Source organism: Telopea speciosissima, chromosome 7 (genome assembly GCF_018873765.1).
Source record: "Telopea speciosissima isolate NSW1024214 ecotype Mountain lineage chromosome 7, Tspe_v1, whole genome shotgun sequence".
In the NCBI taxonomy this organism is placed as follows: Eukaryota; Viridiplantae; Streptophyta; class Magnoliopsida; order Proteales; family Proteaceae; genus Telopea; species Telopea speciosissima.
In genome coordinates, this window is record NC_057922.1 from 24,279,701 (window position 1) to 24,346,018 (window position 66,318).

Here is a 66,318-nt window from a genome sequence, read left to right on the forward strand (position 1 = left end):
AAAAATCTATACAAGAGCATCAAAGTAATCTTTTTCCTAACAAATATATGCTAATTTTCAGAGAGGGGATTTTCTATAAGCGTAGTATAAGAAAAATAATCTTTACAATATAACCAATGAGGAATTGGAAAATGATATCATCCATATAGGTCTACATGGACTCACATAATTAGAATATGAATGAAATATCAATGTAGGTCCCACTATTTATTATTTGAAAAAAATATAAAGAATTATATAATAGATAATGTACAAGTATTTTCCCTTTTTCGCAAGGTTTAAACGTTGAATGATTGTCTTGGGTGTCACAACTCACAACCACGCCTTGAGACTTAGCAGAGTTTAGGGGGGTGTGAAGGGTAGATCAATGCATGTAGGTCATGTCATCTATATAAGACCTAGTATGTAATGTAAAGCCTCTCACAAAAAGAAGACCCTCCATCACTCCTTTAGGTACGTACATATACATAGAAGCATTGGAAGATGAAGCAGAAAACCTTCTTGGTGGTGTCTCTTGGGTTTCTTCAACTGATCTCATCCGTCATTAGCTGTTCATTGGATCGCACCCAATTCCCTCCCTCTTTTCTTTTTGGAACTTCAACGTCTTCTTATCAGGTAATGAAATATTGCCATTGTCCTCACAAAACCTATGTTCTCATACATATATATATCAACATGAATATATGTTTGTCAGATCATTTTCTTTATACTTAAGAGGGCTTTGTTCTCACTATCATTTTAATGCCATGTAAAACTTAGGATCGAGTTAGGGATTATCAAGTTGCCACGCTTGTCTCTAATGCCATTTGTTAAGGATTTGGGTAGAACTCATCTTTAAAAATATTAACTGTTAAAGAAAAAGTGCTCACATACCTACAAGTCTCTACATCAGGTAGCTTGGTAGTATTAGTGGGATTCCATCTTGGAAATCTCGACCCTTTGGAAGGTATATGGGATTTATCAAGTTGCCATGCCCAAAGGCATCTGTGAAGTCTTGACTTTTACATTGAGTAATGTTTTTTATTTTCAATGCTCTGATGTTACTTGTTAGAGACTTGAATAGAAGTCATCCTTATTAATCGTTGAAAAAGATGCCCAAATACCCATAAAGTTTCTATATCAAACTAAGATATGGCAGCATTTAGTGGAATTCCATCTCAGAAGTGTCTCTTCGAAATTTTTAATAATCAAATCAGGTGATTGCAATTTGGGGATTTACTGTTTGTTATAAAAACTTGTAGGGTGACCACACGGACCAAAAAAAATATGTGAGGACTTTTGAGTTGGAAAATAGTTTCTGTCTTTTTCCATAAAACAGTGGCAAGAATGAAATTTTCTTGACCTCATATTTTCTAACTTCTTCTTTTCCCAGATAGAGGGTGCTTACTTAACAGGTAACAAAAGTCTTAGTAACTGGGATGTATTCACTCGCTTACCAGGTGATTTTTTATTTTTTTATTTTTCATTATTTTAACTGGTTTATTACATTAGAAAAGAAAGATGTTGACTGATAGAGAACCGTTTATCTTTTTCCATTTTTAAGGAAAAATAATGGATGGAAGTACTGGAGATGTTGCAGATGATCACTACCATCGATACATGGTAACCAAGATAATTACTGAAAATTTGTTTTTCTTCGATTCCTTCCCATCTCAAATATGTCTCACTTCTTTTTTTTTTCTTTTTTTTGGATATAAATTATCATCAAATAGGAAGATCTGGAGTTGATGCATTCTTTAGGAGTAAATTCTTATAGATTCTCCATTTCATGGTCCAGAGTCCTCCCAAGTAAGTTATTAATGCTGTAGTAGTTCCTTTTTTTTTTTTATTCCTATTACTAAATATATATAGAGACTTAAAATCATATATTTCTCAATTTCAGGAGGTAGATTTGGAGAAGTTAATTCCATTGGAATTGAATTTTACAACAAGCTTATAGATGCACTCTTGCTCAAAGGTTAATTAAACTCATTGTTATTAAGTTTAAGGTTAATTAAACTCATTCTTATTAAGTTTACTTTCAAAAAATTACTTCCACAAACAGGTGTGCACACATTCAAATTTGATCATATCTACACTTTTAATCATTGTTTTGAAACCACTTAAACCTTAAATTTTTTTCCCACTTGTTTAACTCTTTGAAAGTTAAATGGAAACTAATATGACCAAAGAATATCGGAAAAAATCCCCCAATGGTAGGCGCAAACTTGGAATAATCCCTATCCCATTTGGGTTCACAAATACTCTCTTAGGCTTTAATATTTTCCATAATACCCTTATGGACTCCAAATCGGCACCTACAATTGGGGCAGCAGCCAATTTTTGTCCAAGAATATCTCTATATAGACACATAAACAAATGGGTATCATGGATACATTAATTCTACTAATAACATGAACTTGAACCAGGAATACAACCATTTGTTACACTAAACCATTATGATATTCCTCAAGAACTTGAAGATCGATATGGGTCATGGTTGAATTCACAAATACAGTAGGTCTTCCTTATATTTTACTTATTTTCATTCATTAATTTGGTACCACTTATCATGGCATGAATATTAATGGTTTTTTATTCCCATTATAATTGGTTTAAATTACAGGGAAGATTATGGATATTTCGCAGAAGTGTGTTTCAAAGCTTTTGGTGATAGAGTGAAGTACTGGAGCACATTCAATGAGCCAAATGTTATGGTGAAAACAGGTTACCTTAGTGGAACTTACCCACCCAACCACTGTTCTAGTCCAGAGGGAGGTTGTCGATCTGGGGACTCAGCTATTGAGCCATACCTTGCTACACACAATGCAATATTATCGCATGCTACTGCAGCTACCATCTATAGGAAAAGCTATCAGGTATATATTAGTCTACTTTACATATTAATAAATCTTCCATGAATTAAAAGAGTTAACTAGGTTTGCTTTGTATTCTTACATAATAGATTGGATTAAGTTTTCTTTCACCTGTGGAGAAGAGATAGAATCTCTTCACCATGGGTGATGTGTGACCCATGTGTCATCATTAATTAATTGCCACCTCTTATTGTACATGATCGAAAATACGCTTCCTATGATAATCAAAGGGTTTAGGTCTCCATGGTGAGAAGATTCTTTCTTCACTATGGGTGAAGAGAAATGAGTACTCCTAAAAGATTTGTTTTTCACCAAACTAAATAAATGAATATTTGCAATTTTTTTTATTTACTTGCAAGGTTAATCAAAGTGGTATGATTGGAATGGTAATGAGCTCAGCATGGTATGTACCATTCAGAAATATTCCAACTGATCGTTCAGCTGCTCAACGGGCTCTTGCTTTTGACAATCCGTGGTAATCAATTCTAGATCTTCTTTTTTTTCCCCCTTCTGGCTTGTTTGGGCTGTAGGGATAGGTCGTTGATTTTGTTGTGGATGTTTTTTTTTATAATAATTTTTTTTTCTTGTTCTTCTCCCCCCACCTTTTTCGAGAGGAGGGGAAAGAAGTCTAAGCTTTGTTGAATATATTTTCATTCATCCAAAAAATATTGAATTTTTTTTTTTGGGGAGGGGGTTCTTATTAACCAGGCTCTTATGAGCTTGTCATCTAAACAATATGCCATTTTTTTGTCACTAAAATATATTCATTTGATGTGTTTAGGTTCTTGGATCCGATAGTCTATGGTGATTACCCGCCCGAAATGCGTCAAATATTGGGTTCAAGGTTGCCAACCTTTTCATTAGATGATAAAGAAAAATTAAAAAGCAAATTGGATTTCATCGGAATTAACCATTATTCAACTCTCTATGCACGAGACTGCATGTTTTCTCAATGCAACTTTAGTACTTCTCAAGGGGAAACTTTTGTGCAAACCACAGGGGAAAGAGATGGCATTCCTATTGGAGATCCGGTAAAAATACATATATATTTCTTTGTGTGAAGTTTGATTTTCTTGTTGTTATTATTGGAATGTGTTAGAACATGGGCACAACTCATCCTTAAAAACTAGTCGTTAAGGAGAGGGCGTCTAAGTACCTATAAGTCTTCACATCGGACTACTTTAGTTTTAATTGTTGTTGTTATTATTGATATGAGCCTACCTATTCTTTCCCCCTTCCAGACAGCAATGCCAGACAATTATGTGGTTCCTTACGGCATGGAGAAGATTATTATGTACATCAAAGAAAGATATAACAACACGCCAATGTTCATCACAGAAAATGGTATTGACTTCAAAGATATATACACCGAAAGAATGCTCAATTATCAATGATCTCCTCAAAAAGTGCATGGATTTGTATGGATGTGTTTGATGATGTACAAGAACTGATACATGATATGCAGGATATTCACAGGCAAGCAATGAAGATGTTCCTGTGAAGGATTTCCTCAATGACACAGCAAGGATAGAGTACCTAACTTGCTACCTGGCTTCTATTACTATAGCCATGAGGTATAATTTTATCAAAACATATATAGGTATACCTTACACACACACACCAACACATATGAGAAGCATGGCTAGATGGTATCTTCCCCTTCCATTTCTACTGACTTATGAGAGTTAGGATCAGCAATCCCTGGGCTTGTTAACTCTGTAGGGGTTGTCCAGTCCCACTGTGACTCACTAGGCTGCATCCAACTACCGGTTGTCTTGGTTGAATTACATTGGGTTAGAAGGTACTAAAAACCCTAATTTTCCTGATTTTCCTTGAGACGAACCAACCCTGTCTAGACTCAAACCCTAATTTTTCTGAGATGAATCAGTGTAATCCTACAAGAACTAGATATGGGTTGTCAGGCTGGTTCAAGATTTGCAATTTATAAATTGCATTTAGAATAAAGTTTTCTTTCATCACACGGTGAAGGTTCACTAAACCACTCTAGGGTTTTAGTATGTTTTTTAAAATACCCTCCTAAAAAGCTCTGCAGTCCCATTCACCGTGGCTTAAGGAAAACTCGCTCGATCCATTTATATATGTGTGTGTTTGTGTATGTTTCCAGGCAGCATGCTGATGTGAGAGGTTATTTCATATGGTCTCTTCTAGACAATTTTGAATGGTTATATGGATATACTATGCGGTTTGGGCTTCACCATGTGGATTTTAATACATTAAAGAGAACGCCAAAACTTTCTGCATTTTGGTACAAGCAATTTCTTGATGGAGTGAAGATATTAAAACAAAAAGCAAGTCAATGAAGACCATGGCATCTACCTTCGTAGCCACGAGCATGTGCTATTCAACTATTTTAATTATTTGTATGATATATTGTTCTATTATCCTAGCAAATTAAAATGATTACATGCTAAAAGGGAAGCATGACATTTAAAATAGCTAGGTAAAACTATAAGGGATAATTGTAAAGGATCCAATTTGTTGGTATCAAAGTGGTGAACTAAGAAGTTGTAACCTTTTTTTTAGTTTCCCCTCCTCTTAATTAATTAAGGGTAAATTACACGTCGTCCCTTAGTTTTTAATCGAAATTCAGATCACCCCTTGGTTTTGGAAAAAACTCAAATGACCCCCTCTACAGTAATGGTGTTAGTCTGTTGTTAGTCATTGGTGTGAAAGGACTATTTTACCCTTATACTAAAACATTAGAATTAAATTCACAATACTACCCTTCCTTCATCTTCATCTTCAACCTAAAATACCCACCCCTTTCCTGCAACTCCGCTTGCAGCACCGCCACTGCCGCCGCTGTCGGCATACTTCGTGAGGGAAGGTGAAGATTCAACGAACCAGCCTGAAGGAAAAATTGTTTACTCAAAAGATTTCATCTTTATGAAATATTGATTAAATTGAAAGGGATTTGAACGAAATTTTTGTTGCCATTGGTTGTTGCAAGGTTTGGCCTAAGATTTCAGGTGGAGTTTCCTAGTTCGAAGGCTTAGGCTTTTGGATTTAAAGTAATTAGACAATATTCAGATCTGAAATTAAAAACAGGACAATATTCACCGTTGCCCTCTTGAATCTTCAGCCTTGAATACCCCCAAGTCCTACCCTGATCTGACGGACAGATCAGTCTCAGGTGATTAAACACATCAGACTGAAAATAATGCTAAAACAGGGTAACCGCAGGCTAAGAAATCAGATAATCAACGATGAAATCCAACTAGAACAGAATACTTAGGAATAGAAATTGAAGATTAAGATTAGAACCGCTTGAATCAGAAGAATCAAAGTATCAAACTAGACACAGCAGGATCAATTGATAGAAGATTCAAATGCTGAGCCCAACTCATAAACCAGCCAAAATACCAATACTAGAAGAAGATTAAAGACTGAAACTTGTAAGGGTATTTATGTACGATCTCTTCATATGTTCTAATATAATCCTATTTGTATTAATGTCCAGGCTATGAGAGGCAATCTAGTAATTAGCCCATCTGACCTAAACCCTAGTTTCCCTATATATACTAGTTGGAGGCAGCAGTCTGGATATTCCAAACTAGATACTCAGGTTGTAATGCTTTAAGCAACCTTGTGCTTAAACCTTAAACCCTAACAATCTTAAAACATTAGGATTTTCGTTTCTCTACGATCAAGATCGGCTTTCGATTTTGGATTCACGTTCGACTTCGACACAATTCTAGTTTTCTTATCAGCTTTGGAGTTTTACTTGATCGACTTTTGGTGATCACGGAATCTAATGACGGTTATTGTTTTTATCTTAACGGCATCGATCAAAAGTCTTGCCTCACGGTTCCAGTTTTAGAGGTAATTCTTTATCAAACGATCAATCAAGCTTAGAGATCTGTCTTCACGATTCTGTTCGAACGTGCGTGCACGGTTTTCATTTCTCAAAGCTTTTGCTTTGATTTGATTTTAAAACAAAGCTGAGGAGACGTTTGTAACGTTTGCAGACCTTGGCAGAGAACCTTTATCAAAGGTTTTTTATTTGGTTGTTTGATTATAAAGACAAAAGCAATTAATCCATTTTGATTTGATTGATTTGAAAAAAGAAAAAAATCAAATCAAATCAAAAGAAGTTTTGGAGTTTCTCTTTTGGCAGAGTACGTTATTGGCAGGGAGCTTATATTGTTCAAAGCTCTTTTCTACTTCCTTGATTTGACTATTAAAAAAAATAAAAAATAAAAAAAAACCAAATCAAAAGAAGTTTTGGAATTTACCTTTTGACAGAGTACGGCAGAGAGCTTCTATTCTTAAAAGCTCTTTTCTACTTCTTTAATTTGACTATTAAAAAAAATTAAAACAAAAAAAAATAGAAGAAGACAAAAGGCTTTAACTTTTTATTTGTTTTTGAGATCGATCACTATCCAGGGGTTGCGACCAGTGCTAGTCGTCACCAAACAATAGCCAGTGACCCGTGCCTGCCACGACTGTTGATGTCGCTGTACCGCCGCCATCCTTTCCTCCGTCGTCTAAATCTAGGGTTCTTCATCTCAGGTGTGATTGTTCCTTGAGTATTTATTTTTTATTTGAATTTTTATTTGGGCATATAAACAAATCACATAAATATGGAGAAACACACTGTTCCAACTGAGATAATCAAATTGGAAAGCTTTAGTGGTTCTGAGTTCAGTTCTTAGAAAAGAAAAACTCAGTTTGGACTCAAGTACCTCAATATTTTCTACACTGCAGTAAATAAATTTTCTGATTGCACGAACCTAACTGAAGTCCAATGGATAAGTGATGAGGACTTTTGCAAAGACTACCTATTGAACTGCCTGTCAGATAGGCTAGCAGAGACCTATAGTAAATATGAGACTGCAAAAGAGATTTGGAAAAACCTAGAAGTCCAATTCAAAAAGGAGGAGGCCCTATCAAAAACTCACTTGGTTGACAAATTTATGGATTTCAAGTTTCAAAAAGACAGAAATACTTTCACAAGTAACAGATTTTAAGAACTTGAGAACAAAATTGAACCAAGAAAATATCTCTGTTGTTGATGCATTCTTAGTGGGTGCAATTATTTTTAAGTTACCCTCTACTTGGCATTCCTTTAAAACTGAGATGCATAGGAAGAAAACACAAGTGGGGCTAGATGATCTCAAACGGTTCATCAGAATCGAAGATGAAAACAGAGCCAGGAATAACTTGGAGATGGTGAAACAACAACAGGCATCTGTCAATTTCGTTTTACAACCTAAGAAAAATCCTAGGCAGTCTAAGCCACCTAAGAAAGAACCCCAATAGTTGGAGGTCAAAAAAACTAACTTTAAAAAGAAAGGCAAGTACCGCAACTGTGAAAAATGGGGTCACTATGCATCTGAGTGTAGGAGTCCTAAGAAAGGGAACACTGACACACCACAGAAGGAAGTTCACATGTTGGTGGACAAGACTAAGCCTACTAACGTTGTTGTCATGGTTGGCAAGGGTAAGGGGCTGGCCAGTACATCTTCAGATTGGTGGTTAGACTCTGGAGCGACTTGTTATGTTTGCACTAGTAAGAATCTGCTCATTGATGTTGTTCAAGTAGCAAAGACTGTCACTGTTGCAAATGGAGACGTTGTAGAAGTGGTTCAACAAGGGATAGCGAACCTGGTTCTTTCATTAGGTAAAATACTTACTTTGAAAAATGTTAAAATCTTTCCTGGTTTTGAAAAGAATTTAATTTCAATTGGAATTTTGCTTGATGCTGGCATGTCTATTACTTTTAATAGTGGTAGAGTAACACTGTCTGTTAACTCTTTTTTATTTTGGATGTGTTTATAATTTGAATGGTATGTTTAGGTTGAGTTTAGCTAATGAGACAATAAATCAGGTTAACTATACTTCACTTGATCCCAAAATACTACATTGTAGGTTAGGACATGTGAACTATAGGAAAATGCTCAAACTAGCTAAACCGCATAATTTACCATTAGACACTTCATCTAGATTTAACAGATGTGAAGTGTGTGCTCAAACCAAAATAACTAGAAAATCTTTCAGAACGATTTCTAGGAACACTCAATTTTTTGAACTTATACATTCTGACATTTGTGACTTTAAAAGCTACACAACTAGAGAAAGTCGGAAGTATTTGATAACATTTATAGACGATTTTTCTAGATATTGTCATTTATACCTGTTAAAATCTAAAGATGAAGCATTTTAAAATTTTAAAATTTTCAAGAATATGGTAGAAAATCAGTTGAACTTGAAAATTAAAAGATTTAGAAGTGATAGGGGAGGAGAATACAAATTGACAGAGTTCAGGAATTCTGTGTCTCTGCAGGCATAATCCTTGAAACTATTGCTCCTTACTCACCTTAATCAAATAGCATAACTGAAAGAAATAACAGGACATTAACAGAGATGTTAAACTCCATGTTATTGACAACTGGCATGTCCTCTTGTTATTGGGGAGAAGTAGTATTGACTGCAAATCACATTCTAAATAGACTACCATATTCAAAACTAACTTCTATACCTTATGAACTATGGCATAACCATCCATGTAGATATGACACTCTTAAGGTTTGGGGCTGTATAGCTTATGTTAAGATACAAGACCCTAGGAGACCTAAGGTGGGAACTAGAACAAACACTTATGTGTATCTAAGTTGTGTAGAAGACAGTGCTGCAGACCAGTTTTTGGATCTATCAACCAATGTGGTGATAGAATCTAAGGATACTTTGAAGATAAATTCCTCAGAGATAAAAGCCTGACCTTACCTGGTCTGACTGAAATGGTTACAGAATCACCTTTGGAATCTGAACTAATTGTTTCTGACACTCAACCTACTATGGTTACTAAATCAGAGCCTAGAAGAGTATCTACTAGAGATAGAGTACCCAAAGTTTTTTGTGAGGATTTTGTGACCTACTATTTAGAGACCGATCCATCCACCTATAAGGAAGCGATGAGATCCAGGGACTCACTGCTATAGAAAGAAGCCATTGATGAGGAAATGAGCTCTTTAATGTAGAATTAGACCTGACACCTTGTTGATCTGCCTAAAGGGGCCAAGACAATAAGGTGTAAGTGGGTACTGAAGAAGAAACTTAATCTGGATGGGTCTATAGCCAAGTATAAAGCACGGTTAGTAGCTAAGGGCTATACCCAAGTGAGAGGGATAGATTATTTTGACATCTACTCCCCGATCTGCCATTTGGCAATTATAAGGATTCTTCTTGCCATAGCATCTATTAAGCACTATGTTGTGCATCAAATGGATGTAAAAATGACTTTCCTTAATGGAGACCTAACAGAAGAAATCTACATGAACCAACCTGAAAGGTTTGTCATGGAAGGTTCTGAAAAAAGAGTTTGTAAATTAAACAAATCTCTCTATTGTCTTAAACAAACACCCAAATTATGGCATGAGAAGTTTGACAAGACAGTAAAGAGCCTTGGTTTTCAAACTAGCAACTCGGATAAGTGCCTTTATTTTTTGTCTGAGTCAAACAAGGTCGCGATTATTTGCTTGTATGTAGACTACATGTTGATTCTAGGTTTTGATCTCTCTGTAGTGAGTGACATTAAATAAACCTTGTCCAAAGAATTTGACATGAAAGATCTTGGTGTGGTAGACACCATTAAGATTCGATGAGCAAGGGATCACCCTTAGTCAGTCTCATTATATTGAGATGCTACTTTCTAGTTAGGGATACAGTGATTGTAAATCGATTGAGACATCCTATGACTATAACAAACGGTTGAAACCTAACATAGGTGATACCGCGAATCAGTCAGAATATTCTAAACTGATTGGTAGTCTCATGTATGCAATGAGTTACACTAGGCCAGACATAGCCTTTAGGGTAGGCACGCTGAGTCGTTTCACTAGTAATCCTGAAAAAAAGCATTGGGATACACTAACGAGGCTGATGAGATACCTTAAGGGCACTCTAGGTTATGCTCTATGTTATACAGGACATCCTCCAACTTTGGAAGGATATTCTGATGCATCTTGGTGCTCAGATTTGGAAAACAGCAGATCCACTAGTGGTTATATATTTACACTAGGAGGAGCAGTTGTAGGATGGAAATTCAAGAAACAGACTGGTATTGCTCTGTCATCTATGGAATCGGAACTTTATACTTTACCTTCTGCAGGAGATGAAGCAGAGTGGATAAAAGATTTGATCATGGATATTCTATTGAGGAGTTTTAAGTTAAACTATATATCTATATTCTGTGATAATTAAGCAACAAAGACGATAGTGAATAAATCACTCTTTAATGGTAAGAGGAGACACATCAGGCTGAAACAGGTCATGTTGAATTATCGAACAGAATAAGGGATTATCACTTTGACTGATGTGAGATCGAAAGATAATACGGCAGATGCCCTTACAAAGGGATTGAACAAAAATCGAATATTCAAAACTACGGGGGAAATGGGGTTAAAGACCATTTAGTCAGGTCTTAACCTAACCCAGTATTATTTTGAATTATTCGAATCTCATCTAGCCTTGGTAAGCATTCGGGATAGTTTACATGTTTTAGATAACTTAGTTAGGTTACTAAGTATGGGGGTTTGTGAAACCATTCTAAATTTGATGGTGTAGTAAATTTTCATGTGAAGTCTCCTCACTTTGTTATTCCACAAAGGAATATGAAAAATGTCTGATATGTTTCAATGATATTGTGCTAGTCTTTATGTCATTCCAAATTTGATGACATGTCTTTCGTAGTATGGTGTACCATTCCAAATTTGATGATACAACATAAATCTATGACTGATATGACGAACACAGTATTCCAAATGAAAACATGGTATGGTCCTTATGCTAGAAACTATATAGGATTGAGTTCTTGTAAAGAAACTTGATGATGATGCTTATTGGTTTTGATTTACCTTCAGCCATATATGGAATATACTAAGTTCTTATTGTTGAACTAGATACTATTGTGCAAATGATTGAATTCATATTATCTTATAAAATTCATATTTGACAAGTTACAGAGAATGGCGAAGATGGAGGAGAACGGTTGAACCTGGATCTCGATGAGGATGACTTACTTAATGAGTAAAGTCACATGGATTGCAAGGACTTTTCCTTTTGATTATTTCTTTTGGTTTAGCCACTTGCATGTGAAACTTCGGATTTATTATTGGGTTTAGTTTTGATCTAAAACCCTAGTTTTATTTCTTGAAGTTTACTTATTGCTTATTTGATTTATTGGATTATTGCTATTCAATTTATTCAATTTAGTTTGATTCAATTACTGATTGAACAATGGTTTCTATACATGTGTGGTGGATATATGTAGAACATAGGAGGAGATTGTAAGGGTATTTACATAATATCCCTTCATATGTTCTAATATAATCCTACTTGTATTAATGCCCAGGCTGTAAGGGGCAATCTAGTAATTAGTCCATCTGACCTAAACCCTAGTTTTCCTATATATATACTAGCTGGAGGCAGCAGTCTGGGTATTCCAAACTAGATACTCAGGGTGTAATGCTTTAAGCAACCTTGTGCTTAAACCCTAAACCCTAACAAAACTTACCTAGGTGGAGGTTCCAGGTTCTGGTTTAAACCCAGGTTTGAATAGCACCATAAACTCACTCTCACGGAACCAAGTTAAACAGGTTATGCTGTCCACAAGGGAAGAATCAACACACAATTTTGGGAAGAATGGAGAAGGATCGAGAGAGATCAATCCCAGACAGTTGGACTGTCAGTACCGTTTTACAGGAAGAAGAACAATAAACAGAAACTCTGCAAGTAACAAGAAGGAAAATAACAGGGAGAACAAGGGAAAATAGGGAAGAGGAAGAGAGGGGAACTCACCGAGAGAAGTAGGCTTCGATCAGATTGAGAAAAACACGAGAGAGAAGAAATCTGCTCACACAACTCTTGCAGATCAGTTAGGAAGAGAGCGCATGTGAACTTCAAGGAACGATGACTGGATTCAAGTTCAGATTTGGGGAATTTTTGTATGCAGAGGAGATTTGAGTGTTGATGGGTTTAGGGTTTTTTGTATACAGAGGAGATTTGAGTGTTGAGTGTTGAGTGTTGAGTATTGATGGGTTTGGAGATTTGAGTGTTGATAGATTTGAGTTGCTCTGAGTTTTTCGAAAGAAAAGAGGAGATTTAAGAGGGTAGCAGTGAAGATTCAACAAAACTTCTGCCTTTTCTTCTCTCCGGTGAACTTTGCTTGAGATTGAGTTGCAGATGTGAGGATGAGGATGAATCTAGGGTTTTTTAGTTACAAGGGTAAAATAGTAAATCAACACTGATCAAGGGTAGTTTAGGGATTTAAATTTAATTAACTAGCTGACATCATCACTTAACAGCATAAAACTAACGTTAGGGACTAATTTGTCATATTGTGTCTAAATCAGGGGGTGATTTGAGTTTTTTCAAAAACCAAGGGGTGATCTGAGTTTCGATTGAAAACCAGGGGGTGATGTGTAATTTATCCATTAATTAATGTAGGGATAAAAAAGGATTTTCAAAAATTGAAAGATATTTATTGTAGTATTTAATGCAGTTTTTATGTGAAATGATGGGATTTACCTTCATTAAAGAAAAAATGTGGGTTATATTAAATGGAAAAAAGAATGTTAACTGGTCAGGCACACAAAACCGTGCAAAATTACTACTCAGCCCCCTGTGAACTACAAAGTTTCATTCCTTCAAATGGTCCGACATGTGCTCTTATTGGCCCCCATGCTGGTGCAAGCGTTACACGATTGCTTAGCGTTCTCTTGCCCTATATTAAAAGGGCAAAAAAATTTAAGGATGCAATTTTTTTTCCACCAGCCTTGGTTACAACAAGAATTTTCCAATTGTAAAACATGAAGTTCACAAATTATATTTGGTATATCTGGATGCAAATCCAGTTAACAAGTACACCGTCCAAAACCATGACTCAACCAAACAGTTCAATTGCATAAATGAGATCCAATTATTATATGTATATGCATGAGATTCTTTATATATAGGTTTTTTTACACGTACCTCCCTTAAGGTATTAGGTATCTACAAAAACACCAGTGAGGTTTAGATATTTACGCATGTCATCTCTATTTTCCAAAATAATTGAGAAATACACCCATGCCGTTAATTGTTCGTCAATCACTGATCGTATGTTTTTCAGTCACCGACCATTTACCTCGTTGACTGTTTTCAGTCAGTGATTGATAGGTCAGTTTTGATTAAAATAGATTTTGGTCTATTGACTGAAATAAGGTGTAAATAGGTTCTACTTTCGATTTCAAGTTAAGTTTGTTTCAATTTGGTTTCAGGTGTGCAATATCCAGCCCTAAGCCGATCCAATAAGGAGCGTTCCATTTGGTTGAAGCTATATCAGTTCGGTTTGGACCATTTTCATCGGTTCGGGTTAAGTTTTGACACCGCTACATGTAGGGATATAGAAGAGAATAGATCTAAAGGACAAAATAATCATTAAATTTTCATCAGATATTTTTTCCCTACTCAAGAGATTAGCAAAATGAAACAGCCGGTATCATCAAGTCATCAACCGGTGCCAGGATAATTTTTCATCCAATCTGAACCTCGGAGGGGAAATGGACCTAGGTATTGTTGGAAAAATATTACAACTAAAACTGAATTTTTCAAAGGATTGGACAGTAATTTCATGCACTCTGTGTCTAGAAGTAGGAGCGACGTAGTCAGACAACATTCATTTTCCAAAATAAATTGAATCTAAACTGGACCAAAACCAAAACTGAAATCAATCAAAAAACTCATTGTCACAAAGTCCATGCCCCTTCCCTAATTGATTTGGTTTCAGATTCACCCATTTCACTTGATACCAATTCAGCTCTACCAAAACCGGACAAAATCGACCCATTGACGCCCCTAACACCATTCCACCATGATGTTAAAGGAAAAACTATTTTTTTTTATTGAAATTTTAATGGTAAAATCGTCCGATTCGGATCAATATCGGTATCGGCGAGTACTAAAACCCTGCAAGAAAGTGAAAGTTCCATTACATTTGCCGTCGGTAGAGAGACAGGCCTTGTAATGTTCAAAAGGACACCTGGTCGATGCCGACAGACCAGAGCCCCGCAGGGCACAACAGTGACACAGGCGGTGGACGAAATTATTCTTTTTTTCTCTAATTTTCGTCGAAATTGCGTTAAATTCACCAAACAAAGAAGAAAGAACCTTATCGACGAAGCTTTCCTTCGATTTCAAAGGATCCAAGGGAGCGACTAAGACAGATTTCGAATAGCAATGGAGCAAGGGATTACCTTCGATCTGTACGTCCTCCCCGAAGGTTGTATTTCGAATATTCTATCCCTCACATCTCCTACAGATGCGTGCAGGTCGTCGGTTGTTTCTTCTGTTTTCCGATCGGCGGCCAATTCTGACTCGGTGTGGGAGAAGTTCTTACCCTCCGATATCCACCAGATCCTCTCCTCATCGGTTTCCCCGTCGTCTCTGCCGAATTTCTCGTCTAAGAAGGAGCTCTTTCTTCATCTCTGCGATAATCCCCTTCTTATCGACAGGGGCATTAAGGTAAAACCACATCACAGTCAATGATGTGGGTCTTACAGAGGGGATTCCATCTGAATGGTTGTCTCGTACGTTCACCCAATCACCATAGTCGCCCCTCGCCAATTCTTGACTTCTTGTCTTATTGCAGACCTTCGGATTGGAGAAGTGCAGTGGGAAGAAGTGTTTCATGATTGGAGAAAAAGGGCTTACCGTTGTCTGGGGTGATACCCCAAGGTATTGGAAATGGAGATCCGACCCTGAATCCAGGTCTCTCTCTCTCTCTCTCTCTCTCTCAAACCTCATGGCCTCCCTCAACGTATGTGTTACAGGCTTTTGATGAATCATGTGGATGTTACAGGTTTTCAGAGGTGGCTGAGCTCGTGAACTTGTGTTGGCTCGAAATCCGCGGCAAGCTGGAGACACGACTGCTGTCTCCAAACTCAACCTACGGAGCTTACCTGGTGCTCAAGTTCACGGACAACGCCCACGGATTCAAGGATGTGCTTGCAGATGTTTCAGTCAAATTGGCCAATGATGGTGGTGCTGAAGAGGGAGAGGTGAAGTTTGTCTATTTGGGTCCTGAGCAGCAGCTTGGACGACAGGAGGGACAAGGACTCATGGAGAGAGGGGATGGGTGGATGGAGATAGAGATGGGTGAGTTCTTCAATGAAAGAGATGAAGATGGGGAAGTTGAGATGAGTCTCTTGGAGGTCAAATCTGGTAATTGGAAGTCTGGTCTCATCATACAAGGTATTGAGCTCAGGCCCAAAGTGAGCCAGTTGAGAAGCAGTAATCAATATGAGCATGTTTGATTGATTTGGTCTTACTTTTCTTATGTTTTTCTCTTGGTTTAGATCTAAACTTATTCCACTCATTTGGTTGATTTATTCCTAATTTTATGTTTCAAATAAACAATGGCAGTCCAAATTAAACCTGAACTTTCCATTTGTAAAGAGGCCTGTACCATAATTTCATTACAAGACAGGGGTTCTGCCCTTCTCACTTGTCTGAAAACAGAGCTTCTGCCCTACCTTCAATGCTTTACCAAGGCTCATTGAGTGCAAATGTGCCATACTTTGAAGATTGAAGACGTTGAGTTGCAAAGTTTTGAGAAAAAAAAAAAACAATTTCTTTCTGCCTTTTAAGAGTTGTCGCAGTTCAAATTTCTATTTACACATGTAGATTGGATCATTGCTCAACCAATACCCATATCATATCCCATGTCTCGCAACTAGGGAGAGAGAGAGAGAGAGAGCGATAGATTAGAGTTTGCTTCTAATAACGCAAAAGTAAAAGAAAAAAGGAAGAGAGAGATGGAACCTCTGTTGTGACAAATGGAGTGAGAAGAAATGTTACATGATAGGAGCAAGAGGGCTTTCTATCATTTGGGGAGATACTTTCAGGTATTGGAGCCTTGGAGGTGGCGATCTTTCTCTCACTGGAAGTCCTTATTTTTCTCTCAGCTGCCCTTCTCTGGCCCTCCCAAGTTTGCCTTGGATCTTGTGTTCTATGGTTACTAACAATTCATATGCTTCATGTTCACGATTCTCAGAGGTATTAGAGCTCGACTGTGTCAGCTCGAAATCCATGGTAAGGTTCATAAAGCATATGTTGCAGGATAGATATTCTCTCTCCAAAAGGAGGGGTAAGTTTGCATACATTATGACTCTCCCCAGACCCCGCAGTGCGTAGTGAGAGCCTCAGGCACCGGCTATGCCCTTTGGATAGATATTCTCTATTTCAGTGAGGATAAGTATTTTGCATAATCTAAGCCTTGTACCAAGTATGACTTCAGATAGAGCCTAGAGGGCAAGGATCCATGTAGTAGACCCCATTTAATTGAGATTCTCCTGACGTGTTGAGTTGTGCTTCTTTCCTCTTACTATCTTTAATATTTCGTATTGCATATTTCATTTTTCTATCTATTTCCCTTTTTGTTTTCATTTCTTATCTTCCATTTTCATTGTTCTTCTCTTCCTCCAAATCCCTTTTTCCCATTTTTCCTACACTTTCTTGGTTAGAACCCAATTTTCCTTACTTTGTTTTGTTTAGATCCATGTAACCGATCCCATTAAGTTGGGATAAGGCTGAGTTTGTTGTTGTTGTAGTGGCACCACTACTCCAGTCTTACCTTCAAACGGATGGGCAAACAAGTAATCATGAGGCTGGCTCAGGTTCTCGTACACCTGCTGCACAGACGGAATCCAAGAGTGGAACCCCCCCCCCCCCCTAAGCTGCACTCGGTAATTAATCAGGTATCAATTGACACCGTCAATAGGCCTCGAGTTGACCCATAACAATGGGACTGGCTTTGGAATCTTTTAAAAGATTCATCCTTTTGGCTACAGGACACTTCATATCTTCCACTCCTTTGGAACCAGAATTAGTTAGTATTCGGACAGGCCTCGATTATGCTTCAAGTATGGGATTGATGATAAAAGAAGTCTAGTGCTTAAATCAATAGATCACTGATCTCCTTCCATCTCCAGCTTCTCCTTGGCCTTGGAATCTTTTAAAAGACTTGTCAATAAGGGAGACTTTCTTTGTATGGCCATTGCCCTTAATTTAGCGAGACTTGGACAATCTAAAAACTCTGTATAATGTCTTTTTTCTAAGTTAATCTTTTCTTTTTACCATAAAAAAAAAAAAAAAACAATGGGACTGGAATTGTATTTCCAATCTGAATATTGGGTGGACTCAAAGTTTGAAGTTTGAACAAATCCAAAAAATCCCACCTTGCATCAATATGTTACATCGAACTGGCTTTTGATAACAAGAAGAGGTGCCTCGCCGGACTTGTTATAAAATAAATTATGGAGGTAGATAGGAATGTAGAGATACTTATATAACAGATCGATGAGGTGCACCCTAAATATAAATACTGTAATATTTCTTAGATTTTTTGTTTCTTTCCTGGTCATGGAATTGGAAAAATGAAACAGCTTGAGATAATTTTTCTTCTAATCTCACAGAGAAATGGGCCGAAGGCGTGAAACCCAAATCGAGTTTGACCAAAAAAAAAAAGAAACCGAAATGGAGTATGAAACCCAGCTGGAAATCAAAAATTGATTATGGCAGGAAACCCAAATGGAGTATGAAGAATCAAAAGTAACTCAAGTAATTTTGAATAAAATCGGCGTCGAGCCCAGCCCAGCCCAGCCCACTTCGGTTCATATACTAGAGTTTCAGCCCGACTGACAAGTTACGACACGGTCAGTTTAATATGAGGTGCAGTACCAGTAGTGGGGGTGTCAATCGGTCGGTTCGATCTGGCTTTGGGTCGGTTTTTTTGGTTTCAATGTGGTTCTTAGGGAAAACGAAACCGAACCAATAAGGACTTTTCGGTTTTGGCTCGATTTCAATTTTAGTGCATTTGGTTTGTGTCTGTTTCAATTTTATGATAACGGGTTGATAGCCCCGGGTTTATTCTCTTTCTCTTTTCAACTACTCTAAATATTTCAATAGCCCCACACGTAAAAAGAAGATCAATGGAAGAAGCATTGTTACAAATCAATTTTCCTATTTTCATAACCTCATATTCATTGATTTGTAACAATTCCCCTTACTACTATAAATTTGCTCACTAATATTGAAATCAATTCAATTATCATAACTTTATATTCAATGATATTTTAGCAGTTCCATTTGATTTGATTTTTGATTTATTATCGATCGGTTCAATGCGATTCGATTTTCAATCCGTCCGTCATACCCCAGCCCAAAACCAATCCAATAAAGATCGATTCGATTTGATCCGGGTTTTTCCGATCGGTTTTAAGAATTCGGGCTAGGTTTTGTACTAAACAAAACTACAAACCAAACAAAATGGCCAAAAGACATACGCCTAATGTAACCTAAAGTCAAGTCAACTGAGCAGCGGACAGATTCACGCATTCCTTGGCGGGGAAGCCTTCCTTCTAATTCAGAGGACCCAAGAGGGCCAAGACCAAGAGGGTGACCAAGACAAATTGCGAAGAGCAAGAAAAAGAAGAAGAAGAAGAAGAAAGGATCGAAATGGAGCAAGGGAGTACCTTCGATCTGCAATCCCTCCCCAAAGGTTGTATTCCGAACATTCTATCCCTCACATCTCCTCCAGATGCGTGCAGGTCGTCGGTTGTTTCTTCGGTTTTTTGATCGGCGGCAAATTCTGACTCAGTGTGGGAGAAATTCTTACGCTACGATATCCACCAGATCCTCTCCTCATCGGTTTCTCCGTCGTCTCTGCCAAATTTCTCGTCTAAGAAAGACCTCTTTCTCCATCTCTGCGATAATCCCCTTCTCATCGACAACTGCTCCAAGGTTAAAAAAAAAAAAAAACACCATACACTGCACACCCCATTATTTCTAGCTCTCGGCACAATCTCTGTATCATGAGGTGGGATATCCATAGTCCCATAACTGTTTGTTTTATTTTATTTTATTATTGCAGACTTTCGCATTGGAGAAATGCAGTGGGAAGAAGTGTTATATGATTGGAGCAAACCAGCTTTCCATTGCCTGGGGTGATACCCCATTCTATTGGGATTGGCCAGCCCTCCCTGAATCCAGGTTTCTCTCTCACTCTCTGTTTCTCTCTCAAAGGTTCTTCCCAAAGGTTTCTTGAATCATGATTCATCTCTTCATGTTACAGGTTTTCAGAGGTGGCTGAGCTCTTGAGTGTGTGTTGGCTCGAAATCCATGGGAAGATAGAGACACGACTGCTGTCTCCAAACACAACGTACAGAGCTTACATGGTGTTCAAGTTCACGGACAGGGCCAACGGATTCGAGGGTCTATTGTAGAAGTTTCAGTCAAATTGGCCAATGGTGGTGGTGGGGAAGAGGAAGAAGTGAAGTCTGTCTATTTAGAGGAGGGACAAGGACCCATGAAAAGAGGGGATGGATGGATGGAGATAGAGATGGGTGAGTTCTTCAATGAAAGAAGTCAAATTGATGAGGATGGTGAGGTGTTGATGAGTCTCAAGGAGGTCAAGGTTCTTAACTGGAAGTCTGGTCTCATCATCCAAGGCATTCAGCTCAGGCCCAAATTAAGAGAACCGATCCATGAATCGATATCAACTTGTTTGATTGATCGATTTGGTCTTACTTTTCTGATTGATGCCAATTTTCCCGTATTGTATTTTAGGGATATAAGTGTGTTTGATTGTAACCTAATTCGCAATGCCCCTGCTTGTTGAACTTGGATTCAGATCTTCTATGGCCTGAGCTATAGCAGCCATCTTCTGATTCTATAACCTGTGCTTGACACCTGTAAAGTGAATAATCCAACGGTGTGTTTTCAGATTTTAAGTTGTTTATGTTAAAAACGGTTTAGGGAATTCAACACAAGATGAATCGGTCTGATTTACCAAACCGACCATGATTCAAACCGTTTTACCCCTTAAACAAAACAAAAACTCATCGTCCTCTTTTCCTGAATATGAAAACCCTCATCGGACGATATATATCTGTTTCATTAGTCACCTATCTTAATAGCGTGACTATACTATATCAGTGAAAGCATACAGACAAGGGGTAAAACAATCATTTAACTTATTTTTTAAAGGAATATTAAGAGCAAATGTATCCGATGTGACCTATCCATGCTCATTTCATATTGATATCGTATCAATTATGCTGGTGATTGACACCTGATCCGATATCTTACATTAAACCATTGACTTTTTGACCAAAAAAAATCCCATCACATTTGCCGATGGTTGAGAGTAGAGAAGCCTTGGATGGGGCTCCTCTGCGGTGCGCCTCATCCAACGGCCACGTGCTTGGTTGCTCTTGATTGCCCGATGTGTACCAAACGCCCTGCCGCACCACAGTGGTTCTGGTCTAGCCTTGTAACGTGCAAAAGGATGCCTGCTTGATGATCATAAGAGGCCACAAGGACAGAACAGTGGCACATTTTATCAAAAAAAGAAAAAGACATAACAGTGGCACACAATCAAGTCAACTAATAGAAGTGCCCATGCATTATTCAGGAATTTTGGTTGAAATTGCTTAAATTTTTTTTTGGGAAATTTACACATACCACCCTTGAGGTTTGATGAAAGGATATTTTCACCCTCCAATTTTGGAAAATTCTGCTTACACTCCTGAGGTTTGCAAATAGTAATAAATAAAGCCATTCCGTCAGTTCATGACTAACACTGTTAAAAATTAGACTTGAACTGACGGAATTGCCCTTCTAAGAAGAAACCACCAAAAAAAAAAAGTGAATGGATAAAATTACCCTTACAAAGGGAAAAAAAAAAAAAACCCTGCAACTCATCTTACCCAATCGAATTGGGGAAGATGAGTTGCAGGTTTCAAAACCATAAGGGTTTTTTTTTTTTAAGGGTGAAAGAAAGGGAGGTTGGGGATCCGAGTTGAGGAGTTTGGTTTAGTGGCGGCAGCGGTGGTGAAGGAAGCGCGCTGCTGCTTGTTTTGGTGTTTGCCGGCCGGCCTTCCTTACATCAATTAGGGTTTTGAAAACAACCACAGAGAGAAAGCAAAGCGGAAGACACGGTTGGTCCTTCTTGAGTTACTTCTGACCGTGTTTTTTCGATTTGAAAAAAAAAAAAAAAAAAATTTCTTTCACTACTCTAGACGTTGAATGCTTTGATCTCTCTTCTCTAATCCGGAACTTTCGGATTCTCCTGTCCTTTCTTGTGAAGAAGGAGAAAGTAGTTGTTTTGTGACGCCATCTTTGATTTCGACGTCAGGCCTTTTTCCTGCACTCTCAACGGGGAGAAAGGGAAGAGTTTTTTTTCTTCTTGGGGTTTCTCGCGTACTACATTTTGAGTTTTTCACTAGGGATTCGGTCCAAGTAAATCATTGAGATTGGAATTATCAGTGGATCAGAAATCTGTTTTTGGTTGTTGAACCTGCATTTCAGTGATTTGAGTTTATCGAAAATTTTCATTGATTGTGGAATTATCTTTTTCACTTAAAGGATTTCTTGAATAGCGAAAACCCTAACCCTAAACTCTGAGTTACAGGTATCCCCATCGATTGCTCCATCCATGGTTGCAGTAACATGTGGAACCAAGCTGGACATGTGATATCTTCTCTTTGCCCCCTGCGATTCTGGTTTCCCTTCCTCTCCGTAAGCCCTTAGTTTTCCTTTCTATTTATTTTGTTTCTTCAACTGTCATTCTTTATCTCTCCTTCCCTTCTGGTTTCTTCTTTCTTTCTAACCCTTCCTTGCTTCGAACGACACCTACGACAAATCACAACTGGTCTTCAATATCTCTCCTCCCTATTCCTTTCAATATGGTTTTTGGGTTGAAGGAAGCTCTCCTCTTTGTGACCAAACCCCAGGAATCTCAACCCCTAATTCCTTCCCAACTGTGAGAATCAAATAAACTTCTAGCTGGTCCTCTTGCTATCGTTGGATCTGAGAATCAAATAAACTTCAAATAGTGATTCCTGTAAAAAAATTCCTTCCATCCACGAACAATGTGTCTTCTTCTTCGTGGACCCATGGATACCTAAGCATTTTGAATACCGTTTTTCTTCTCTCTCTCTCTCATGTCTAGTTTTTCCAATATCTCTCTAGTAGATTTGACACCATACAAATCCAAGTCTGAAACCTCCAACTCATCCTCCCCAATTCGATTGGGGAAGATGAGTTGCAGGTTTTTTTTTTCCTTTGTAAGGGTAATTTTGTCCATTCACCTCTTTTTTTTTTTTTGAGTTTTTCTTAGAAGGGCAATTCTGTCTGTTCAAGTCTAATTTTTAACAGTGTTAGTCATGAACTGACGGAATGGGCTTATTTGTTACCGTTTGCAAACCTCAGGGGGATACGTAGAATTTTCCAAAACTGGGGGGTGAAAATATCCTTTCGTCAAACCTCAGGGGTGATATGTGTAAATTTTCCTTTTTTTTTTTTAAGAAAATTACATGTACCATCTCTATGGTTTGGTCCAATTACAAGTAATCCCCCATTATTTGAATAATTACACGTATATCCCCTAGACTATGGTGGGATTTACAAATAAATCCAGTCTATTAATTTAAAACCGTTAGTTGAAGCAATATATTCATAAATGTTACCTTTCATTAGTGTAGTTTTACCCTTTTACCCTTATTATACAAAACCCCTTCATTAATGTAGTTTTACCCTTTTACCTTTACCAAAACATAAATCCATCTTCTCAACCTTCCATCGTTCCAACCCATCTTCCTTCTCACCTCTTTCTTCTCCGACAATATGTTGAGCGAAGAAAGGGAAAGATTGTGTTGATGTTGAACGAGGCCTTCTTTTGTCTTACAATGGTTCGATTTCTATGTGCACCATCTATGAACTCCAACCATGTTCAAGTCTTCTGTATTTCATTGCCAGACCAATGAGGAGTTTCAAGTCTCCTGTATTTACCGTTGAGGTCATCTTAAATAATAATTGACAATGAAATCTATCTTATAGCTCATCGTAAAAAATGGTCAAGAAAAAGGAAAGACTAGACTTCTAAAGGTAAAGCGTTTGGTGGAATATTACCATTGTTTTGTTTTGTATTATTATGATGCTATCCTTTAAATTAATTCGTTTCTCAAAGACATAACAGGGTAGCTACTGCAACTCAAAATTACATGGTTTTTATTGCATCTGGGTCTCAAAATTTGATTTTGATAACACTTCTTTCACCGTCTAGTTTTCATTCTCCTTTTTGGGGACTCATCATGGTTAGCCATTATTTCCTGGTAGAAGGATCATAGGGAAAGAGACAGATCGACTTGATTTGCTCGACTTCAAGAAATAAACTGATGATCCGTATGGAGCACTACATTCTTGGAACGATTCCATCCAATAATTTTGCAATTGGGTCACATGTGGCCATCGTCATCAACAGGTTATTGGCTTGAAGTTGATTGAGAACGGCTTGGGAGGAAACAACAAAGCCTTAAAACCCCTCAAAAACTAACCTAGGGGGGTTGCGGCCTGCGGGTATAAGCATGGTTCTAAGTATTGATATGGGCGATATGTATCGGTTTTGCTAGTCACCGATATTCATATCGTGCCGATATCATATCGGTAGTACGGTATGGACAAAGGATAAAATGGTCAAAAAACTCATTTTTTAAGGAATAGGGTAATTTTATCCGATACAATCAATTTAGACTGATACCATATCGATATCGTATCAATTTTGCATGTTGTCGATACCCATTCCGAAACCATGCACTAAAACCATGGGTATAAGGTTGGAGAGGGTGACGGCGGGTAAGGTTGTAGGAAAAAGCAAGAATAAAAATAAGAGAGAGGGGATTGCGGCTTGGTTGACAAATGTTCTCTTCATGTGGTTCTGAATCTTGAATCAGAAGACTCGATCTCCATGAATTTACCTTGAAAGAGATCTATACTGAATTTTGTCTTATCTGGGATGGATTGTTTTTAGATCACGATTGTCTTGTTTATCGCCTGTCAAGCTGTTGATTATGTGGTTGTTTTGTTGATGGTAGCATCTTAAGTCTTCTAATTTCCTTATTTATATTATTATGGGTTAAATATGCATACCCTCTAAAATGCATCCAATATTTCGTATTGCTCCCTAAGGTTTTGACAAGGTAACATGCACGTCTTGAAAATTTGAAAATTCCACGTACCATCGTTACTTTACTCCTCTAAAGCCATTTAAATCCACATCAAGTGTTAAATGCTAGAAAATGATCAAACTACCATCTTTTTTGAAAATTTGAAAAGACCTAATTGTCTTGACCTATTTACTAAAATTTAAAAAGATAAAAATACCCTCATCTTCTTTTACGATATAGATATCCACCACCACCACCACCACCACCACTAGGGATGTAAATGGATCGGATTCAGTTCGGATAGTGCTATATTCGCATCCGCATCCGATTAGCTTTCGGACGGATTCGGATAGTGCTAAATGAATACGAACACGGATACAAATCGGATATTTTATCCGTTTACATATAAATATATCTTTTCGGATAGCTATAGCCTATCCGTATCCGCATCTGTTTAATTCTCAAACGGATTCGAACACAAATACAAAAATGAATTTCAACTATTCATTTACACCCCTAACTGCCACCTACCATTAACTCCATCATCACCGTACCGAACTACAAGAGATACAGGGAGATTGTTTCCAAACCTCCCACAACAGAGAACGTGGGAAGAAAAGTGTATTCTTCACTTTTCTTCTTTTTGTTTGCTTTTTGTTTGGCTTTAAACTAATCTACCCCATGTGGGTCACACAGGGTGGATTTCATCTGAACGGATGTGATCCATTCTCATACGCTAAAAGTACGTGAACGTGAGGCCAGTTCGAGATCCCCCACAAAGACACGGACACGGCAGTAACATAAAGTCAAACCAACTGTGTAGCGGTCGGATTCATCCATTTTCGGTGGAATTGCGTAAATTCACAAAACAATGAGAAAAGAACCTTAGTGGGGGAAGCCTTCCTTCTATTTCAGAGGACCCAAGATGGCAAAGACCAAGAGAGTGACCGAGACAGCTTGCGAAGAGCAAGAAGAAGAAGAAGAAAAAAGGATCGAAATGGAGCAAGGAAGTATCTTCGATCTGCAATCCCTTCCCGAAGGTTGTGTTTCGAACATTCTATCCCTCACATCTCCTTCAGATGCGTGCAGGTCATCGGTTGTTTCTTCGATTTTTCGATCGGCGGCAAATTCTGACTCAGTGTGGGAGAAGTTCTTACCCTCCGATATCCACAAGATCCTCTCCTCGTCGGTTTCTCCGTCGTCTCTGCCGAATTTCTCGTCTAAGAAAGACCTCTTTCTCTATCTCTGTGATAATCCCCTTCTCATCGACAACGGCTCCAAGGTAAAACCACCAGACACACTCAACTATTCCTTGTTCAATTACTTGAATAAGTAGTAGCGATAGCTCTCGCACAATTCCTTGCAGACTTTCGCATTGGAGAAATGGAGTGGGAAGAAGTGTTATATGATTGGAGCTAAACAGCTTTTCATTGCCTGTGTTGATACCCCATGGTTTTGGAAATGGTCACCCCTCCCTGAATCCAGGTCTCTCGATCTCTCTCTCTTTGTCTCTCTCTGTCATGGCATTCTTCAACGTTTGTGGTGTGGGTTTCATGAATGAACCATGATTCAATTCAATCTCTTCGATCATGTTACAGGTTTTCAGAAGTGGCAGAACTATTGTTAGTGTGTTGGCTAGAAATCTGTGGCAAGATGGAGACACGACTGCTCTCTCCAAACACAATGTACGGAGCTTACATGGTACTCAAGTTCACTGACAAGGCATACAGATTCGAGGATCTGTTTGCAAATGTTTCAGTCAAATTGGGCAGTAGTAGTGGTGGTGAGGAAGAAGAGGGAGAAGTAAAGTCTGTCTATTTAGATCCTGAACAAGTTGGACGACAGGAGGGACACGGACCCATGGAGAGAGGGGATGGGTGGATGGAGATAGAGATGGGTGAGTTCTTCAATGAAAGAAGTCAAATTGATGAGGATGGGGAGGTGTTGATGAGTCTGAAGCAGGTCAAGGTTCTTAACTGGAAGTCTGGTCTTATCATCCAAGGCATTGAGCTCAGGCCCAAAGAGAACCCATCGATGAATCGATATCCACATGTTTGATTGAAGTCTTACTTTTCTGATTGATGGCAACTTTCCCTTATTTTAGATATGATTGTAACCTAATTCACAATGCCCCTACTTTATAGCCTGTAAATTCAAAGCCATTTCTTCTCCTTCTTTTCATATATAGTGATACATCTCTTTCTTCTGGAATCTCTTTTTGAAACTCTTTTGAACGGTGGAGTTGGAGGAAGTAGCTACACGGTAAGGTTGTGGACCAAGGTTCCAAATCCAGGTATCGGACTCAATATTGGTCATGACCGATACCTCTTTGGATCGGGATCAGATCGGTATAAATAGGTCAGGATAGGTAAAAAAAAAAACCCAAAATCGTCTTTTTAATGGATCGGATCATGTATCAGCCAAAGTTGGTGGATATTGTGATCTTAGGATTGGATAAGTCGATATTATCTAGATCAGATCGGTTAGTATTAGTTAAGATATTATATATATATATGGGAAGCAGTTTTTTGGACAGGAGTGTGGCCTACGCCAGCACTCCCATGTGTCTATCTCTCTCCTCTTTAAAACAGGGGAATAGAGGTGTCTTTGCACATGGGGAGGAGAGAGATAGACTCATAGGAGTGCTGGCATAGGCCACACTCCCGGACACAGAACTTTTTCCATATATATATATATATATATATAATACTTAAAAACTTTGAAAAAAAAATCCAGAAAACCTTTGTCAGATCAGTCAAGGATCGGATTAGATCGGCCAATCCAAGGAACGATTCAATCAGCCTCAACTGATAACGATCCATCCAATCGATATCGGCCAATCCGATCCGAGATTACAAATCTTGTTGTGGACACCCTGAGTTAATCAGTCCGTCAGGGATAGACATACGAACAGTTCAGCCTAGAGGCTGGAGTGCAAAGTATTCCAATGATTTTAGGGCTTTAGGTGCTTGTTGATCACCGATAAAAGCAATTACAATGGATCATTCATCTATAAACCCAAAAGAGTTGCAGCCGACTGGGAAAGGTTTTGAAGCCACAGTTGATTCCATGAGAAATTCATTTATTTTTCTCTTGAATCCAATAAAAAATGGTTGAATCCTTTCCTGCAACTTGCAACTGATTAGGTGCAACGTGAGACAACCGAAAAAATAGGGAAAAGAAAGTTTTGATTAAAGATTTTCTGAAGTCACTAGTTTTTTTATGGGAAAAAAAGATATATAAATGGAGAGAGTTTCCATACACGACCGTGCACATGCACGGTCATGCTTTTAATTTTTAGATGAACATGATCAAGTATAATATACGATTTCTCATTCCCATTCAACGATTGCAGACACAGCTGTGTATAAAATCTTTTGTCTATATATATTAAACTAAAGTTGGAAGAGTTTGTACAATATATAGTGTGTTTAACTAATCACATCACATCTCTACCTAAACCCTAAAATGATGATTTTGGGGTTTGTTTTTTTACCTATACTGACCTATTTGGTTAGTATTATCTTAACTAACCAAACCGGTCCGTCTTGTGTTTAACTAATCACATCACATCTCTACCTTCCTGGTAGATACATATATTGAATTAAAAATGTAAATAAGTCTCGAATCCATATAAACAACAAGAAAATTTGAACTGTTTTGAACTATAAAATAAAACTGAGCTCCACCCAAATATCTCCAGCAGAAATTTTGGTATTATGTTGCTCTGCCGACTTTTGGCCTTTTGGAATCCTCCTTCGCCATCAAACTTTTAAGAACACAAAGTTTTCAGACTTAAGCATCGTAGATGGTATCCACAAACGCCTCCTTTATTGGTCAAACTAATCACATCACATCTCTACCTAACGGTGCTCTTGATTGTGAGTTCTCATTTTCTACATTGTGGGTCCTCCGTGCTTGACTAAACCATTAGAAGCAGACCTGCTGGCACTTTTTCTTTCAACTGACTTCAACTTTGTCTGGAATTTTGTCTCCCCACGTGGGGAGGTCACCACATGGGATCTAGCCCTCTTAAGGTAACTCCTCTCCCCACATGAGGAACTCGTTGAAAGATAAAAAAAAGTAAAAAAAATTATGTTGCAATAAAAATTGATATGTCTAAAGCATATCATAGACTTGAATTGAATTTGATTGTCTTTTTGTTTAGATTTATGGGGTTTGGGGAGAAATAGTATCAAATGATCTTCTCTCTTGTCTTCTACTTCTTTCTCGATTAAACTTGATGGTAGTTCCTTTGAATTTTTTCAGACCTCTAGGAGTATCCACCAAAGTTGCCCCTTGAGCCCATACTTGTTTATTGTTGCTATGGAGGTCCTCTCTAAACTTTTCTCTGTTTATCGTGATCTTAATTTGTTTCATGGCATCAAGGTAACTAGGTCAGCCCCAAAAATCTCTCATCTTGTTTTTGCAGATGATATTTTCATCTTTTGTAGAACTACCTCTGAAGACCTTCTCATCATTAAGGCTTTTTTGGATCTTTTTCTAACCTATCCGATCAGGAGATCAACTTTGCCAAGAGTGCACGTGGAGTGCATTTCAGTAAGGCGAAGTGTCTTCATACAATCAGTTCTTGCTTTTACTCCTGCTTACCTGATGAATTGTTTTGAATTTTCTCTTAAGATTTGTCGTAGTAGTGATTCGATTTGTCTAAATTTCTAGCTTGGTAATTGTGGATCAAAGAAAAAATCTGCTCTTATTGCTTGAGATAAGACGTGTGTTCCAAAATCTAATGGGGGCCTTGGCTTCCGTAAGGCTAAAAATCACAATAAGGCCTTATTGATTGACTACCCAGGGTTACTTGTCCCTGCACATGGTGATAGCTACTGATCAGCAGGTTTTTTCTTCTTTACCAGTTCATACTACATTGGGAGGTGGAGTGTACAAGTACATGTATAGTATAGGGGACCTAATTGTGATTTTTGGAGATGTGAGGAATTTAGGTGATTGTGTTAGCACGTAATTGAGTTGCTCTCTACTGTTTTACTTATTTTTATCTTCCTCAACTGTACAAAGGAATAAAAAAAAAAAGAATAGCAAGAGTAAGATCATCTCCATCATCAGCCCGTGTTGGGGTTCTTTTCCAACGAACCTTATCGCCCAAAGAGTGCCCAATGAGCATCCAATGGTTGGGCTGACTGGGCCCAAACTTTAGCTGCAACGTAGATATTTCCTTGTCTTTTACTGGAGAAAAAGAAATGCGCACGAAGAAGAAAAAGATGGGGTGGGATCGGAGAGGGGTGGGAGCAAGTGGGGTTGCAAGGAGAATAAGGAGAAGAAACGATTTAGGGATTTTAAGTTTGAGGATGTAATAAACATAAAAATAGTATTAACAAAATTTTCATTTTAATTGAAGATATAAAAAAGGTAAACCAGTCTTTTCCAGTTCTACATCTCAAAACTAACACCCCCTAACCACAGGGGTGGTACATGTAATTTGCTCAGGCAGGGGGAAATAGTTTAAATTTTTTTTTTTTTTTTTCTGATAATGAAATTGCTAATTCTGGCAAAGAAGAAAGAACCTTAGCGATGAAGCTTTCCTAAATCCTTTTATTTTTAGACGACCCAAGACCAAGACAGCAACCGAGATAGACTGCGAAGAGCAAGGAGGTAAAGAAGAAGAAGAAAAAGAAAGGGGAGCAATGGAGCACAGGGATTCAACAATCAGCTTTCTCTCTCTTTCATACAACGTACGGAGCTTACATTGTGTTCAAGTTCACGGATTGGGCCAATGGATTCAACAATCAGCTTGCAGAAGTTTAAGTCAAATTGAGATAAGGACCCATGGAGAAAAGGGATGGGTGGATGGAGCTTGCATGGTGTCGCTCACTGACTTTCAGTTTTTTTTGTTTCTTCACCAGCTTGGTATTGTTGGACGTCTGACTGCCAAGTGTCAATATTTCCACTGAACTGTCGCACTACACACTTTAGAGAATTGGAGAAGATTAAAATTCTTTTTCCCTTTCTTTTCCTATATCTTTTTTTTATGGGTACATTACAGATCACCCCTTAGTTTTCAATCGAAACTCAAATCACCTTCTAGTTTTTAAAAAAACTTAAATCACCCTTTGGTTTAGACCTCAATATAACAAATTAATCCCTACAGTTAGTTTTATGTTGTTAAGTGATGATGTCAGTTCAATAAATTTAAATCCTTAAACTACCCTTGGTCAGTGTAAAGTTACTATTTTACCCTTGAATCTAAAAACCTCAAATTCATCTTCCTCACATGACCTGGAACTCGCACGAAGAGGAGCTCACGGCGGAGGTCATTAACGGAGTGGTCACGGCGAGGAGCTAGAGGGACGTGGAGAGGAGCTCACGACGGAGGTCGCGTGGTCCAAGATCCTGGCTTATATGCTTCGTATCAAGATTTAGAAACTGTAGATTATCAATTCATCATTATTGGATTCAGATCTTACTGATTTTGGTTTTTTTTACCCATGTTTTGATTTTAGGGTTTTATTGGTTGATGGATTTGTAAACCGAAGGTTTCTTTCCCCAATTTTTTAGATGGATTTGTAAACTGAAGGTTTCTTTCTCCAATTTTTCAGATGGATTTGTAAACCGAATGTTTCTTTCCCCAAAATTTCAGATGGATTTGTAAATCGAATGTTTCTTTCCCCAATTTTTCAGATGGATTTGTCAACCAAAGGTTTCTTTCACCAAGCTTGTGCGTAGGTTAGTATGTCAAAGCTTTGATCTGGATGTGTTTGGATTGGTAAAAATCGTTTCTTGATTTTGTTTTATTAATTCTGTTGATGCAGAGATAGGGATCCCAATTGGAGCTCTAGAAGCAAGTGAAGGGCCAGGTAATTTTTTCTAGTTGTTTATTTTTTGTTGTTTTTAATATTCTTCTGCAAGTATTGGAAACTGGGTTATGCTTTGGATCCACAAATTTACCGTGGTAATCTCTGGATATGTTTTCCTCCTTCATGACTGGTGAAGGAGAAGTAGATCAGCTTAACTCTGTTTTGGGAATTTAAATTGAAAATCTCTTTGGGTGTAACATTCACAGGAGGAAAAATTACAAGGGAGCCAGCAGGGTCTCCATCATCAACAACAAAAACAAAAAATGGTGCTGGACAAGATGGAAGAGGGGAAGAGGAGAAGAAGACATGGACTTACCGTAGAATGAAATCAATTTTTATTTGTTTTATTGTTTAAATCTAAAGGGGATAAATATGTCATTTCATTTTTTGATTTGATTTAAGTTAATACTGTTACTTTAGAGAGGGACAGTTGAATATTTTAAAAACCAGGTGATCTGAGTTTCGATTGAAAACCAAGGGGTGATCTATAATTTACCTTTTTTTTATTGAATCTCTCTTTGAAAATGTTTTGAACGGAGGAGTTGCAGGAAGTAATTACACGGCAAGGTTGTGGACACCCTAATTTAACCAGTTTTCCATTCAATCTATCTGGCGAAGACATACGAACAGTTCAGCCCCGAAGCTGCAACGCAAAGTATACCAATGATTATAGGATTTTAGGTGCTTGTTGATCTCTAATAAAAGCAATTAGAATGAATCATTAAAATGGCTGATCATTTCCTTCTACTGATTAGGTGCAGTGTCAATGCGGAAAAGAAAGTTTTAATTAAAGATTTTTTGAAGCTTCATGATGAGCTGTGGTGCGTTTCATGCCCATGCTCGCCAGGAGGTTTCGAGTTCGAGTCTCCTAGCTGGTGCCTTACCCCTGCCCAAGTCACTCCCCCCCTATATATATATATATAAGCTCTCAATCCCAAAAAAAAGTTTTAATTAAAGATTTTGTGAAGCCACTATATATATATATATATATATATATATATATATATATATATATATATATATATATAAGCTCTCAATCCCCAAAAAAAGTTTTAATTAAAGATTTTGTGAAGCCACTAGTTCGATTGTTCGAAGGGATGGATGAATGTATTAATTTGTGATTAGCTGCTGATGAGGCATAAAACATCCCACCGATCAGAAGCGGCCACATGGCCGAGCCGAGGTCATGCCAAGAATCGAATCGAGCTAAGCGGAAGACCAGGCCGACCCGATCTGGATAAACCCTACTGCTTGGCCGAGCTCGTCAGACACATCCAAGTCAACCAGACGCTGAGCCTAACATGTACGGGTCCGACGAGGCCGACCTAGTAGGCCGAGCTTTACTGTCGATCTTTGGCCGCACTGCACGGCAGATCAGTACTCACCCAAAAATCCCCATCACAGCTGAGCTGCACGCCCACTGACCCCATGGTCCGGGCCTATGCGGGTCGGCCTCGATTGGAGCACCATAGCGCGGCAAAGTCCACACAACTAATGATGACCTTCGGGCCATGCAAGCCGAGGCCGAGCTTCTACGTCGAGCTCTCCACGAAGGCTACCCTAGCGCCCCACCGGAGATCACGGTGCCACGTAAGCACCACCCGAGAATCATGGGATAAGAATCGAGTCACAATCTCATCACGATACCGAATCACACTCCCATTAGGACTCTTACCATACTAGGACTCCTCCAACCGCCTCATCTCCCTCTATAAATATTAAGGTATGGAGCTCTATTGCTCATCTCACTTTTTACTAGCTGTTACGTTGTTACGCTGGTGATCTAACTTGAGCACCAGAGAGTCCTAGGCCGGAGCCACACCAACTCTCTTGTACTCATCACTTGGTCCTTGCAGGCTCATCCATGGGCGAACCAAGCATCGGAGATTTCCATACGCAATAGATGCCATGCTTTTCTTCTTTTATATGTTAGCATACTCAAACATTTCAATTTCATACAAACCAGTTCCATTTATGAGGTAAGACAATGTTGATTTCAGAATTTTTATCCTCTCAAGAACGTTCCACCATCTAGTGCATCGGACGGTACATCTAACTTGTGCACCTAAAAAATTCAATGCACAAGTGAGGTGCACCGTCCGATACACTTTAAAGGCGCACTAGACAGTGCATCGCACTTAAGAGGATAAAAATTCGTTGATTTCAACCCTTTTTAGATTTTTTTCAGTCTTCAACTCGTGTTAAACAAAAGACCTAAGATGAAGAATCAAAAGTAACTCAAGTAATTTTGAATAAAATTGGAGCATAGCCCACTTCAGCTCATTAGTGAAATAGAATTGTTGTACAAACCAAACAAAATGAGGAAAAGATACACGCCCAATGTAGGGATGGCAAAGCCAAACTAAATCTGTCAAACCAAATCGATCCAATACTTTATTGGGTCGGCTTCATTTGGGATAATATAGAATTGGCTGAAAACTAAATCGCACCGGACTGCACTTTACCTACCGAAAACCACACCATACATGGAAAATCTGATCGACATCAAACCCAACCGAAAAGAAATTGAAGCCCACCAAAAAAAAACCATAACAACCTTGTTTTTTTTATATACAATTACGTATAGGAGAGGAGATTTTTGTCTGACTATGTAGCTCATGCATCAATGTGGGGCTAATGAGAGTGAACATAAGGGCATATTTGAAATAAATTGAATGCAAATAAAACAAAAATCAATTGAAATAGAAACTTTCCTTATTGATTTGGTTTCAGATTCATTCATTTTCAGTCGATCAGCTCCATACCAATTTAGCTCAATCAAAACCGGATCAAATCTTATGTTTTTTTTTTTTTTTTGTTAAAACCTTATAGACTACACTATTGTCCCATGCCCAACGTGGTGTCATGTCATAAACTCATTGACTTTTGACAACAAAGTTTAATCAGATTTGCCGTTAACAGAGGAGTCGAATTGTTAAGAGTTACCCTCAAAAAAAAAAAAATTTGTTAATAGAGAGAGAGGAGGCCCTGTAATGTGCACACTCGATGACCATTGGCCAGAGCCCACAAGGACGTGACAGTCAGTCAACTAAGGCAGTGGAAGTCAGTGGACGGCATTTATTCATGAATTTTCGTTGAAATTGCTAAATCACGAAACAACGAATAAAGAACCTTTTCTTATCAAAAAAAAAAAAAAAAAAACGAATAAAGAAACTTAGCGAGGGAGCTTTCCTTTTATTTCAGAGGAACCAATAACCAAGACCAAGAGAGTGACCGAGACAGATTGCGAAGAGCAAGAAGAAGACGAAGAAGAAGAAAGGATCGCAATGCAGCAATGGATTACCTTCGATCTGCAATCCCTCCCCGAAGGTTGTATTTCGAACATTCTATCCCTCACATCTCCTCCAGATGCGTGCAGGTCGTCGGTTGTTTCTTCGGGTTTTCGATCGGCGGCCAATTCTGACTCAGTGTGGGAGAAATTCTTACCCTCCGATATCCACCAGATCCTCTCCTCATCAGTTTCTCCGTCGTCTCTGTCCAATTTCTCGTCTAAGAAGGAGCTCTTTCTCCATCTCTGCGATAATCCTCTTCCCCTCGACAACGGCTCCAAGGTAAAACCACATCATCATACTCAACAATTCCTCGTTCAATGAGTTGAATAGCTAGTAGCGATAACTCTACACCTGTTTCTAGCTCTCGCACGATCCCTTATACATTGCAATCTGTCTGACATAGTATAGATGTAGACAATATTAATCAGGAAAGACCAGAAGAGAACACTACCTCATCACGTGCGGTGGGTGGCCCTGCATCAAACACGAGTTCAGATCTGTTATCCACATGGGGACGGGTGGGGACAGATTTGAACCATCCATGGGTTGTGTGACCCGCCTCTAAGGTGAAGGACCCATGCCTTATGGAGGGGTCAGAGCTGTCCCCACCTGTCCCCATGTGGGTAGCTGATCCGGAGTCATTAAACACAGGGCAATGAAAAATGGCGGCTACACTCCCGGGATCTCCCTCTTTCCATGGGGTGGAAAGGCAATTTGTGGCTCTGTGTCTAAAAGGCCACACGAAATGACAGCTGCGATCCCAAGGATTTTTGCTTTTCCACAAAGACGTGGTGGTCATTTTGTGCAACCATGTGTGTAAGGGTTGCGTGCCAAACGTGAGTAGATAGTGTTCTTTCTCGCACATTAACCCTTGAAATATAGTTTAAGGTGGAAACCACCCATAGTCCTTACAATAGTGAATTTCAGGCTTGGCAAACCCAATCTAGCTCGTCGGATTAAAGCCCGAGCCCGTTTACTAAACATGTTGGATTTGAGCTCGACATGTTTAGTAATTGGGCGGTCCCGGTGTGGGGTCCTAGCCTATGGGGCAATTGACCGATTCCAGGTCCGACCTAGCCTGACTCTTTACCTTATAAACTTCCCCTCCCTTTCTTTCTCCGAATCTCCCCCATGTGGTTGTGTCTGATCTAGTCTTCTATCAAATTCTGTGTTTCAATTTCAGAATTTATAGATTAATTACAATTACTAGGACTATTTGATTTTGATAGATTGGTGATGTTTATTTCAATTCTATCCACAAGAATACTCAATTGAAAATTTTCTCTAATTTGTCTTCTATTTCAGATTCTATTGAGCACTCGATAGAGTCTACTTCGAGTAGGATTTCCTTTTCAAGTTTCATTGTTGAATTCGATTTCTTGTCATTACTCGTCTGATTTGTTTGAAATTGATATCACAACATTATTTATTTTAGATATATAATTCTAATGCACTGGTTAAAGCCCGTTTAGATTTAAATAGGCTCATAGTCTGATTCTTCATTGTTTAACACCCGAGTATAACCTGTCTGAACTCGACCAAGCCCGTCCAGACCCGACCCAATTATATAAACAGACAGACGGTCACAACGCAGGCTTTAAGCACTGTGAGACCCAACCGAACCTGACTGGTTGACACCCTAAGTCCTCCCATACTCACCGTGGTTGGCACTCGCCACTGCTTGTTTTATTGCAGACTTTCACATTGGAGAAACGCAGCGGGAAGAAATGTTATATGATTGGAGCAAAAGAGCTTTCCATTATCTGGGGTGATGCGCCAAGGTATTGGGAATGGAGACCCGACCCTGATTCCAGGTCTCTCTCTATCTCTCAAAACTCATGGCCTTCCTCAATTCGTATGTGTTGAGTTCTCTTTTAAGTGTTTCATGAATCATGATTTATCTCTGGCTGATACAGGTTTTCAGAGGTGGCCAAGCTCTTGAGGGTGTGTTGGCTAGAAATCCGTGGCAAGATGGAGACACGACTGCTCTCTCCAAACACAATGTACGGAGCTTACATAGTGCTCAAGTTCACGGACAAAGCATACGGATTTGAGGATCTGCTTGCAGAAGTTTCAGTCAAATTGGCCAGTGGTGATGGTTCTGAAGAGAGAGAAGTACTGAAGTCTGTATATTTAGATCCTGAGCAGCAGCTTGAAGGAGAGGAGGGACAAGGACCCATTAAAAGAGGGGATGGGTGGATGGAGATAGAGATGGGTGAGTTCTTCAATGAAAGAGATGAAAGAGATGAAGATGGGGAGGTGTTGATGAGTCTGAAGCAGGTCAAGATTCTTAACTGGAAGTCTGGTCTCATCATACAAGGCATTGAGCTCAGGCCTAAAGAGAACCAGTGAATTGATATGAGCTTGTTTGATTGATTTGGTCTTACTTTTCTGATGGTGTTTAGATGGCATTTTCCCCCATTTTAGGGATACAGAGTCTGTCTTGATTGTAACCTCTAATTCACAAGAGTATGTGCCTACCTTACATATACTATTATCATTTTAGCCTTTAAATTCATAGCGATTTCTTCCCCAATTTTTTCCTACATCTATTTCTTCTTAAATCTCTCTCTGAAACTGTTTTGAACGGAGGAGTTGCAGGAAGTAGCTACAGGGGAAGGTTGTGGGGAGCTATTCTCTCATGGATGGAGATGGACACCCTAATTTAACCAGTTTTCCATCTAATCTGTCCAGCGAAGACATACTATCAGTTCATCCTAGAGGCTGCAGCGCAAAGTATACTAATGATTTTAGGGTTTTAGCTACTTGGTATTACCAATCCTCGGAGGGGATACTTTAGGAATCGCACTTGAATCAAAAAGACTTTCGTCATCTTATTGTCACCTCTTATCCCATTGAGCCTGGAGGCACACAGCGCGAAAGAGACCAAATGCAATGCAATGGTGCACTTAAGCCAACAGGCATGAAGGAAGGCCAATTGTTGTGTAAGTGATGATCTCTGAAAATGCAATTATGTTGAATCATTCATCCATAAACCCGAAATAGTTGCAACCGATTAAAAAGTGTTTTGAACCATCTTCTTCATCACGGAAGATTGAATGAATGTTTTTTTTTTTCTTGAATCCAATAAAAAAAATGGCTGATCCTTTCCTGCTACGATTAGGTTCAGCCCCAGCCGAAAAAATGGGGAAAAGAAAGTTTTGATCAAACATTTTTTGAAGCCACTAGTTGGAAGGAATCACATTTCAGGCTAGATTTGGTATGATTTTCATTTCAATTTTGTATTGATTTTATGAAATAGTCAACAAATAGATTTTTTTGTTAAAAAATTGAAATTATTTTGATTATATTAATATGAAATATTTCTAGAATAAAAAAATTCATTTGGTAATTCAATTTCTAAGTATATATTCGCTATATTTTTTTACGAAAGGGTGGTGGTGGTGGGGGTGGGGGTAGCGTGGAAGTGGTGGCAGTGATAGGGTATTGGTGGTGGCGGTGGTGGGGTAGTGGTGAAAGTGTGAGACCATTACGAGAAGAAGAAGAAGGTTGTTGTTTTATTTTTAGGTTTTTTTCAAATGCCTCCCTCAAATTATCCAAACGTACAAATGCCACCCTAAATTTTTACTAAATCTAATGCACCCCTACTTTCGTAACCGTTTGGGACGTTATGTTTTAACGTTTGGCATTTTTTGAACATGGTTAGAATATTTTGTTGGGTGAAACGACAAAAATGCCCTTATTTGGTTTTTTAAAAAAAACCTGAAAGTCATCCCCCCCAAATCTGCAATCTTTCCCTTAAGCGGCTTCCAGTTACAAGTTGCTCTGGTAATCTGGTTACTCTTCAGCTTTATTACTGGTTTTCCGGTGAGTCGTGCTGTGGAGTCTCTGTTATCAGTGATTCGTTTTCAAGAGTTGGATTCTTGTGAACTCTTAGTCCTATTGATGAAGCAAAGAGAGCTCCGTTGATCGAAGTTCCTGCTAATTGATAGCCTGACGGAAGAAATTATCTATTCTTTTTCTGTGAGAAACTTGAGATCAGATCGAACAATCATGTATGTCTTAAGTGCTGGTTAGAGGATCTCGAAGTGATGTTAGGTTGGAGCACCTATGAGGTGGGAACTTTATTTGTTTTATCTATCTTTAATTTTCATTCTATATATATATATATATATATTTTTTGATAAACAGAGACAATAATATTAATTATTGGAGAGAAATGTCAGACAAATACATAGTTTTCTTAGTTGATCTGGCTTTGATGGCCAAATCATTAGTAAGCTGAATAAAACATCTTTGTTGTTTAGATATACAGAAATTAGGAAAAGAAATTAAAAGGTTTTTTATGTCCCACAAAATGGTAAAGATCTCCCACGGCCATTGCATTGTGTTCAGAGTGAGCCATTGGATCAAATCCGTACAGTCAGTCCAGACGTTGAGCATGGTGTTGCGTTCTGCTCCTATCTGCTGGCTGAAGACCGATTACTAGTCCTTTTGCTTCTACTTCCTGACCTTAGCCTGCATGACCAAAACCAGAGCAAGAACATAAAAACTGTTTGTTGAGAAATATGATTGCTGCCCATCCTGCATCCCCCCCCTGTTTCTTTTTAATTACTACCATCGCAAATTATAGTCAATGAATCAGGGGAGGTAAGGTCAAGGATATCATTGATAGTGGGAGTAGCCTGAGAGGGGTTAGGGTGAAGAGTAAGGTCGTTCATGGGTGCATTGAAAAGCTTTAGCTCAACAATCCATCGTTGGATATTCTTAATGATGGAATCAGGATTTGGGTTGGACTGAGAGGCCCAACAGCGATTCCTTTCAGACCGAAGGAAGTAATTCGTGATAGAGAAGTTGGACAGAACAAGTTTTAGATCGAACGATGGCCAAGGGGGTGTGGTATGGAAGGAGTGGAAGAGTTAAATGAAAGAGTTTGTCATTAGGCTTTCAGTGCGTAAGCCCAATGGTCCAGCAGACCAGATATGTCTGGAGAAATCACAGAGAAGAGGAGGTGACAAGGTGTTTCAGTTTGTGATTTACAAAACAGACAATGATCTGAGATGGGTAGGAACTGTGCTAAGGCTGATCTTGTCCCTAATCCATTCCAGAGTATTTTCCATAGGAAAAGTTTGAATTTTGTATGGATCTTGAGTGTCCAAATTAGTTTCCAGATTGGTTTAAAAGGATCCACAGGAGATGCCTCATCCAAAATACGAGCTGCCACTTTTGTAGTGAGTTCCCCTGTTTTGGTAAAAGGGCACATTCTATATTGCTTTGTAGTTTTAGGTTCAATGGCTTCTGAGGCCACCATAGTTTTCTTTTGATTCTTGCTTTGATTGTGCCTTATTTTAGTCTGGAATTGGAAGAAAATAAAAAAAAAAATTTTGCGATTATTATATACTTGTTTTAACGAAAATAGCTTACATGTGAAGCAGTATTTTAATTGCCGATCTCCTGGTCATTGAGTAAAATGTTCTCAAACTATCGGTTTGAGCATGTTGTACTGATGCATACTCAAGCTAATAAAGCCAAAGAGAAGGAACCCAATAAAAACCTGTGATGAGAGAATCAGATTCAGTCGCGTGAAGTCCTTAACACCTGCAACTCATCTTCCCCAAATGTTGGACAAGTGTGTGTCCATCAAATCCGGTTCAGTCCGGTTCAACCCGGTTCACCTTTGTATTGAACATTTATATATTTTAGTTTAATATTGTTACATGTGATATAAACTTTTTGAGCATTATGTGTCCATAAGTTATACTTAAAATGGTAATCACGACTAGGGTTTGGGCTGGGCACCCTTATCATATGGTCGTCGCATTGGGTATGCCTAGACATGTGATGTCAGGGTAGGAATGCGAGTGCTCACATGTTTGATGTGTGCATTGGCGAAGAATCTACTTTGTCGATTCCCTCATGTATTACTGCCAGATGTAGGAAGGATAGACATGTGTCACCGACACCCTGTACCTAAGGGAACCATGTCACTGCAAAGTGTGATCGCATTCTTTGGTTCATCAATGACTGAGACTCAAGTGAGTCAAAGCCGGTGTTCTGGGAATGCGTGAACACTTTGTGAGTGAAGGAGTTATCCAACACGGTCACCATTGCCCGATTGGGGAACACCAAGATAGAGACTGTCTGTGCATGGTCGGATCAGAATCTGGATCCAGTACCGTTTTGGGAATGGTTTTGCAAAATTTATTTTACATAAAATGATACATTATTTATAGTTATTTCAAATAAAGTGTTTTATCGAGTTTTGCGGGACCCAATCGGATGCACAGACGCTCTTACATGGACATGTACTATGGATTGGGGTTTGGCAGTACATGTGTACATGCCCTAGATTCCATAATGATGGTGTTGATTAGTGGGGGGGGTTGTATATGATAAATTGTTATCATATAGGGAGTTATTTGGAATTTGCTAATTTAATTGACTCTTTATTTAATTAATGGATTTGATGCTAATTGTAATTATCCATTAATAATTAAATAAAGAATCTAATTAATACTTTCCCTATTAGATTCTGCTTCTTCACCTGTGTAGCACTTTGAGTTTAAACAGAACTGCCAGACTGAGAGAGAGAGAGTCAGACTCTCACTAGGGCTCTATTAAACCTATCTAGAATTTAATTAAACCCTATTATTATAAATAGGGGACCATAAAACGCAGAAGAAGAGGCTCTCCACGTTTTTGGAGCAGACATTCTCTCTCCTACGTTTTTTGTTTCTCTCTCTCCCTCTTGTGATCTCTCTTCTTCTTCTTGCTTCTCTCACCTGTGTTTGAGAGTTAGGGTTTGTGAAACCCTAGATCTGTGTTGAGGAGTTTGAGGGCATCTGGGATTGGCGTGTAGAACCTTGGTAGCACCATTGGAGGTTCAGATCTGTTTGCTTGGAGCGCTCATTGGAGGAAGAACTACTGTCTATTGGAGGAGCAACACTTGAGGCTCACCAGGTTAGCAATTCTTTATTAATTCCTTCTGTTCATTGATTATTAATATTTATGGGATGCGAAAGAAACTCGAATCGATTATTTTCCGCTACGCATTCGAGTATGGGATGGATCCCTCTTGCCATGTGATGGACTAGAGACGAGTTTCTCCGTCCCTATTGTGATAATTAATTTTATGGAATGCAATAGGGAAGGAGAAACCCTAATAGGGATGCACCAGGGTTCCCGTGGGCGACAATGGAAAACCCTAAAATTAAAATGGGGCACCCATGGGACACCATGGGCTAACCCAGGGCGTGTAAAACCCTAAAGATAAATATCTTGGTCTTCCTAGGGAACCATGGTTTGACCCCTGGACCGTTGTTTGGCCAACACCAAATCGTTTAGGGTTTGAAAAAATGAGAAAAATTACAGAGATTTGGGGAAGATGAGTTGCAGGTTTTTTTCTTTTTATCTTTCTTTCTTTTGTTTTTCAAGGTAAGGGCATTTTTGTCACTTTATCCTATCAAAGGCAGAATGGTCTAATCATGTTCAAAAAATGTCAGACGTTAGAACATTACGTCCCAGACTAACTGGGAGGACTAGAGTGTTACATAGTTTAGAAAGTATGGGTGCATTTGAAATTAGTGAAAGTTCAAGGGGCATTTGTATATTTGGACAATTTGAGGGGGGCATTTGAAGAAAACCCTTTTTTTTTTTAAATGAAGATACTACTTTGCCCACCAATGCCCACCAAATTAGCCATGTGCTCATTAAAAAGCAAGAGTTAAATAAGATTTCAGAATTTCTATTTCTTTGAAATAAGGTGTAAAAATCAGACCAAACAATTTTCATAGAAATCACCCCCTAAAATTGAAATAGTAATCATAATAAATCAAACCTCAATTTCATATAGACCAGTTCCATTTATGAAGTAAGAGAACGTTGATTTCAGAATTTTTATTGGGAAAATTACATGATTAGCTACTTTTGGGTTTTCATTTACAAAACTGTCCACCCTATGTTTGAGTAAACAAAAATAGACAAAAACAAGTTTAGTTTTACAAAACTAGACAAAAACAAGTTTAGTTTTACAAAACTAGACAAAACAGTGGCTCTCCTTCCTTCCTCGGCAGTTTCCCTCTGAATAAATCTCTTCTTTTTTTCCTTTGTTACTTGGGGTAGCAGAGAATGGCGGTGGCTGGGACAGGGGTAGGGTTGCAGGTAACGGAGGATGCCTGGGCGAGAAGGCAATGACAGGGGTAAAAATGTCTAAAAAAGTAAGTGTGGGAGGGAGAGACACTATTTTGTCCAGTTTTGTAAACCTTAACTTGTTTTTGTCTAGTTTTGTTAACGCAAACATAGGGTGGACAGTTTTGTCAATGAAAACCCAAAAATAGCTAATCATGTAATTTTTTCATTTTTATTCTCTCAAGTGTGGTGCACTGTCTAGTTCATCTTTAAAGTGCATCGCACAATACACCTCATTTGTGCACCTTTAAAAATTGCACAAGTGAGGTGCACTTTCCGATGCGCTTTAAATGTGTTACTGCACCGTACTTGAGAAGATGAAAATCCTTTTAACCCTTTTTAGAATTTTTTTTCAGCATTAAACTCGTGTTAAACAAAAGACCCAAGCCAAAGTATCAAAAGTAACTCAAGTAATTTTGAATAAAATCGGAGCCCAGCCCAGCCTAGTCTAGTCCACTTCAGCTCATTAGTGAAATAGAATTATTGTACAAATCAAACAAAATGGGGAAAATATATACGCCCTATGAGAGGTGGCAAAGCTATCTGAATCGGTCAAACCAAATCAATCCAATACTTTATTGGGTCGGCTTTGTTTGGGATATTTTGGAATTGGTTGTAAACCAAACCGCACCGGATTGCACCGTACCAATCAAAAGCAACACCAGACATGGAAAATTAGACCGAAATCGAATCCAACCAATAAGAAACTGATGTCCACCCAAAAAAGCCATAACAACCATGTTTTTTTTAAATAATTATGTATAGGAGAAGAGATTGTTGCCTGGCTATATAGCTCCTACACTAATGTGACGATTAATGAGAGTGCATACAAGGGCATATTCAAAATAAATTGAATGCAAACAAAGTGGAAACCAATTGAAATTGAACCTTTCTTTATTGATTTGGTTTTGGATTCACCCCATTCTCAGCCCCAAACCGATTTAACTCGTTCAAAACCGGACCAAATCTTTGTTGTTGTTGTTGTTGTTTTTTTTAAACAAAAAACCTAATCGACTACACCCTTATCCAATGCCAACGTGGTGTTATGTCATAAACTCGTTGACTTTTGACAACAAAGTTTAATCACATTTGCGGTTACTAGAGAGGCCCTGTGTAATGTGAACACGAATTTAGTCACGAATTTTGAATATGTAGAGGACGGCATTATTCACACTGCCAGTGAGTCAGGCAACTGAGGCAGTGGAGGGGTGGACGGCATTTATTCACGAATTTTTGTTAAAATTGCTGAAATTCACCAAACAATGAAGAAAGAACGAAGCTTTCCTTTTATTTGAGAGGAACCAAGACCAAGAGAGTGACCGAGACAGATTGCGAAGAGTAAGAAGAAGAAGAGGAAGGAAAAAGGATCGAAATGGAGCAAGGAAGTACCTTCGATCTGCAATCCCTCCCCGAAGGTTGTATTTCGAACATTCTATCCCTCACATCTCCTCCAGATGCGTACAGGTCGTCGGTTGTTTCTTCTGTTCTTCGATCGGCGGCAAATTCTGACTCAGTGTGGGATAAGTTTTTACCCTCCGATATCCACCAGTTCCTCTCTTCATCGGTTTCTCCGTCGTCTTTGCCAAATTTCTCGTCTAAGAAGGAGTTTTTTCTCTATCTCTGCGATAATCCCCTTCTCATTGATAACGGCTCCAAGGTAAAACCACATCATCATACTCAACAATTCCTCGTTCGTTCAATTAGTTTAATAGTACAATTTGGATCTTTTACTGCCGAGCTGTTGCCGTGTTACGCAGACATAGCAAGGCGTGAAATGATACTGTACAGACACAGCAAGGCGTGAAATGACTGCCATAGTCTCGTGCTTACCGCGGTGCTTGTTTTATTGCAGACTTTCGCATTGGAGAAATGCAGTGGGAAGAAGTGTTATATGATTGGAGCTAAACAGCTTTCCATTGCCTGGGGCGATACCCCATGGTATTGGAAATGGCCAGCCCTCCCTGAATCCAGGTCTCTCTCTCTCTCTCATAACTCATGGCATTCTTCAATGTATGTGTGGGTTATCCCAAGGGTTTCATGAATGAACCATGATTCAATTCAGCTCTTTCTTGTTACAGGTTTTCAGAGGTGGCTGAACTCTTGTTCGTGTGTTGGCTAGAAATCCGTGGCAAGATGGAGACACGACTGCTCTCTCCAAACACAATGTACGGAGCTTACATGGTGCTCAAGTTCACGGACGACGCATACTGATTCGAAGATCTGTTTGGAGAAGTTTCAGTCAAATTGACCAGCTGTGGTGCTGCTGGTGCTGAAGAGGGAGAAGTACTGAAGTCTGTTTATTTAGATCCTGCGCAGCTTGGACGACAGGAGGGACAATTAGGACCTAATGAGAGAAGGGATGGATGGATGGAGATAGAGATGGGTGAGTTTTTCAATGGAACAGGTGAGGATGGGGAGGTGGAGATGAGGCTCATGGAGGTCAAGGTTCTTAATGCGAAATCTGGTCTCATCATCCAAGGCATTGAGCTCAGGCTCAGGCCCAAAGAAAACCAATAAATCGATATGAGCATGTTTGATTGATTTGGTTTTACTTTTCTGATGGTGTTTAGATGGCATTTTCCCACATTTTTGGGATATAATTCACAATGCCCTTACTTTTAATTCAAAGCGATTCTTCTCCTTCTTTTCCTACATCCCTTTCTTGTTGAAGCTCCCTTTGAAACTGTTTCAAACGGTGGAATTACAAGAAGTACCTACACGAGAAGGTTGTGGGGAGCTATTCTCTCTTGCCTACCCTGACCCACCCTGGTCTGCCCTGAGCCTGAACAGGATCTAGGCTGGATTTGTCAACCCTGAGGGCCGGTTAAGGTTGAAATTTCCAGGCCTAAAGTCATGGTCGGCTGGGCCAGGGTTGAGGCCTTAGCTAAGCCCAGCCCAGCCCAGCTTTGTATTAGGTTAAGCTTTACAATTTATTGATTACATTTTTCAAATTTTGTTTAGTATGTAATTTTCTATTGTTTACCCAAAAATAAAAAGGCTAATTATCTATTGAACAGAAGTATTTAAAATTTTAAGATTAGGCTAAGTTTTTTAACTTAAAGAAAAGTCTAATAATCAATTGAGTATGAAACAAATCAATACCCAATCACATATGAGACTGGTCAATCAGAGCCAACCAGACCCTATAAAAAATTAGAGTCAATCAGGGCCAACCCGGCCCGATCAAGGTTAATCAGAGTCGGTCCGAGCTGGGCTGAGATATCTCAGCCTGACCAAGGGCCGGATTAGGCTAGGGTTTTAAACAACTCGACCTGTTTTATCCTTAGTTTCCATTTCCAAAGATGTCAGTAGCAAGCACCCAGCTTTGGAAGTATGAACACGGACAAATGTTCTCTAGCCCGGATGTCCTTCTCTGTGGCATGTAAGACAATTTGGCCTATTTCTATTCCTTGGCTCCTTGATCTTTGTAATAGGGACTCTTCATGCCTTCAATAAAATTTCTCTTTACCAAAAAAGTTTTAAAAAAAATAGACAAATGTGATGTATAATGATTTCTTCACACGACAAGGGGGCTCTACCCTTCTCACTTGTTTAAAAATTGAGCCTTTCCCCTACCTTCAATCAATTCTTTACCAAGACCCATTGACGTATACATCAAATGGATCGATAAGTGCAAATGTGCCACTGACTTTGAAGATTGAAGACAATGAAGCTTTGTGGTTGAGTTGAACAATTTCTTCCTGCCTTTAAAAGAGTTCGCGCAGTTCAAATTTCTATTTAGACATGTAGACTGGATCATTGCTCGGCCAACACCCATATCATATCATCCCATGTCTCGCGACTAGAGAGAGAGAGAGAGATTAGGGTTTGCTTCTAATAAGGCAAAAGTAAAAAAGAAAAAACATAGGTGCTGGAGGTGGTGATCTTTCTCCAACTCAAAGTCCTTATATCTCTCCCAACTGCCCTTGTCTGGCCCTTCTAAGGCTCTCCTTGGTATAATTTCTTCTTTTTTTTTAATGAGAAAGAGGAAAATATTCTATTAAAAAGTCAAAAAAGTATGTACATCGTACAAGAAACACCTTAAAGGGGAATTAGTTTTGATGGTAGCCAAAATATGGGAACGTAGAGCAACAGTCCATTGATTGTGTTAGAAGGAGATTGGGGTAATAGTAAAATTAGCGGTAAGTTCTGCTAATTCTAGAAAAGGAGAGAGCAGTGTCCAAGGTACAGGTAGTTGGGAATCAGGGTGCAAAAAGTCAGTAAGGGTAGAGTTAGATATCCATATCTCTGTTGGATTGATTCCATTCCTGAGCGCATGTTTCCATCCCTGCAAGAGTCCTGTTAGCTCAGCCTCCCTTGGGTTGGATGAACTCGAAAGTCCTGCAGACATTAAAACACTGTCACCATCTAACAAAAAGCAATACCCCCAGCCGGTTAGGCCCATGGACGATTCAGAAAGGCCTGCGCAGCACAGAATAGGGAATTGTATATTGTTATTAGGCAGCAGGTTATAATTGGAGATGCAATTTATATTTTGAGGGGGAGGGGATGTGAGTGCAGTCATCGGGGGGGTTATGTGCAAATAACACAACCAACGATTAACATTAGATAAGACTAGAAAAGGGATGGCCCCCATGATTTCTTCACCTTATTATGAGAAATTGAAATTACTTTTCATATGAAATAGTGAAATAATTGAGGATTTTTTTTTTTTTTAGATGAAAGTGTAATCACACAAACCACACACCAATCCCAAAAGGTCAACCGACTTTTGGGACCGTGGAATGGAGGATATACACAACACATGCCACACTCACACATCTGATGTGGGATTAAACCCACACCTTTTTCATTTTTTTTTTTGATGAAAGTGTAATCACACAAACCACATACCAAGCCCAAAAGGTTAGCCGACTTTTGGGAAATAATTGAAGACTTGTTTCAAGCAATTTTGCATTCCACTTTAATGAGCAAGTTGTGACAGCAGCTCAAAACATGGTTTGTCACACCCCCCTCCCTGAACCACGGGAAATGCAACCGGAGCATACAACTACGCTCTCCAACCACCAGAATCACTGATGCAGTACCCAAGACTTACTCATTCACAACGACAGATAATAGGTAAAAAAAAAGAAAGGATTAATATTAATAACATCAGAGTTAGCAGAAGCTAGGTGATAGCATATAAAATATCATCTATTCAAGTTTACCCCTTCAAGTACAATTCGTTCTAATCAGGACCTATGTATTACCTACTATATAAATAATACATCTATCATGAAAGGAATCAAAAGAATACACCTATAATTCAAAATGAATAATCAAGTGCATCAAAAGATGGCCACCGGCCATAAGTCACTGTCCCGCCAAGGAACACACATCGCAGCAACACTCTGGTCCATGCTCCACGATCTCCGGAGCCCACCAATCAACGTAACCAGCCTCAGGAGTCTCGTACTCTGTGCCACTCTGCTCGAATGTACCTGCATCAACTAAAAATATGTTTCCTCGAGGAGTGAGCTCCAATCGAGCCCAATGAGTGGCTAAGCCACACAAACATACACAATAATAATAATGAATGGGGTTGATTGCAAACCATACATGATGGACGGATACCAAGGTGTCCCATACCACCAAGGTAGACCGTACATCACATACAATTTACAATCATGCTACATGAATGAATGATGATGTATAGTTTTATTGTTATCCACCTAACACACAACTAAGTCAGGTATAGTACTATAGCAACACCTTAGGTAGCATCCCGACATCGGTACCATAAACGGATGGTATACCGGCGATGACAAACCCGAGTCGCTGCTGAAGCTCGTCACGGTCTCCACCAAGAGATATACGCAAACCCCCAAGTCAAATCCCGTCCTGGCGTTCGGCCCAAAATACGGTTGGCGCCCGAACTTCCCGGGTGGGTATACCCGAATAACGGTCGGAACCCACGGATTTGACCGACACCTAACCCCCTGTCGGTAAGGGTCATAGTCTGGGTAAACATTTATCCTAGCCTGACATTCACCTATTGTATGAGTGAGGACGCATGTGCATAAGCCAGAGGCCGAGTCCATAGATACCGAAATACGGTCGGCCGGCTATCCTCTCGCCCCTCTAGCCCATAAGCGTATACAAGTACGAGATGTGAATACCGAAGGTAGTCGGTCGGTCACCATCCCGTTTCCACCTAATGCAATGGACAATTCTAATGCAATTTCAAGTACGGTAATCTCAAGCCCAGCACCCACCGGCACTTGGATCCCGCTTCCGAAGCCCTAGATCTACATGCCATGAGTGAGTCCATATTATGGAATCCCCAGGTCCAGCACCAACCGGCACCCGAGTCCCATAACTAAATCCAACACCATTCGCACCATAGTGCAGTAAAATAAATAATATCGCAAGACAAGAATGTAAAGTCCTATCAACATCTAAACATTTATATCGTCCTATATCTTACTAATAATTATATATTATAGCACACATGCATGAATGACATTCGCAAGACACGACACACAAACATTCCATAAATTAAGACGTTTGCTTAACTCACTCACCTTGATTCTCAGTCAATCGTCAGTACGGAGCTCTTCAAATCGGCGTTCGATGCCAAGTACACTGTCCCACGTACTAATACGCCCCCGAGCCGGGTCAGTCAACCTAAAGAGAGTGTACAACGTGGGGAGAGATTAGTGCCTTAGGGCTAGAAGAGTTGGGCCCCATAAGTTATCAAACAAGGCTAAAATAGGGGACCGGCACATACAGCAAGGCTATATCATGTGCTTGTCCATGTGCCTGTCCATGTGCCTGTCCCTCTCGGACTTTCCCACCGGCAGATCTAGGTTCTCAGGGACGGGCACTTGCATGTGCCTGTCCATGTGCCTGTCCCTCTCGGACCTCCCACCGCAGATCTTTCTCGGGGACTGCACTTGCATGTGCTCGTCCATGTGCCTGTCCCTCTCGGACTTCCCACCGCAGATCTACTTTCTCGGGACAGGCACTTGCATGTACTGTCCATGTGCCGTCTTCTTTGTTCATACCATTCCGAGAATGGTTTTGCAGCCCCAAAGTCTTGGGCTAAAATGGGGTATTCTTAGGGGTTTTTAGGGGTCTCTTTGGCCATGAGAACAACTCCAACCAAGGTGCCATAGCATACACCCAACATGGGTTTGTAAACCCCATGATCGATTAGGTTTTCTTCCATTAAAATACATATGGAAAGAAAACTCATGGGTTTGGGTATTGGGGTTTTGAAAGGGTCTTTAATCAATGTTATTTAACACCCCTCAAACCCACACATCTACGGTCTTCCATGAGGGTTGGTAAAACCCATAAATGGAGGTAAATCCCCAACTTAGGGTTCATAAATGGAGAAGGGTGAATGGGCTTAAGGTAGGGTTAGGTGCTTCATAGTTAAACATCAAGGATTTGCCATTAATGGCTCTTCTAATTGAGTAGATGGAGCACTCAAGGTGTGCTCAACCAATTCAAACCCTAGGTAATAGAATTAGGAAAAGAGAGATGGAGAGAGAGAGAGAGAGAGAGAGAGAGAGAGAGAGAGAGAGACTCACCAAGGGTTGATGATGATAGCTTGTGCTCCACCATACTTCTCCCTTCTCCTTCCTTCTTCCTCTTCTTCTTTCTTCTTCTTTCTTCTTCTTCTTTCTTCTTCTCTTTCTTCTTCTTTCTTTTTCTCCTCTCCTCTCCACGATTTAGGATTGAAATGTGAGGTGAATAGTAGTTTTGGGTCTTTAATAACCCATCTAGGCATTAGGTCTTGTTTGGTTAGTCTCAAGTCCTTAGGTCCATTTGTTTAGGAGCTTATTTGGTTAGGTATAAGCCCAAGGTCTAGTTTAAGTCATTGGGCCATTGGATCCACTTGGGCCCATGGCCCATGGCCCATGTCCTAAGTTCTAGTTACAATTAGAAAGAGACTAAGCTCCTAAGCCCAAGCCCATTCTAGTTCTTATGCTTATTAATGGTCATGCATAGGCATGAATTATTCGGATAGTGACTTACTCCCAATCATCGCTAAGTGGATAAGGGCGATTCAGGTGCGGGCCCCGCGGATCCCTATCATAAGGGAATTCCAAGAATATGCTTTCGTGGACGATTTTCCCCCTTTCTCTCGACGGTGGATCTTTCCTCGAGGACTTCCCTGTTTGTGGTCGACAATCTCGTGTGATGGCTTGAGTGTTATGACCCACGATTCACGAGCGTACTCCACTCTTGGTTCTACACAAAAGGTTTAAACCAGACCGGTGGTCAAATCGCGTTTCAAACCGGGTTTTGGGCACGGATTTAACATCCTCCCCACCTTATAAGAATTTCGTCCTCGAAATTGAGACGTACCTAGGTATCTGCATAGGTGAGGATACTTCGACCGCACTTCGCCTTCTCATTAACAAGATGCCCCTTTAATCAATGAGATTACTCTGCATCGGTAGGTTGGACTTCCTTAATCTTCTCGCCAATGAGGGTTGTCTTGTCAGGCGAAAAATAACATAGTAGCATCATCAATTAACACTTCCAACCCCATTCTTTTGGCTTCCTCTATAAGTGCTCATTGATTGTTAAAGTCGGCAAGGAAGGGTTTGTGATTTCCTACTAAGTGCATCTGCCACCAGATTGGCTTTGCTTAAATGGTATTGGATAGTACCGGATAGAGGGGTTAAAACTGTGCTCAACTTCTGCTCCAGGACTGCTTAGTTATTTAGCTTAACCTAAGTTGTATTGATTTGTCCTCTAATAGTATCCACCTTACACAATGGTATAAATCAATTCCGATTTAGTTAATATAAAGTCCAGTGTATATAAGGACCCAGTGAAAATCAAACTACGAGCTTATACTTCTAGAAATAGAGAGATGCAACTATTTCCATATACTTCGTCCGATTCTGTACTCCAAAAATTTTGGGTTGAATGACACAAGGTGTACTACTTTGCTTACACGGTTGTTCCTATGAGGACTTTCACTTCCGATCCTCCACTACCTAACTCAGCTTTAGAATGAATTGGAATATTGATGGAATCCCTACTATTCACTCCCAATAACGGAGGGGACATTCAGGGACCCATTACTCCACTCATATCTATTGTTGAGCAAAGTTTTGTCGAATCCTTCAGTTCCAGTTCCTTTTAGTTCTTGACTGCACTTGGCTACACTAACACCCGATATAATACTGTTCATCAACTTAAATTGCTAGATCTATCATTCTCTTCCAACTACATGATATAATCCATACGTCCTAGCATCCGTCCTAAATTATCCTTTCTAGATATCCATCGGTTCGTGGGTGTATAGACATATCGAGATTCAACTACGTGCCTATATATATATATATATATATATATATATATATATATATATATATATATTTTTTCACCGTCCCTTCAGAATCTAGACACAAATCTTGGGTTTCCTACTGGACAAGGTCCCTGAACGTATCAGGCCCATACACCAAGCCAATCCCAGCATTCCCGGTAGATTTACCACCAAGTCCTAAAAATGGCTCTCCTGAGAGACATGTGGGGCCATAGGCTTACCTAAGGGTACTTAGGACCAATACTCAAAATTTCTAGGTGGTTCCCAAAGAAAGCCCGGGCCAGTCACTAAGGCCACGAGAAAAATGAAAGATAATTTCCCCTAATCATTAGCTTACGTAACAAGTCTGCGGAAAGTCTCTCACCGACGACTAGCTTACGCAAGTTGGAATTACAACTAACGACCGTGGGTGACTAAATTGAGTCGTAAACTCTAAAATCAATAATGCGTGCACAGGTGATAGGTATAGACATAAGGTACACTCCTGCGCTGATGATGACTCTGCCTCATCTGCGGGCATGTTGAATACACTCCCCTGGGGTTGCATGGGACCGATGGCCTGCAGGTTTGGCACATACACGGGCTTACTGTACGAGCAAGTCTTGGACATATGCCCCCGCTTGTTGCAGTCGTAGCAACGAATGCCCAGGTGATGAGTTTGAGGTGTTTGTGAAAAGGCTCAGGTGAGCTTTTCTTTTGTATAAATTAGCTATTTGCTAATCCATCTCAATGTGTAAGCTTCTTCCCGTTCCTATACCTGCTTATGGTATGATTCACTATTCAAAATGTTATTCGTAATGTTCCTAACCACAATTTTTTCTTCTTTTTATTTTTTATTTTTTATTTATTTATTTATTTATTTTTATAGACCAAGGGCCCCAATTTTTTATTGGTATTGGTGTATCTTGAAGTCGTTGGGCTTATGCAACAGCAATCCTATAATGTATAAATTTTCCTAATATATACAATAGCTCTTTATGGTTAGGCTAATCCCAGTTATCATTATATTTTACATCATTGTCCATGACTTTACCCTCATAAACCTTAGTATATATCCTTTTTCTTTTTCTTTTTTTTTGTAACTCCTAGGGTTTAGTATGTAGTTTCTCATCTTTTCTTCATTTCTAAACTGGTTTATGTTCTATAGAAGTCTCCTACCTTTATTTGTATTATCAAAGCATTGTTCTATCAGCAAAATTTATATATTCTCCGTTGTTGTACTGATTCTTGTTTATGGTTAAGGCTTTTAATATTTAACCCTAATTTAGAGTAAATCGGGTCGTGTGAACACCGAGTTAGTCCATGAGGTAGAGCATCACGCTCTGATACCAAGCTGTCACACCCCCCTCCCTGAACCACGGGAAATGCAACCGGAGCATACAACTACGCTCTCCAACCACCAGAATCACTGATGCAGTACCCAAGACTTACTCATTCACAACGACAGATAATAGGTAAAAAAAAAGAAAGGATTAATATTAATAACATCAGAGTTAGCAGAAGCTAGGTGATAGCATATAAAATATCATCTATTCAAGTTTACCCCTTCAAGTACAATTCGTTCTAATCAGGACCTATGTATTACCTACTATATAAATAATACATCTATCATGAAAGGAATCAAAAGAATACACCTATAATTCAAAATGAATAATCAAGTGCATCAAAAGATGGCCACCGGCCATAAGTCACTGTCCCGCCAAGGAACACACATCGCAGACAACACTCGGTCCATGCTCCACGATCTCCGGAGCCCACCAATCAACGTAACCAGCCTCAGGAGTCTCGTACTCTGTGCCACTCTGCTCGAATGTACCTGCATCAACTAAAAATATGTTTCCTCGAGGAGTGAGCTCCAACTGAGCCCAATGAGTGGCTAAGCCACACAAACATACACAATAATAATAATGAATGGGGTTGACTGCAAACCATACATGATGGACGGATACCAAGGTGTCCCATACCACCAAGGTAGACCGTACATCACATACAATTTACAATCATGCTACATGAATGAATGATGATGTATAGTTTTATTGTTATCCACCTAACACACAACTAAGTCGTATAGTACTATAGCAACACCTTAGGTAGCATCCCCGACATCGGTACCATAAACGGATGGTATACCGGCGATGACAAACCCAGTCGGCTGAAGCTCTGCGGTCTCCACCAAGAGATATACGCAAACCCCCAAGTCAAATCCCGTCCTGGCGTTCGGCCCAAAATACGGTTGGCGCCCGAACTTCCCGGGTGGGTATACCCGAATAACGGTCGGAACCCACGGATTTGACCGACACCTAACCCCCTGTCGGTAAGGGTCATAGTACTGGGTAAACATTTATCCTAGCCAGCATTCACCTATTGTATGAGTGAGGTACGCATGTGCATAAGCCAGAGGCCGAGTCCATAGATACCGAAATACAGTCGGCCGGCTATCCTCTCGCCCCTCTAGCCCATAAGCGTATACAAGTACGAGATGTGAATACCGAAGGTAGTCGGTCGGTCACCATCCGTTTCCACCTAATGCAATGGACAATTCTAATGCAATTTCAAGTACGGTAATCTCAAGCCCAGCACCCACCGGCACTTGGATCCCGCTCAAGCCCTAGATCTACATGCCATGAGTGAGTCCATATTATGGAATCCCTGTGTCCAGCACCAACCGGCACCCGAGTCCCATAACTAAATCCAACACCATTCGCACCATAGTGCAAGTAAAATAAATAATATCGCAAGACAAGAATGTAAAGTCCTATCAACATCTAAACATTTATATCGTCCTATATCTTACTAATAATTATATATTATAGCACACATGCATGAATGACATTCGCAAGACACGACACACAAACATTCCATAAATTAAGACGTTTGCTTAACTCACTCACCTTGATTCTCGGTCAATCGTCGATGACGGAGCTCTTCAAATCGGCGTTCGATGCCAAGTACACTGCCCCACGTACTAATACGCCCCGAAGGTCGGTCAACCTAAAGAGAGTGTACAACGTGGGGAGAGATTAGTGCCTTAGGGCTAGAAGAGTTGGGCCCCATAAGTTATCAAACAAGGCTAAAATAGGGGACCGGCACATACTGACAAGGCTATATCATGTGCCTGTCCATGTGCCTGTCCATGTGCCTGTCCCTCTCGGACTTTCCCACGCAGATCTAGGTTCTCAGAGCAGGCACTTGCATGTGCTGTCCATGTGCCTGTCCCTCTCGGACCTCCCACCGAGATCTTTCTCAGGGACTGGCACTTGCATGTGCCTGTCCATGTGCCTGTCCCTCTCGGACTTCCCACCGGCAGATCTACTTTCTCAGGGACAGGCACTTGCATGTGCCTGTCCATGTGCCAGTCTTGCAGGCACTTGCATGTGCCTGTCCATGTGCCAGTCTTGCTGTTCATACCATTCCGAGAATGGTTTTGCAGCCCCAAAGTCTTGGGCTAAAATGGGGTATTCTTAGGGGTTTTTAGGGGTCTCTTTGGCCATGAGAACAACTCCAACCAAGGTGCCATAGCATACACCCAACATGGGTTTGTAAACCCCATGATCGATTAGGTTTTCTTCCATTAAAATACATATGGAAAGAAAACTCATGGGTTTGGGTATTGGGGTTTTGAAAGGGTCTTTAATCAATGTTATTTAACACCCCTCAAACCCACACATCTACGGTCTTCCATGAGGGTTAGTAAAACCCATAAATGGAGGTAAATCCCCAACTTAGGGTTCATAAATGGAGAAGGGTGAATGGGCTTAAGGTAGGGTTAGGTGCTTCATAGTTAAACATCAAGGATTTGCCATTAATGGCTCTTCTAATTGAGTAGATGGAGCACTCAAGGTGTGCTCAATCAATTCAAACCCTAGGTAATAGAATTAGGGAAAGAGAGATGGAGAGAGAGAGAGAGAGAGAGAGAGAGACTCACCAAGGGTTGATGATGATAGCTTGTGCTCCACCATACTTCTCCCTTCTCCTTCCTTCTTCCTCTTCTTCTTTCTTCTTCTTTCTTCTTCTTCTTTCTTCTTCTCTTTCTTCTTCTTTCTTTTTCTCCTCTCCTCTCCACGATTTAGGATTGAAATGTGAGGTGAATAGTAGTTTTGGGTCTTTAATAACCCATCTAGGCATTAGGTCTTGTTTGGTTAGTCTCAAGTCCTTAGGTCCATTTGTTTAGGAGCTTGTTTGGTTAGGTATAAGCCCAAGGTCTAGTTTAAGTCATTGGGCCATTGGATCCACTTGGGCCCATGGCCCATGGCCCATGTCCTAAGTTCTAGTTACAATTAGAAAGAGACTAAGCTCCTAAGCCCAAGCCCATTCTAGTTCTTATGCTTATTAATGGTCATGCATAGGCATGAATTATTCGGATAGTGACTTACTCCCAATCATCGCTAAGTGGATAAGGGCGATTCAGGTGCGGGCCCCGCGGATCCCTATCATAAGGGAATTCCAAGAATATGCTTTCGTGGACGATTTTCCCCCTTTCTCTGACGGTGGATCTTTCCTCGAGAACTTCCCCTGTTTCGCGGTCGACAATCTCGTGTGATGGCTTGAGTGTTATGACCCACAGTTCACGAGCGTACTCCACTCTTGGTTCTACACAAAAGGTTTAAACCAGACCGGTGGTCAAATCGCGTTTCAAACCGGGTTTTGGGCACGGATTTAACATGGTTAGTGTGGTAATTTCACTTTAAAAAACACTATCTATTCCAACAAAGTATAGAGAAAAAAAAAAACAAAGGAAGAAGAAGAAGACGCCCGTCCAACAACTTAGCCTTCTTCTTCCTCCTGCCCCACTCCCCTTTCGCGGGTGAGAAGCAAACAATTTGTTCCTCTCATTTGTTACCGCTTACTGCGTGATGGTGGAGGATGAACCAAATCCCCTATGGTAGTAACATCCTCAGACACGGTAGCACTTGGGAAGGAGGAAGTGCAGAGCCAACAACAAGCGCAACTGCACAATTCCTTGAGGAGGAAGGATAGTAGCTTCTTCTTCTCACTTGTGAAGCAACCATAGCCTCAGTCCCTCCACACTAGAAGAAGAAAAAGGAAGAAAAAAGGGCAAGAGATCGTTGTTTGATCTTGTAGCGCCACCACTAGCATGGGGGCCAATGGGAGCACATGCAGGGACATCAACATCGATGGGTTTTTTTTATTTCATAGGGGACAAGGTGGTACTTTTGCATGTTTTTGTGTCTAGGCACAAAAGTCACGCGACTAGGTAGTGTTCGTTTTTTTCCATTAAAAAACGCATGACTTGCCTTGACCAGGTTTGACTCACTTGACTCACTAGGTTTTGAAAAGACCAAATCAAGTCGAAAAACCTGATTTTCGAATTATGTCTGATACATGAACTTGATTTTTCCAAGCATTTCAGTTAGGCCGCGAATATTTAAAACCATGATTTCGAGTAGCAAGCTCAGGCGTTAGATCAAAGAGAAGGTTCTCTCTTTGAATTTTGAATAAGTCTCAAGAAATAGATCAAAGAAAAGTTATCTCATGCGACGGATAAGTCCCTTCTTTCAGTCTTCTCTATTACCCTCTTTTTTGGGGGGTGGGGGAGGAATGCAAGAAATCAGTGTGTTGATCCTCATGTCCAATACCTCCTTTGTCACTAACGGATTACCTTGAGCTTACTCAACCTAGGGTCTACTACCATTATTTTGTGATGAAAACTAAAGCAGGTTGGGCTTCAGTTGTTATTAATAAAACTTGGAAAAAAGAACTCTTGTCGGTCGCGTGGTTAGCATGGTTTCTGTGTCAAGACACAAATCAATGTCTTTGCGCGCGAAAAGACCATTCAACCCCAGTGAAATCAAGAATCACATCCAAAGCATTGCCTCTGTGTGTACTTTCATTGTCTACTGTGCTAGTGAGGGGCTACATGGCCGATTAGAGTTCTCTTGCCCATAAAACTTTTAATGTTACTACTATAGATTTTAGTTATGCAGATTTGGGAGCCAAACATGTAGACATCTGGACGGATTGTCAAGGTTGGTGGAGCATAGTACTTTTGAATAGCCTTGAGAGATATTCGTAATTTTGTTAGATATTGTGTCTATCATTAAACGTTTTTCTAGGAACTGAATTATTAAGCATGATTCTCATAAAAAAAAAATATATTATTAAGCATGATAGAAATCATATTATAGTTCATAATTTAGTTGTTCATGTTAGGATGCCTATAGTAAAAGACGATACAAGTGATAATCTTGATTTTTTTTAGGGCAAGAGATCTTTACTTGGATGTATGGTCTCTACACAGGCGTCTGGGCCAATGGGTGAGCACACCTAGATATCTACCCAGGGGCAGAAGTGTCATCTCATGGTGCTTTGCGAGAGGGCGTAGGAAACGCCACCAAGTAGAAATCTTTTCTCATTTTTTTATTTAATTTGAGGGAGAAAGATTGTCACCCGATCACGCCAGACACGTCACCCTTGTGCCCTAACACATGGGCACGCAAAAATCATCATACCCCTTGAAACCCCAAAAATGACCAAGAATGCAACGATCATTTGACACGCCCTGTGTAATGGCGGAGAGGCACCTGAGTGCCGTTCTCTTTCCTTTAATTTAATTTAATTTTATTTTATAAAAAAGGAGAAGGTTTTCTCCTATGCATTTGAAATGATGTTAATTTTGGATCTTAGACGTGTAATAATTCCTTTTTTTTTGGTAAAGAGACATGTAATAATTTGGAATCTATAAAAATGACACCTGTTTTATACTCATATCACCCATATGCCACACAACCCTGAGAGTTAATTCGACGACATTATTATATATATTATCATCAAAATTGCGAAAATTCACCGAACATCGAAGAAAGAAACTTAGCCACTAAGAATTTAAAGGGTGAAAGGCTTGACGAGAAGAGCCATCCTTTTATTTCAGAGGAGCCAAGAAGGTGGCGGCCTAGACAGATTGCGAAGAAGAAGAAGAAGAAGAAAGTAAAGCAATGGAGCAAGAGAGTACCTTCGATCTGTACGTCCTCCCCGAAGGTTGTATTTCTAACATTCTATCCCTCACGTCTCCTCGAGATGCTTGCAGATCATCAGTTGTCTCTTCGGTTTTTCGATCGGCGGCCGATTCTGACTCGGTATGGGAGAGGTTCTTACCCTCCGATATCCATCAGATCCTCTCCTCATCGGTTTCTCCTTATCTGCCAAATTTCTCATCTAAGAAGGAGCTCTTTTTCTGTCTCTGCGATAATCCCCTTCTCAGCGACAACGGCTCCAAGGTAAAAACCACATCACTCTCAACGATTCCTCTTTCAATTAGTTAAATTGGTAGTATCCATAACTCTGCAAACGTTTCTACCTCTCACACAATCCCTATAATTCGTTGTGATCTGTAATATAGCGTAGATGTAGCCAACATAGTTCCTATTGTTGTCTTATTGCAGACCTTCGCATTGGAGAAATGCAGTGGGAAGAAGTGTTATATGATTGCAGCAAAAGAGCTTTCCATTATTTGGGGAGATACCCCAACGTATTGGAAATGGAGACCAGACCCTGAATCCAGGTCTTTCTCTCGAGAAAATCTCATGGCCTCCTTCAACGTATGTGTTGAATTATCTATAGGGTTTCATAAATCATGATTCATCTCTGTTTGTTACAGGTTTTCAGAGGTGGCTGAGCTATTGGACGTGTGTTGGCTCGAAATCCGCGGCAAGCTGGAGACACGACTGCTGTCTCCAAACACAACGTACAGAGCTTACACGGTGTTCAAGTTAACGGAAACCCCCCGCGGATTAGGGATTCTTGCAGAAGCTTCAGTCAAATTGGCCAATGGTGTTGGCGCTGAAGAGGGAGAAGTGAAGTCTGTCTATTTGGATCCTAGATCTGTCCCTTCGAATACTGGAGCGCACAGGCAGCAGCGTGGAATTAACAGGGGAATATTTCGGCTGTTTCCATGGAGCGCGAGGTCCAGTAACGCGTTGAACCCGGAGGAAGCAGTGAGGGATCCACGACCGGAGGGACAAGTACCCAGGGAGAGATGGGATGGGTGGATGGAGATAGATATGGGTGAGTTCTTTAATGATAGAGGTGATGATGGGGAGGTGGAGATGAGTCTCTTGGAGGTCAAGCGTGGTAACTGGAAATCTGGTCTCATTATACAAGGCATTGAACTCAGGCCCAAAGAGAACCAATGAATCGTTATCAGTATGTATGTTTGATTTGCTCTTACTTTCCTGATGATGCTTAGATGGCGAAATGATATACTATACTAGTATTGTTACTGAATAAAAGGGTAAATTTATCTTTTGAGGAAGCAATTTCTTTCTGAATTTTTTCCTACTTTCTTCTTCGCCGAAGCTCCCTTTGCAACCATTTTGATCCAGGCCACAGCGGATAGTATAACAATGATTTTAGGATTTTAGGTGCTTATTGATTTCTGGGGAGAAAAAAAAAAACCAATTAGAATGAATCATCAATCTACAAAAACAGAAGAGTTGCAGCCAATTGGAGGGTGTTTTGAACTTTCTTCTTCGCCCCAACTGATTCATGAGAAATTTGTGTTTTTTTTTTCTCTTAAATCCGAAAGAAAATGGCGGATCCTTTCCTGCTACAGATTTGTTGAAAAGACTCAAAAGCTTGATCGAAAAAATTAGGAGAAAGTTTAGATTAAAGTTTTCCTGCTGCTAATAGTCTAAAGCTATGGGTGTCATATTAATTTGTGATTGGATGTCGTGCTTAGCTTACCACACATTTCAATTTTCATACAAACTATTTCCATTTATGAGTTGAGAGAACTTGGATTTCAACCCTTTCTGAAAATTTTCTCAGCCTTCAATTCGTGTTAAGCAAAGGACCCAATCAGCGAGAGATCAAACCTGTATTTTCTTATGTTTTTCTCTTTGGGTTTTAAGAGAACTTATTATTCCTAAATATATTTCGAAGAAACAATGGCAGTCCAAAACCTGGACTTTCCATTTGCAAAGAAGCCCGTAGCAAGCACCCAACTTTGGAAGCATGAACACGGGCTCTGCCCTTCTCACTTGGCTCAAAACAGAGCTTCTGGATCGATGAATGTGAATGTGCCAATGACTTTGAAGATTGAAGACATGAAGCTTTGTAATTGCAGAGTTAAACAATTTCTTCCATCTTATTACGAGTTGTCAACAGTTAAAATTTTTATTTGGATAAGTAGACTGGATCGTTGCTCAACCAACACCCATATCATATCCCCTGTCAAGCAACTAGATAGAGAGAGAGAGAGAGATTAGGGTTTGCTTCTAATAAAGCAAAAGTAAAAGATAAAAGGAACAGGGGCCGAAACCTCTGTTTGTTATGACAAATGGAGTGGGAAGAAATGTTACATGATAACAGCAAGAGGGCTTTCTATTCTATCATTTGGGGAGATACTTCCAGGTACTGGAGGTGGCAATCTTTCTCTGATTCCAAGTCCTTATTTTTCTCCCAGCTGCCATTCTCTGGACCTTTCAAGTTTTCCTTGGATCTTGTATTGTATGTGACAATTCATATCATGATATACTTCCATGTTCAAAGATTCTCAGAGGTAGCAGAGCTCGTCTGCGTCGGCTTGAAATTCATGGGAAGATGCAGACAAGAATGCTGTCCCCCAAAACAAATTATGGAGCTTACACTGATCAAATTTGTGGAAGGCTAAGCTTAACCCTATCTTGGTCTTGCAAAATATTGATCGATGGATTGCTGATCTTAACATTCAATCCCCAACCCTCCCCTCCCGGTGATGCATCTATTCAGGATTATCTTGTTACATTACCCTGTTTTGATTTGCGTAAGAATTAGTTATCCAGCCCTCACTGAGATTGATATTGTTTTCTGTCGGTACTAATGGTCTTTAAATATATGATTACACATCAACAGCATTTGTTATGTGTGGATAACAGACAAACTCACTGGGATATCCATTTGTGTAGAAAAAGAGACTTAACTTTGTTTCTTTAGTCAAGAAGGTTGTCTGTTTTGCTTTGAAAGAGAGACGCAATTTTGTACTCCAAGGAAACGATGTAGATATTTCTCATTTTCTTTTTTAACTTTATCTTTTCTTACTCTTACCAAAAAATAATTGTGTAGGGCACTAGGTTTGACAGTATACTAGAGTTTGTCTGAAATTTTTGGGAGCGGGGTGCATGGTGCTCTCACACTGTGCTTTGATCCCAATGGAAGCAGAGGACAGCAACACGGAGCTACAAGGTAGCGAATTGAGACGGCTATCCGCATAAGAGGCTGGACACTGACATCGACATCTTGGCCACGAGAGAGAGAGGACATAGGTGGTTGGAGATTGATATGGGTGACTTCTTCAATGATAGTGGAGACTGGAGATGATGGTAGAGGTTGAGTGGGTCACTGGAAGTCTGGCCTCTTCATCCAAGGAATCGAACTCTCGGTCTCGAGGAGACAAGATTAAATGTAGAATGAGCCGCCTTTTGTATATAGGGACATTGTATCTATTTTCAGTTCGGCTGCATTCACAAAAAATATGATATGTTTGATGCAAATCCACTTCTCCATTAGTTGTGCATCCTAATACTATTCTTGTGGCACACAACGGATAATCTGGATAATTCATGAAAAAAAAGGTGGGGAATTTGAAATGAAAATCAATAAGATGTTCCATAAACTCTAATTGACCGATGCTCGACAATTGTCAGACCAGCATCATAGATTCACAGCCCTTAACCTTACTTTTCTAGTATAATAGTGTGTGTAAATTCCAACTCTGAAATTTACTGTTTTATTAAGGCTCATAAAGCATATGCTACACCTAATTGTTAGAAAAAGATACATATAATCTTTTCTAGTGATGCTCCAATCCAAATAGAATGGATCAGATGAATAACATAACCATAGAGGGACAACCAAATCATCATTTAACATCCCAATAAGAGGATTTTTGTCAGCTGGATTCTATCCTGTTGTTGTGGAGGTTGAATCAGATGATGAAGATGAAATGGATACCGATGTCACTGTTGTCGTAGAATTGGTAAAATGCTCTTGGGCTTCCATGGCTTCCCCTGCTGCTTTCTCCTTGGCTTGTTTAGCTCTCTCCAGCACTTCCTCCTGCATCAGCATGTGTTGAATTAGCCACATGTAGTTTGGTAGCATTTAGTAACACCCAATAGAAAGGTGAAGAGTAAGGATCCCATCATTTCATGTTTTTTCAAGTAACATAAGCAGTTAATTTGTTTTCTTGAGATCTCATCATTAAAGTTCAAACATATTCAACTGCCTATAAAAACAGCAGAAATTCCTAAGATGCTTTACTATTCACTAAAGATCAGTGCAAAGAGTATGAATATGATTTTAGGCATTTCCCCCTTCAGAGTGGTCACATCCAAAAATCAAATACACGTATCCAATTTCTCCGTTTCCAAATTTTGGAAACTTTCCCTGTTAGAAATTGTCTGTTAACATTACAACACCTTGTTCATGTCCACATATCACAGGAGCATCGACAAACAACAACGGAACTAAGAATGCAGAAGCTATTTAGAAATTGAATGTGAATTACCTGGAATTCTTGAACTTGCTTTTGTTGCACAGCTTGCAGATTGCCAACTGCACTCAACAACTCCCCAACTGTAGATTCTATGCGTTGATTAATTACTTCTGCCAGAGCCTTGCCTAAGAAAAAAGCATCCAGAAGGGTCCTGTTATCGTTATCACCTGCAAGATGCAAATCCTAACATCTTCAAAAACAACATAAGAAGCAGAATGCATGACAAAAAATCTTGCTAAATCTTTTTTGTTGGACAAGATCAACCGCATCATCCCAACAGAAAAGACAGGAAGCCTCAACCAGCTGACAATTACGAACATCATCACACAACGGGCATGACTGATGGAACATGAACATGAAAGAAAACACAGCTGAACATCATGCCCCCAGCCCACCCCCACCCAAAACCAAAAACAAGACAAGCACAAAGCCTCCAAGGTAAACAAGCAACATATGACAGGCATGGTGATGGAACATGAACATGTAAGGAAGCGCAGATGCACATCATGCATTGCCTAAAGACTACCACATTTAAGGTTGGTTTGGCACTAAGTAGTGGGTAGAAGAGGGTTTGGCTGGCAGGGGGAAGACTTTGTGACAGCATCCGCATAAAGTTTACTTAAATACATGACACAGGTGGCAAGCGGAAAGTTTTTGAGAATTAGGCACGGCAGTTGCCTGAGTTTCATAATAACAATAAAATTAAACGACCAAGATAATTCATTGGAAAATGTGAATCTAGAACATTTGTATCTGATATGTTTAATTTAAACCAAGGATTGACGTTATAAATCATTTCCTGTTTCAAGAAACTGAGCTTTTATATGAACCTAATCTAATTCAATAAAATATTGTGTTATTAGATCTATTCTTAAAAAACTGCTCCCAGAGAAATATAGAAAGCCCTACCTAACCAAGAACTATCTGTTAGAGTCTTAGTTTTTGCAACTAAACAATGACGAATTTGAGGAAAAAAAACAAAAACAATAAAAGAGAAATGTTAGCTCGATAGAAAACAACAAAACATTGATATGAAAATAATAGAAAATAGAATTCACTTAACATAACTTGAAAATATTTAGGGCATCAAGCACAAAATTGTATCTTCTTAAGTGCCACTAGATCTTCCTCCTCTTTATAGTACCAACCAATAAATTTTACAACACTAGTATCCTAATACAATTTTGCACGCGTCCTGACAACATGGTCTAAAAAAAACTCATCACAGTAATAGTACTAGCAATAGTAAGAGTAAGAGTAAGGACCGACTGTTTCAACCATAAAAATGAGTCAAATGGCATTTCATAATGAGAAAGAATAAGGGGTGGGAGATATGGATCATAAACTCAGTATCTGAACCTTATAAGGTGATAATATAGGTTGTTGCAAATAATTCTTTCATAAGGAGCAACTCACACTGGCGATATAATGGAAGTGAAGGAAATCTACAGGGAAGGTTTCCTCAGGTTGAAGCTGCTAAATTCACATTCATATTTTTTCATCATTATTGGCATTAACACCACCAGCCCACTGGAGGTGATGCCAATTCCCCAGCAGCATTAGATTGCATCCATTTCAAGAACAATGTAAGAAAGAGAAGTTTATCATAGATATTGACCTTTAGGCAATATTGTTGTTCTTTTTTTTATTAGTCATAATAAATATGAAATTCAGAAAAGGAGGAAATAAGATTTAAAAAAAAAGTTACCACTCCATAAAAAAGAGCAAAGGGGAGAGAATACAACAGAACAAGAATAATGACTGCAACTAAAGCAATGGAATTTTGGCACCAAAAGGCATTGCCATGACATTCATCGCTCCCCATTGACCAAATCCTTTAAGTCAGTTTACCCTGTATGCCTAGTAGTCATTGATGGTTCTTTCCATTTTAAATTATTCTTATCTGTATCTCAAATACGGAGATTCCATCTCTTTCGTCATCCAGTACTCTTCTCACCCTCCCACACCCCCCCCCCCTTCTCTCTCCAATCAAGGACCCTAAAAAATTTGTAGAGAACAAGAAAGCAATACGATGCCAGGTTTCCTATGAACTCTACCTGAGAAACATGAAACAAACCTGATAACCAAACTAAAAAACAAGATGAGAAGATGAGATTCGTTATAGTAAATCAGTCCCCATATACAATTTCTCTCCGACAAGTTTTCTTTTAGTTACAGTCAACATATCAAACATACTAGGAATCCATAACCAAGGATAAAGCTTCTCCAACTAAGCAGCTTACTCCCAATGGAATATTAGAAGACACCAAGGCAATCTCAGCAGCAATACTCATAACAGTATGATAGTAGCCCTCAACCACAAGTCTACTATATACAAAGGGAAGAGGGCAAAATTCCCTCCTCACACAGTCTCAAACCCTAATAGGATCAGAAATAGCAAATAA

General features: G+C 39.5%; 4 protein-coding genes and 2 pseudogenes across 12 annotated transcripts in view; 5 read left to right on the forward strand and 1 right to left on the reverse strand.

The window, feature by feature from the left end:
- LOC122669440 (beta-glucosidase 18-like) overlaps positions 1-5,252 on the forward strand; it is a 17,584-nt gene extending 12,332 nt beyond the window's left edge. The window contains exons 1-12 of one of the 3 annotated variants that reach the window (XM_043866204.1): positions 427-615; positions 1,373-1,439; positions 1,544-1,602; positions 1,713-1,788; positions 1,883-1,957; positions 2,409-2,496; positions 2,606-2,858; positions 3,215-3,330; positions 3,637-3,886; positions 4,097-4,199; positions 4,321-4,429; positions 4,981-5,252. In XM_043866204.1, the coding sequence (XP_043722139.1) occupies positions 484-615; positions 1,373-1,439; positions 1,544-1,602; positions 1,713-1,788; positions 1,883-1,957; positions 2,409-2,496; positions 2,606-2,858; positions 3,215-3,330; positions 3,637-3,886; positions 4,097-4,199; positions 4,321-4,429; positions 4,981-5,176 (1,524 nt within the window). In that variant the 5' untranslated portion in view covers positions 427-483 and the 3' untranslated portion in view covers positions 5,177-5,252. Of the gene's footprint in view, positions 1-426; positions 616-1,372; positions 1,440-1,543; positions 1,603-1,712; positions 1,789-1,882; positions 1,958-2,408; positions 2,497-2,605; positions 2,859-3,214; positions 3,331-3,636; positions 3,887-4,096; positions 4,200-4,320; positions 4,430-4,980 lie in introns of those variants that run through there. The other 2 variants (XM_043866202.1, XM_043866203.1) reach the window with 2 other exon arrangements.
- Positions 5,253-15,066: 9,814 nt separating this feature from the next.
- Positions 15,067-16,168, forward strand: LOC122669512 (F-box protein At2g02240-like). Its single transcript, XM_043866292.1, has 3 exons — positions 15,067-15,377; positions 15,505-15,623; positions 15,715-16,168. Exons 1-3 carry the CDS (start codon positions 15,093-15,095, stop codon positions 16,166-16,168), a joined length of 858 nt encoding a protein of 285 aa, XP_043722227.1. The 5' UTR covers positions 15,067-15,092.
- On the forward strand, positions 15,099-60,618 carry LOC122669510 (F-box protein PP2-B10-like). Of its 7 annotated transcripts, XM_043866291.1 has the most exons (5): positions 15,099-15,135; positions 25,900-26,141; positions 26,226-26,344; positions 36,899-37,081; positions 60,218-60,618. In XM_043866291.1, the coding sequence occupies exons 3-5, from the start codon at positions 26,265-26,267 to the stop codon at positions 60,573-60,575; spliced, it is 621 nt and encodes a 206-aa protein (XP_043722226.1). In that variant the 5' UTR covers positions 15,099-15,135; positions 25,900-26,141; positions 26,226-26,264; the 3' UTR covers positions 60,576-60,618. The 7 variants fall into 7 exon arrangements, with proteins under 7 accessions (XP_043722226.1, XP_043722219.1, XP_043722220.1 ...); XM_043866284.1 differs by lacking the exon at positions 15,099-15,135 and having other exon boundaries at positions 25,801-26,141; XM_043866285.1 differs by lacking the exons at positions 15,099-15,135; positions 26,226-26,344 and adding an exon at positions 36,678-36,796 and having other exon boundaries at positions 25,801-26,141.
- Positions 19,371-20,532, forward strand: LOC122668380 (annotated as a pseudogene).
- Positions 44,425-45,713, forward strand: LOC122669513 (annotated as a pseudogene).
- A 2,599-nt stretch (positions 60,619-63,217) lies between the features above and the next one.
- Positions 63,218-66,318, reverse strand: part of LOC122666883 (uncharacterized protein At4g13200, chloroplastic-like) — a 3,758-nt gene continuing 657 nt past the window's right edge. The window contains exons 2-3 of the mRNA XM_043862978.1: positions 63,926-64,080; positions 63,218-63,474 (exon numbers count right to left, since the gene is read on the reverse strand). Of these exons, the coding sequence (XP_043718913.1) occupies positions 63,322-63,474; positions 63,926-64,080 (308 nt within the window). The 3' untranslated portion in view covers positions 63,218-63,321. The remainder of the gene's footprint in view (positions 63,475-63,925; positions 64,081-66,318) is intronic.

What these genes read in the sequence shown, in the direction of transcription:
- LOC122669512 (XM_043866292.1), top strand. Translation starts at nt 15,093, where the DNA reads ATGGAGCAAGGGATTACCTTCGATCTGTACGTCCTCCCCGAAGGTTGT. An exon ending in TTATCGACAGGGGCATTAAG is followed by an intron (nt 15,378 to 15,504) that starts GTAAAACCACAT and finishes GTCTTATTGCAG; the next exon opens with ACCTTCGGATTGGAGAAGTG. An exon ending in AGATCCGACCCTGAATCCAG is followed by an intron (nt 15,624 to 15,714) that starts GTCTCTCTCTCT and finishes TGGATGTTACAG; the next exon opens with GTTTTCAGAGGTGGCTGAGC.
- LOC122669510 (XM_043866284.1), top strand. Translation starts at nt 25,857, where the DNA reads ATGGAGCAAGGAAGTATCTTCGATCTGCAATCCCTTCCCGAAGGTTGT. An exon ending in TCACCCCTCCCTGAATCCAG is followed by an intron (nt 26,345 to 36,898) that starts GTCTCTCGATCT and finishes TGGCTGATACAG; the next exon opens with GTTTTCAGAGGTGGCCAAGC. An exon ending in AAATTGGCCAGTGGTGATGG is followed by an intron (nt 37,082 to 60,217) that starts TTCTGAAGAGAG and finishes GGCCAATGGTGT; the next exon opens with TGGCGCTGAAGAGGGAGAAG.